Source organism: Thalassophryne amazonica, chromosome 3 (genome assembly GCF_902500255.1).
Source record: "Thalassophryne amazonica chromosome 3, fThaAma1.1, whole genome shotgun sequence".
NCBI classification, from domain to species: domain Eukaryota; kingdom Metazoa; phylum Chordata; class Actinopteri; order Batrachoidiformes; family Batrachoididae; genus Thalassophryne; species Thalassophryne amazonica.
The window spans coordinates 69,656,111-69,712,518 of NC_047105.1; the positions used below are offsets into that span (position 1 = coordinate 69,656,111).

The 56,408-nt window shown below is 41.7% G+C and overlaps 3 protein-coding genes across 4 annotated transcripts in view; all 3 read right to left on the reverse strand.

The window, feature by feature from the left end:
- Window positions 1-12,481, reverse strand: part of eefsec (eukaryotic elongation factor, selenocysteine-tRNA-specific) — a 30,496-nt gene extending 18,015 nt beyond the window's left edge. The window contains exons 1-4 of the mRNA XM_034166650.1: window positions 12,196-12,481; window positions 9,023-9,230; window positions 4,922-5,018; window positions 2,594-2,758 (exon numbers count right to left, since the gene is read on the reverse strand). Coding sequence (XP_034022541.1) covers window positions 2,594-2,758; window positions 4,922-5,018; window positions 9,023-9,230; window positions 12,196-12,481 — 756 coding nt within the window. The remainder of the gene's footprint in view (window positions 1-2,593; window positions 2,759-4,921; window positions 5,019-9,022; window positions 9,231-12,195) is intronic.
- Window positions 12,482-27,536: 15,055 nt separating this feature from the next.
- On the reverse strand, window positions 27,537-28,639 carry mustn1a (musculoskeletal, embryonic nuclear protein 1a). The gene is made up of 3 exons (XM_034166652.1): window positions 28,349-28,639; window positions 28,121-28,250; window positions 27,537-27,869 (listed from the first exon to the last, which is right to left on the reverse strand). Exons 1-3 carry the CDS (start codon window positions 28,355-28,357, stop codon window positions 27,772-27,774), a joined length of 237 nt encoding a protein of 78 aa, XP_034022543.1. The 5' UTR covers window positions 28,358-28,639; the 3' UTR covers window positions 27,537-27,771.
- rft1 (RFT1 homolog) lies at window positions 28,431-55,617 on the reverse strand. Of its 2 annotated transcripts, XR_004559593.1 has the most exons (11): window positions 55,381-55,617; window positions 55,213-55,298; window positions 43,338-43,460; window positions 40,482-40,773; window positions 40,272-40,406; window positions 39,938-40,198; window positions 36,557-36,701; window positions 36,369-36,474; window positions 36,039-36,288; window positions 35,075-35,374; window positions 28,431-28,555 (listed from the first exon to the last, which is right to left on the reverse strand). XR_004559593.1 is itself a non-coding variant. In XM_034166651.1 (10 exons), the coding sequence occupies exons 1-10, from the start codon at window positions 55,441-55,443 to the stop codon at window positions 35,210-35,212; spliced, it is 1,626 nt and encodes a 541-aa protein (XP_034022542.1). In that variant the 5' UTR covers window positions 55,444-55,617; the 3' UTR covers window positions 35,052-35,209. The 2 variants fall into 2 exon arrangements, 1 of the variants encoding a protein (XP_034022542.1); XM_034166651.1 differs by lacking the exon at window positions 28,431-28,555 and having other exon boundaries at window positions 35,052-35,374.
- Between the last annotated feature and the right edge of the window lie 791 nt (window positions 55,618-56,408).

Genomic DNA, 56,408 nt, shown 5'->3' on the forward strand with positions numbered 1-56,408 from the left:
TCTCACAAATCCAACAAGACCAAGCATTCATGATATGCACATTCTTAAGGCTATGAAATTGGGCTATTAGCAAAGTAGAAAAGGGGGTGTTCACAATAATAGTAGCATGTGCTGTTGATGCTACAAACTCAAAACTATTATGTTCAAACTGCTTTTTTAGCAATCCTGTGAATCACTAAACTAGTATTTAATTGTATAACCACAGTTTTTCACGATTTCTTCACATCTGCGAGGCATTCATTTTGTTGGTTTGAAACAAAGATTTTGCTCGTTTACTAGTGTGCTTGAGGTCATTGTCTTGTTGAAACACCCATTTCAAGGGCATGTCCTCTTCAGCATAAGGCAACATGACCTCTTCAAAAATTTTGACATTCAAACTGATCCATGATACCTGGTATGTGATGTATAGGCCCAACACCATAGTAAGAGAAACATGCCCATATCATGATGCTTGCACCACCATGCTTCACTGTCTTCACTGTGAACTGTGGCTTGAATTCAGAGTTTGGGGGTCGTCTCACAAATAGTCTGTGGCCCTTGAACCCAAAAAGAACAATTTTACTCTCATCAGTCCATTAAATATTCCTCCATTTCTCTTTAGGCCAGTTGATGTGTTCTTTGGCAAATTGTAAACTCTTCTGCACGTCTTTTATTTAACAGAGGGACTTTGCGGGTGATTCTTGCAAATAAATTAGCTTCACACAGGTGTCTAACTGTCACAGCACTTACAGGTAACTCCAGTCTGTCTTTCATCATCCTGGAGTTGATCAATGGGTGAGCCTTTGCCATTCTGGTTGTTCTTCTATCCATTTTGATGGTTGTTTTCCATTTTCTTACACACGTCTGTTTTTTTTTTGTCCATTTTAAAGCATTGGAGATCATTGTAGATGAACAGCCTATAATGTTTTGCACCTGCGTATAAGTTTTCCCCTCTCCAATCAACTTTTTAATCATGCTGTTCTTTTGAACAATGTCTTGAATGTCCCATTTTCCTCAAACTTTCAAAGTGAAACGCATGTTCAACAGGTGCTGGCTTCATCCTTAAATAGGGGACACCTGATTCACACCTGTTTGTTCCACAAAACTGACGAACTCACTCACTGAATGCCACACTACTATTATTGTGAACACCCCCTTTTCTACTTTTTTTTTTTTACTAATAGCCCAATTTCAAAGCCTTAAGAGTGTGCATATCATGAATGCTTGGTCTTGTTGGATTTTGAGAATCTACTGAATCTACTGGTACCATGTTTCCCATGTAACAATAAGAAATATACTCAAAACCTGGATTAATCTTTTTAGTCACATAGCACTACTATTATTCTGAACACTACTGTAAATCCACGTGAATTTTTTTTTTTTTTTTTTTACTTTCATCATGGCAGCTCAAGCCTGTTGCTGAAAGAGGGATGTGCATCATTTATAGAGCTGACTGAGCTTATAGTGAAGCAGAGACAACACGTGCACTTATTTAGTGACTTGAGTTTATTAATCTGATACTGACTGATCAGTCAAAAAATTCCTTTTGCTCAAGGTGGTTTGTTTCTGCTTGCCATCCACACACCCATACTGCTGTTTCCTGATGTCCCATACTGGGGAGGAGAAGGTGGTGACTAACGGCCACAGAACATACACGCGTTTATCTTGTATCAAAAAAGCGAGTCGTGTTAAAATAAATTTGCCTTATCGTGTTAACTTTGAGAGCCCTAATTCGTTTATATAGCGCCAAATCACATCATAAGTTGCCCCATAGCACTTCACAAAGGAAAGGTCCAGCTTTACCCACCCACTGGGCAAGCACATTGGGCAACAGTGGTGAAGAAAAACTCCCTCAGGCCTTTGTTTTGATTATAGGAAGAAAACTCAAGCAAACCAGAGGTGACCATCTGTTTTGGCCATACTACCAATAACAAATACAACTATACTGTATTGCATTTAAGTTATATTTTCTTTAAAAGTTAACAGTCAGAATATTGATTTTGTATTACTGTGTAAATATGTTAGTATTCACATGTACAGTCATTTATCTGTAAATAAATCAGCAAAGCTTAAGCAATTCCAAAAGCTATTTGAGATGCATGATGGATAATGGATTTTGTGAAACTGCAAAATCAATAAACAAGTCAAGTAAATAAATAAATAAAAATGAAACCAAAAACATTCACCCATCTAACAATCCACCTATGATTTTGATATTTGGCATAAAGTACTATTTGTACTTTTATTACCACATACTGATAACAGTTGTGTCAAAGTGCATGCAAACCTTATGTAAAGTATTTGCTGCCACCAAGAGGAGAATATAAAAACTGCAAATAAATTAACTGGTCTAGTTTATGTTTCTGTGACTTCATCTGGTCTACATTACAAACAATCCTTGCTTCCAGTCCACCCTGAGTCCACTTGTCATTCCCTCACATTAAACTGACATCCTATGATCCCAGTCGTTCATCGCTCCCTCAGTCTGTACTTCCTGTGAACCTTGTGGAACTGTGCAGCATCTACAAAGCCACGGCCAGCACCAGGAATGCTGGCAATGCTCAAATGTAACTATCAGAGTTTCTGAATCCATGCCTATTGTTTTGACACACACCTTTAGGGCTGGAATTTCCACAGTGTCATTGATAGCCAGCGACCCCTGCAGGACGGTTCCAGTCATAACAGTACCCTGACCACGGATAGAGAAGCAGTGGTCCACAGCCATTAAAAAGTCACCTCCAGGGTCTCTCTGAGGGAGGTATGCCTGTTTCTTCAAAAGCTGCCACAGAAAAACAGAAAGGAAAAAGTACACAGAGAGAAAAATGTCATCAAAATACAACAAGGAGAAGAACAGTGTTTCTTGAAGTATTAAAGCATGTACAGACATACGAGAGGGACTATTTCTGACACACTGCCGCTTTTCAGAATCAGAATCAGAGAATCACCTTTATTGTCACTGTAATTTGCATTACAACAAGATTTGAGTGCAACTCCAAAAAGGTGTTTTTTGGAGTTGCTATAAGTAGTGATTCTGACCTGTCACTAAAGTGTTATTCACATCCAAAATACAAATCATATTTACCTTTCTGATTACTTTTCTTTCTGTATTTGATTGAACCACTAATAATAAAACTAATGAGGGGTCCCTTCTCATGGCCATCTAATCTCTGTACTCACAAAGCGAGAGCTGTGTTCAGGTCGCCAGCAGTAAGCTGGACTCCTTTCCGGTGAGGGTTGGCCTCCACCAGGGCTGCACCTTGCCACCAGTCCTGTTTGTGACATTCATGGACAGGATATTGAGGTGTAGTGGGGGGGGGGGGGGGGGGTCTTCAGTTTGGTGGGCTCAGGATCTCATCACTGCTTTTCGCAGATGATATCGTCCTGTTTGCACCATCGGTGTGTGACATTCAGCACTCACTGGGTTGGTCCGCAGCCAAGTGTGGAACTGCTGGGATGAGGATCCGCACCTCTAAATCTGAGGCCATGGTTCTCAGCAGGAAACCAACGATCTGCCTAATCCGGGTAGGGAATGAGGTCTTGCCCCAAATGAATGGAGTTCAAGTACCTCGGGGTCTTGATTCCGAGTGAGGGGACAAGTGCGAGATTGGCCGGAGAATCTGTGCTGGAGGGACGGTGTTGCATTCGCTCTATCGTACTGTTGTGACGAAAAGGGAGCTGAGCCAAAAAGGTGAAGCTCTCGATCTACTGGTCAATCTTTGTTCCTACTCTCACCTATGGTCACGAGGGTTGGATCATGAATGGAAGAACTAGATCGCAGGTACAAGCGGCCGGAGTGGTTTTCCTCAGGAGGATGGCTGGGGTCTCCCTTAGAGATAGGATGAGAAGCTCAGTCATTTGTGAGGAGCTCTGAGCACAGCTGTTGCTCCTTCATGTTTAGAGGAACCAGCTGAGGTGTTTCAGGTTTGTCCAGCTGAGCGAAGACCTCAGGGAAGACTTAGGACTAGGTGGTGAGATTATATCTCCACACTGCCCTGGGAATGCCCCAAGATCAGTCAGTGGCGGTAAATGTGACCCATAAAAGGGAAGTGTGGGGTCCCTTACTAAAGTGGTTGAAGATGAGTGAGTGAGAGTGTGTAAAACTAATAAATAATTACTTATAAGAAATTTAGTTATTATATAGTGATTAACACAAAATTCCTTTTGAATTAGCCATGTTAGAACTATGTTGATCATGTAAACTATTTCATTTGCTATTTACATTGGGCGGGAATTGCACACAGCTGAATATGCATGTGTACAATATCACCCGAGTAACAGCACTTGTTCAGAAGAAAACGTTTGTAAAGTCTTAAACAAAGGTGTCTAAAATAGAATGTGTAATGTGTCTAAAATGTTAAACAAAAAGCTGAGCAGGCCTCTATACTAACTCTGAAATCTACCTGTCGATGTGACAAGTAACACTGGAGAGTTACCTGTCCTACACACTGAAGCTGACTTTTATCAATAAAGTTAATAATTGCGAGTATGGTGTACGTATTTGCTGAGCAAATTAAAGCTGTGAATCGATTATCAGCAATTGATTATTAAATGAGGAACAAGGAAGAAAAAATTAGATGGCAAAAGGTTTTGACAAGAAATTAAGTTTGTCCAGTAAGGACGTAACTATGTGGTTGTACAGTGACAAATATGTTGGGAGGTTGAATTCTCGTACAAGACAAGCAAGGTGGATACAGTCATATTCAGAATTACTGGCACCACTATATTTTATGTACACCTTTTAAAATATGGTCAAAAATAAATGCAAACAAAGCAATTTTGCTTAATCAAAATATTGTTAATAAAAACATCCAAAATTATACAGCAACAACAAAACAAAATGCTTTCATGCCAGTAATTCCGACCACCACTAATCTGCCCTCTGAAAGATCAGCTTTTTAAATGCAAAACTTTTAGAAAATACATTTGTTCTTTCAGATTTTACCTCTATTAAATCTGACACTCCCTGTGGCTCCTCTGTGTCAAGAGCATCTGGGCCTCTTGGCTTTGCTGCCACAGCAATCACTGGACAATCCTTAAATCTGGCCAACAGAAATATACATGTTGGAACTGCTGAGAGCAATTATTAAACTGAAAAGTATGTAACACACACATATACTGATGTAAGGAGAACAGTAGTAGCCAGTAAACCAGTACCGATCAGTATATCTGGTTTTTATATTTATATTTGCAACAGGGGTGGTGGCCAAGTGGTTAATGCGCTTGGTTTCAGTTCAGAAGGCTCTGGGTTCAAATCCCACCCCTGACACATTTCTCCATGTAATGTGGAGTTGCGTCAGGAAGGGCATCCGGTGTAAAACCTGTGCCAATTCAACATGCAGATCCTCCTTGGATTTGCTGTGGCGACCCCGAGTGCAAACAAGGGAGCAGCTGAAGGGACTTACTAGTATTTATATTTGCAAACTGATTTTTTTTTTCCTTTCACTTTTGATACTCTGTGTGCTTCTTACCCTGTGTGCTTGGATGTAGTGTTAATTTTGTCAGAAGAGAAGAAATATATTCGTCAACAACCTTTTTTTTATGATGAAATCAAGACACTTGTAAAAGATTACTAAAATGTTTTTCATGAAATAAAAACTTAAATCTCTCATTTTTGTCAAAAGATTCAAAAATCAGCTTTTAAAATAACATGTCCATTTTGTTGTTTCCATCTCCTGTCTGCAGAAGGGGGGCAGTGGGTCATCCTGCTGTCTGTTTGAGCATAGATCTGTAAAGGCCATGGAAGTGAGCATCAGACTCCAGAAAGTTAACTTTTTCTTACACACTAGGAACCTAAAAGACAAAGTGTGTGTTTAATGACTGTTTGTTTAAGAAGACAACAGCACTAAATTACTTTACATATCGGCAGATTAATCAAAAAATTAATCAATAAATGCGCTGCAAAGTAAATTCATCCAATGCCATTGACAACCATTTAATGAAAAAACAGTTTACATTTACACCCTGTTTCACGGTGTTAAAGTGTCTGATCATCTCTCTAAGGGTCAGATTAAAGATACTGTGCAGATTTTTTTTAACATCAATCCAATATCAATTTGTTTTTAACATTATTTATAACTAATATATAACAAATAACATAAAATATTACAAAATAATGAAATATTAAGTGTGCATCACATTTAATTAAATTGTCTCAATTCGTGGCTCTTACAATAGATAATAAATACATGATTTATTTTATTCTGCTTTGCTTTAACAAATTTCCAACCAATTCTGAATGTGCAAATAGAATAACTAGATCCAACAAATGTTTCATTTCAAAAGGTCTGCACTCCTACAGCGCTGTGGATTTACAAGAAAACTGAATGTCTAATTGTATCTGACAGGAAGCCTTGTGGATTTAAAATGTCAGGGAAACCACCGCAAACCTTCAATAAATCAACAAGTGTATTACATTCTGCATTTCGGATGTGTGAAACATTATACTGACTGAAATGGTAATCAGAAACAATAGAATGTTTTCGATCAAAAAGACAAATGTCTCGACTGAAACGTGACTAAAATGCACTGAGTTCTATTTTGACTAAAACTAGGCTAAAATTAACAGACTTTTAGTTGACTAAAACATGACTAAATAAAAATAGTGTGTGAATTACTAAATATGACTAAAACTAAAAAAGGACATTTGACAAAAGATTAAGACTTAAAAAAATAAAAAATACATGACACTACTTCTATGTCTTGTTCCAGTAGCCCATTTGCCCTTGCCGACATTATATATATATATATATATATATATATATATATATATATATATACACTCAACAAAAATATAAACGCAACACTTTTGGTTTTGCTCCCATTTTGTATGAGATGAACTCAAAGATCTAAAATTTTTTCCACATACACAATATCACCATTTCCCTCAAATATTGTTCACAAGCCAGTCTAAATCTGTGATAGTGAGCACTTCTCCTTTGCTGAGATAATCCATCCCACCTCACAGGTGTGCCATATCAAGATGCTGATTAGACACCATGATTAGTGCACAGGTGTGCCTTAGACTGCCCACAATAAAAGGCCACTCTGAAAGGTGCAGTTTTGTTTTATTGGGGGGGATACCAGTCAGTATCTGGTGTGACCACCATTTGCCTCATGCAGTGCAACACATCTCCTTTGCATCATCCGTGAAAAGAACACCTCTCCAACGTGCCAAACACCAGCGAATGTGAGCATTTGCCCACTCAAGTCGGTTACGTCGACGAACTGGAGTCAGGTCGAGACGCCGATGAAGACGACGAGCATGCAGATGAGCTTCCCTGAGACAGTTTCTGACAGTTTGTGCAGAAATTCTTTGGTTATGCAAACCGATTGTTTCAGCAGCTGTCCGAGTGGCTGGTCTCAGACGATCTTGGAGGTGAACATGCTGGATGTGGAGGTCCTGGGCTGGTGTGGTTACACGTGGTCTGCGGTTGTGAGGCTGGTTGGATGTACTGCCAAATTCTCTGAAACACCTTTGGAGACGGCTTATGGTAGAGACATGAACATTCAATAAACGAGCAACAGCTCTGGTTGACATTCCTGCTGTCAGCATGCCAATTGCACGCTCCCTCAAATCTTGCGACATCTGTGGCATTGTGCTGTGTGATAAAACTGCACCTTTCAGAGTGGCCTTTTATTGTGGACGGTCTAAGGCACACCTGTGCACTAATCATGGTGTCTAATCAGCATCTTGATATGGCACACCTGTGAGGTGGGATGGATTATCTCATACAAAATGGGAGCAAAACCAAAAGTGTTGCGTTTATATTTTTGTTGAGTATACACACACATATATACATACATACATACACACACATATATATATATATACATACATACATACACACACATATATATATATACATACATACATACATACACATATATATATATATATACATACATACATACACATATATATATATATATATATACATACATACATACACATATATATATATATATATACATACATACATACACATATATATATATATATACATACATACATACACATATATATATACATACATACATACACATATATATATATATACATACATACATACACACACACACACACACACACACACACACACACACACACACACACACACACACACACACACACACATACATACATAACATACACACGTGTGTGTGTGTGTGTGTGTGTGTGTGTGTGTGTGTGTGTGTCTCTCCCTCATGTTCAGATGTAGGCTGGGGGACGGGACCCCTGCTGGGTGTATGTCCTGACCAGGGTTTGAACCCCTGATCTGTTGTTTGAAAGACAGATGTTCTACCACTACACTACCCAGCGGCACTTAGTAGTTGGATGCAAGATACAAACTGGGACAACGTATACTCAGAAGCACAACCAAATGTCGGTAATTGTATATAGAAACACCTGTGCCACATAAGGATTAGACGTTCCCAAGTCCTGCTGGGACACACTGCCAAAGCTGGTTGAGAATGACAGGGCTAAGGTCCTGTGGGTCTTCAAATTCCAGACAGACAAGCAGCTGCTGGCCAACCAACCAGACTTAGTGGTGATTGACAATTAAAAGAAGCCCATAGCTGTGACAGATATGAAATCCCGTTGTCAGCAACATCAGAAAGAAGGAGCACAAAAAAAACCCTGAGAAGTACCAGGAGCTGAAGGAAGAACTGGAGCAGATGTGGAAGGTAAAGTCCACAGTGGCCCCAGTGGTAATAGGAGCATTAGGAGCTGTAACCCCCAAACTGGTAGAGTTGCTCCAGCAGGTTCCAGTCACAAGTCTCCAGAAAAGTACAGTCCTAGGAGCAGCTAAGATACAGCACCAAACCCTCAAACTCCCAGGCATCTGGCAGTGGACCCAAACTTGAGGAACAGATATACCACCCTCCCCAGGGGGGGACAGTGAGAGACAGACACACACACACACACACACACACACACACACACACACACACACACACACACACACACACACACACACACACACACACACACACACACACACACACACATTTTTGTAAGTCACCTGCTTCAATAACTACATACCTAGTGCTCTCCAGAGTTTTGTGCATTCTCTTTGTCATTTTTTCAATAGCACTCTGTCTCTTGTTAGGTGGCAGTAAGTCTATTTTATTGAGGACGACCACCATGCGAGGGCATGTCAGCTCTCCTATCAGCAGACACTCTGCAGTCTGAGTCTGCATTCCTTTCACCACATCCACCACCAGCATCATCAGGTCAATGATCTGAGCTCCTAAAGGTGTCAAATACAAAATGCAAACAATTACAAAGATGTTCATTTTAAAAGTGATGTATCTGAAGTGGCAGAAGACAGCAGCGTGCTGTCAAAAACATTCCTCCAATTTTTGGTGTGCGCTAAACAGATTGTGAAACCAAAAACAGCAATATAAACAGGAATGGACACAGACATCCAAGAATAACAGCTGAATAAGAGGACATGTTGAGGGAGGGGTGCAGAAAGGCAAAGGAGAAAAAGGGCTACAGGGTTGAAATTAGAGCTCCAGCTCACTTGGTTGTCTTTCCTTTCCCTCTTTTCTTTTCCTGTCTTTGGCAGTCTTGATTTCCTGTGTTCTCCCCACATGGGACAGGAGGGTAAGTTTAATATGTACCCCAATCCCTGCTCTTTCCTTCCTCCTTAATCTACAGCATGTGCAGCTGTGCTATATATTAAGTGAAAAACCTACCAGCCAGTGCTGATAGGTTTCACTGAATACGCAGCACCATTTAAGTGTCTAACTGCTGCATTCCCTTTATACTTAAGTCTCTTTTTTTTTTTTTTAAAAAAGATCTGTCTCAAATAGAATATCAGCTGTGTGGCAAACAAGGATAAAAAAGGGGGGGAAAGGTCCATCTGTATGTGTGTGCTCTGTATGTGCTGAGCACTACTGTAACCATTCGTGTCAACATCAGCAGACCAAGACTGCCCTCTGCTGGACATATCTTACATGAATCATCCGATATGAGACAAGTCTATTAAAAGAAATTTGGCATCAGTACATCACATATAAACATTAGATTTTCAGTGACGCAGCACTGCTCAATGCCTGTGGAAAGTGCTCACCCACTTGCAATGTTACATACTTTTATGATATAAATCAAAATCACAAAACATAGGTTTAAATGTTCAAAAAATTCAAACACTCCAATTTGAAACTAAATACAAGCCTACATAAGATAATACAAACATATAACAGATGACAGAAGTACCCCATTTAATGACAACTAAATAATATTAAAAAACTGAATTTAGTAATCATGTAATTAAAAAGAAAGTCCTTTTTCCAACCTGGGTTCTATTTTTAGAAATTGTGGAGTTCAGTTTCAAGCAGTAACAAAAATGTATTTAACTGTGCAGTAGTATTGATTTAGAACACAAACACCGTCACAGACTATCTGGCTATATAACATAATGACAACTCTGTAAAACACTTCTTTACTCAAATGAACAGTTAAAAATATCATTCTGTACAAACATGGTACTGGAGTGCACCAGAGGTTAAAATGACATGACCAACTTCAAACTTTTGTAGGAAACAAGTGAATTTTTTCATCTGCATTTTTTTTTAGTTCTTCCATAACTGACAACACCTATACAATATATATATATATATATATATATATATATATATATATATATATATATATATATAAACCCATTTTAGAATTTTTATTTTTTTTGTATTTGAAATGGCATAAACACATTAAAATGTGTGAAATACCAAGTGTTACAACACTTTTGGAGGGCACTGTATTTGAGCATCCTACAGCCTTGACGACTCTTCTGCGGAAGTCAGGTGCATATTCAGACATGAAGGTGACCACTGCAATCACACCGGTTTGTAAGCATATACCGACAGGGCCTTGTAAGGGCCTGGTCACATGGCGTACGGCGATTTTCTGAATGAAGGAAAAAATTCACAAAGTCACAAATCATTGAGAAAAACTGGACGAATGAGCCGGCACGTCTCCCATCACTGAAAAGCCTGTGAGTCCAGAGTGCATAAAAGAGCGAAACAAAACCAAAACTAACAAAAGAAAAATGGAGTGAACGGTGACCTTGACGCTTTAAACAAAACATTTATTAACATGACTTGACAGTGGATATCAAACCGAGCACCAGCCTGTGATCATTTCTGCAGCCAACGTGCACTCTCCACAGCACCTGCAGGCGCGAGAGTTGTCTTGACAACAGGTCTGTCTTCACAAAAACGTGTGCGCACATGCAAGTTCACATGCTGTCTGTGGCTGGAACAGAAGGCATGTGAATGTGTGCACAGCTGTCTATGGTGCACAGCCGTTTGTGTGTGCATGCTCAGCCTCTCCAGCCACAAATGGCATGCGAACGTGCACACAGCCATTTGTGTGTGCACACAGCCTCTCCAGCCCTGGACGGCATGCAGCTCGTCGGATCTTTACTTATTGCTCCGTTCAGATATCATCGACGTTTGTGCAAGACATCAGCCTTGGGAGGTTGGACGACAATCAAACGGAACGCTGACAGTCCAGGAACTACGCAAACGATGAGGAACTGTCATGACAGAAAGCAAAACAGGTTATGGATGAATTGAAGTTGTCGTTGGGATTCGTTCACATTTTTCAACAGTTTGAAAATTCTGACGAAGTGCCACCTGCAGGAACGAAGCTGGACGAAAGTTAAACAACGTCTCTGAAAGTCAACGTAAGTTGAGATTTCTTGTTTTGTTTTGGCTTCGGTGTCCTTCGTTAGTGCCGTGTGACCGGGGCTTAAGGTCCTGGCGGCAGCTGTGCAGCTCTTCATCGACATGCACCATTTGGTACAATTTCATGACCCAAGACCCAGTCCCTGTGTAATGGAGATTTAACAGCTTCTGGTCAAGGACCCCGGAGGCCTGCTTGTTATAAAAGGGTGGAGGAACTGACTGATGTAGAGAGGCATTTGACCGTGCAGAGCTCTAAAAGTAATCACTGATATTTTAAACTGAAGTCTGAACTGTATGGAGAGCCAATGCAAAGATGACAACGTCTGTCACGTGAGATCTCTTTGAAGACCTCATCAGAAGCCTTGCAGCAGCATTCTGGACCATTTGTAAGCGATCAAGAGAAGATTTCTGACGCTAAACAGCAGTGAATTACAATAACCCTAACGTGGCGAAATAAAAGCATGGATAATCGTTTCCAGTTCGGCTTCAGACAAAATGTGTTCTGTAAAAGACTCTCACCCCCAATGATGGTGCGAATCAGAGAGGCGTGTCCTGGGCAGTCGACGAGGGTGAACTGCAGATTGCTGCGGGGCTGCTGGTCCCCGCAGTGCCGCAGGTGGTCTGGCAGGTCCACGGTGAAGGAGGAGAAGCCCAGGTCCAGCGTGATGCCTCTCTCTCGGGACTGCGGGTTCTTGTCGAAGGCGGCGGTGGAGGCGGTGCTGCTCAGTGCCCTGGCGAGCGACGTCTTCCCGCTGTCGACGTGCCCGAGCACACCGACGTTAAAGTTTAACAACGACTCCGACATTGTGGTGCGTAAACTTTACCTCAAAGATAACAGAGATGCTAGCTTTGCCTCAACGTTACTCCGAGTTCGACTTTCAACTCAGCGGCTGTGTGCCAGCCCTTTATTAGCGCTCTTTAAATTAAACTACGACTGTGACAAAGTAACTTTAGTATGTAAGAATACTAAACTGCAAATAACGCGAATTTATGAAAATGTTTGGGAATTCCTATGTTTCGTTGTGTCGGTGTAACTCATCCTGAGGACAACACGCTAATGCGGAAAGCATTTACCCGTCACGGACTTTTATTTAAACAAAATTTCGTGACGTCAAAACTAAGTGTAAAATATTGTTGGATAGTATCTGAAAAAACGCTTTATATTTTAGGATGGCTTGACATTATTATTTACCGATTAATAATTTTATAGTAGTTTCTACTACAGCAAAAATAACTGAAACAGACGGAAACGGTAAGGCGTGGTTTTAAAGTTAAAATGATTGTCATATATTTCAGCCAATTGAAGAGTAGTACTAGCCGAAGACAGCCAATCATTTTCGCACGTCATAGTAGGCGGTAGTTAAAGGCATAAAGGTATCAACACCTATGAGCAACACAAATGAAAAGAGATTGCTCAGATTTTGCAGATGTTTTGTGCTTCGGGTGCCGGTTGTACTGATTAAAAAAAGCAAAAATAGCGAGCAATGTTGTTACAGAATATAAAAGGTATTGCATTGGATTAGGGCTCCTGGGCGACATCTGCTGATGAAGTACATACAATGCAGTGATATTACGCCACCTAATTTATTTTGGAAAGTTTCTATTCATAGTGATAGTCAGTGTTGGAAAACGTAAACTCGTTTTTTCTACTATTTGAAGCCAAAGTCAAACTATGTAATTTGTTAGTTGTAACAAATTCATTTCTATCTTTTTGTTATGTCATCCGTGTTCATTTTTGAACTTTTAAAGTTTGACCTTTATGTTATTTACAGATAATGACATTTAGCCTCATGCATATTTGGCCATTAACAAAGTTGTGTCCTTAGCTATCAAGTAAATAATATGAGCTTTATACAATAAGAGTATTTTTGTTCTAAATAAGTGCATACCATTATAGCACTTCGTTCATTTTCTATACCCGCTTAGTCCTAGGGCAGCGCAGTGTCATTTGAACCCCTGTGTGATATCGCAGGATTTGACCACATCCGGGGACAGCCTGCATGAACACGGAAGAAACTAATCCCCGGGCGGAGTGTGGGAGTTTCAACACAAACCATTCGGCCTGGCTCGGTAAACTGAAAAGCATACTTGCCGGCACCTAGCGGACATGCCGGTTTAAGACGTGCCAGTTTAAAATACACTCAACAAAAATATAAACGCAACACTTTTGGTTTTGCTCCCATTTTGTTTGAGAAGAACTCAAAGATCTAAAACTTTTTCCACATATACAATATCACCATTTCCCTTAAATATTGTTCACAAACCAGTGTAAATCTGTGATAGTGAGCACTTGTCCTTTGCTGAGATAATCCATCCCACCTCACATGTTATGTGTCGGACGCAGTCAGAGCACCGACCCAGCGTTTGACATTAGGACCCAGCATAAAGGAAACAGAGCACGGTTCAAAGGATAACATAATTTAATGACATAACAGTGAGTGCTCAATTAATAACCAATAAGTGCGCGGTCTGGCGAGGTGGAAAAACGGTGCGCTCCCAGCAGCACAAACGGTCCGGAGCCAGAACAGTTCGGACCCAAGGACCCCGCCGACACCCCCCAGGTGGCCGCGACCAACCGAGTCTGTGAAAGAAGAAACCATAATGTGAGGCCACCACTCCACACACAGAGAGACCACTCAAAGGTGTACATAATCAGCAAACACTTCCTGGCTTAATCACCAATCAGCTTCCCACCCTGCAGGCATGGAACACCCAGTTCAACTCTCCACTGCAGTGGAAGCTGATTAAACGACTAACATAACAGCTCAATATAATAAGGTGTGAGGGACACCACATCTACTGACTGTACTCATGTTAGTCACAAAACCTAAAGTACCTCAGGAAGTGTGCTGATGAGCGTGAGACCTCACCCCCTCCTCTTTCACAGACCATGGCATCAAACCTGGTATGGTCTCTGCGTCAATAATGATGAGATGGTTCTCCAAACGTCGATCTCACCCGTCTGGTCACAAGGTCGAGTCTCTGGCAAATACACACTGTGTACTCCAGACTTAAATGCAACCATGCCCCAATCCATACAGATGCACCACAGCTGTGAGTCCTGACGAGCTGCACATGACAAGCCTCAGGTGATCAGGGTGAGCCACACATCAGCCACTCAGTCCTGAACGCATGCCACCTGGAAGGAAAGACAGAAAACAGAAACAAAAGCCAGCCAGGCACCCCAGCCACACAACATCACAGGTGTGCCATATCAAGATGCTGATTAGACACCATGATTATAGACTGCCCACAATAAAAGGCCACTCTGAAAGGTGCAGTTTTGTCACACAGCACAATGCCACAGATGTCGCAAGATTTGAGGGAGCGTGCAATTGGCATGCTGACAGCAGGAATGTCAACCAGAGCTGTTGCTCGTGTATTGAATGTTCATTTCTCCACCATAAGCCATCTGCAAAGGCGTTTCAGAGAATTTGGCAGTACATCCAACCAGCCTCACAACCGCAGACCACGTGTAACCACACCAGCCCAGGACCTCCACATCCAGCATGTTCACCTCCAAGATCGTCTGAGACCAGCAACTCAGACAGCTGCTGAAACAATCGGTTTGCATAACCAAAGAATTTCTGCACAAACTGTCAGAAACCGTCTCAGGGAAGCTCATCTGCATGCTCGTCGTCCTCATCGGGGTCTCGACCTGACTCCAGTTCGTCGTCGTAACCGACTTGAGTGGGCAAATGCTCACATTCGCTGGCGTTTGGCACGTTGGAGAGGTGTTCCCTTCACGGATGAATCCCGGTTCACACTGTCCAGGGCAGATGGCAGACAGCATGTGTGGCGTCGTGTGGATCAATGTCAGTGTTGTGGATCAAGTGGCCCATTGTGGCGGTGGGGTTATGGTATGGGCAGGCGTCTGTTATGGACGAAGAACACAGGTGCATTTTATTGATGGCATTTTGAATGCACAGAGATACCGTGACGAGATCCTGAGGCCCATTGTTGTGCCATACATCCAAGAACATCACCTCATGTTGCAGCAGGATAATGCATGGCCCCATGTTGCAAGGATCTGTACACAATTGTTGGAAGCTGAAAATGTCCCAGTTCTTGCATGGCCAGCATACTCACTGGACATGTCACCCATTGAGCATGTTTGGGATGCTCTGGACCGGCGTATACGACAGCGTGTACCAGTTCCTGCCAATATCCAGCAACTTCGCACAGCCATTGAAGAGGAGTGGACCAACATTCCACAGGCCACAATTGACAACCTGATCAACTCTATGCGAAGGAGATGTGTTGCACTGCATGAGGCAAATTGGTCACACCAGATACTGACTGGTATCCCCCCCAATAAAACAAAACTGCACCTTTCAGAGTGGCCTTTTATTGTGGACAGTCTAAGGCACACCTGTGCACTAATCATGGTGTCTAATCAGCATCTTGATATGGCACACCTGTGAGGTGGGATGGATTATCTCAGCAAAGGAGAAGTGCTCACTATCACAGATTTAGACTGGTTTGTGAACAATATTTGAGGGAAATGGTGATATTGTGTATGTGGAAAAAGTTTTAGATCTTTCAGTTCATCTCATACAAAATGGGAGCAAAACCAAAAGTGTTGCGTTTATATTTTTGTTGAGTGTAGTTATAGTTTTCACTGAAACTCCCATCCTCCAAATGGTTTGTGCTGACAGTCACACACTCTGCCCGGGGATTAGTCTGTCCCCAGAAACAGCATCACTTCTAACGGAAAAATGGTGTTTTGTTTTCGGCTGCAATCACTGAAGCAGTTGCGAAAAGTGCAGGTTTTTTTTGTTTGGTTTTTTTTGGTTCCCAGTGGAGAGGGGAAGACGAGGCAAATGATTGAGGTCGTGTTGGTAAGTGTTAGCCTACACAGCTAACCAGAGTAGCTGTGTTTTCCTGCCTGCATGACCGCCTTGACACGTTTGATCTCCGGGTCATAAACAAACTGCAACACATGTCCACTTTCCACCATCACTTTTCTTTGCATTTTTACTTTGTTTGCTGTGTAATTTGCCCAAAAACACAGAAAGTGCCATGTTTCTGCTAGGGACAGATGAGGGCTGTCCCTGAATGTAGAAAAATTGCGTCATATGCATCATGATTTAGCCCTTGCCCTCAAATGAGACTGCAGTGCCCAATTAAGGGTCACAGCTGCATCTTAGGCAAGATGAAGGGTACACCCTGAACTGCATGCCAGTCTGTGGCAGGGTATTATGGCACTGTATTTATGATTTATTTATGATAATCACTATTCATTACAGGGAAGCATGGGTTGAGCTGCTTGGTCTACTGCTACTCGGACCCGGACTCAGATAAGCAGCAGAAAATCAGTGAATGAATGGATCATTTATTAAATAACTTTCCCCACTGGGATTCATGTTATTTTGTGACCTACCACCTTCAGTGAACTTTTTTAAAGGGTTCAGCAATTTTTCTCCAGTTTCCAATAAGCTCACTGTGATGTTGGTGTTTGACTATAAGACCAATCTCTCATATATTAGTGTCAGTTTGTAAGCAGATATTAAAACTGATAAGTGATCAAGCATAAGTTGTGTGTGAATTTTACCTTCAGAAGTCAAACTTTAAAATGTCACTAAGCAGTTGGTTTGAAAAACACAGCAGCCGCAATAGAACAGAAATGTTAACATGAGGAAAACAAAGTTTTTGATACAATGGAAAATATTTTAGAGTATACTATTTTATACTGAAGAAATGGTCCCAAAGGAAATTGTTGCCAGCGAGGTGCCTGAGTTGTCCTAGATATTAGAGAGACTGTGACTGCTGGGGAAGGCATTCATCCATCCACTGTCGGGTCGACCAGTATTTGGATGAGTAACTGGGTTGGGGGTAGAGGTGGGCGATACAGGGGATTTTGGTATTGATCCGATACCCATTAAATACAGGCCCAGTATTGCCGATACCTTTTCATATTTAAGCTTCATAGATCCAAAGGATCCAAAAGACCTAGGATAAAATTTCACCAAACATTGTACGTGGCAACAAAATACTTTATTATCACAATCAACATTTTTGTTTTAAAAAAAATATCACTCAACACAACTTAAAACAAAATCTCCTGAGGTAGAGGGCTGACAAACCACAATACAAGGGTGCGCTGCTCCATGTTGTGTGAAACAGCACAGCGCTGCTCTTACAGAGAGTAGACTTTGATGAATCTGCGTGCCTAGCAGTCAATGCGTGTGGAATAGAAAAAAAACTTGAGTGTCAATCTTTTTACATGAGGATCGTTCAGTATCAATACCAGCGTTGGTATCGATATTAGGATCGAGCCGCCCACGTCTAGTTGGGGGTACACCCTGGACAGGCCACCAGTCTATCACAGGGACAAACACATTCACACTTGCACTCATGCCTACATCAATTTAGACTTGCTAATTCATCTAACCTGCTTGTCTTTGACAGTGAGAGGAAACAAGAGCACCAGGAAGGGACCCAAGCAAACACGATAAATGCAACTAAAACAAAAAGTGTCTGCATGGCTGGATGCATGTAGATGTGTTAAAATGGATTTAAATTTTCCTGAACTGAGTATGTTCTCATGGAGCTTATGGGTTGGAGTTCTTCAGCAGGAAGATGAAAGTGTCCTGCTTTCACTACTGTAAGACAAAACTCTGCAGAGTATTTGTGAGAGTGATGCTGAGAAGAAAGAAAGATTAAAGATGGTAAATTTTTGGTTGAGTACCAGCTATCACCAGAATGGAAATGGAGCTCAGCTAAAAAGGTGGACATCAGCACCATCACTCCTCCCTCAAAGCTGCAGGAGGGCATGGTTTGCAGGCTGAGGCTGTCAGGATAGTTGCATTTTTTAAGCAGTACTGTATGAGGTTCATCCCTGTATGCTGCTCATTGTCAGAGCTGCAGGCTGAATCAATCAATCAATCAATTTTTTTATATAGCGCCAAATCACAACAAACAGTTGCCCCAAGGCGCTTTATATTGTAAGGCAAGGCCATACAATAATTATGTAAAACCCCAACGGTCAAAACGACCCCCTGTGAGCAAGCACTTGGCTACAGTGGAAAGGAAAAACTCCCTTTTAACAGGAAGAAACCTCCAGCAGAACCAGGCTCAGGGAGGGGCAGTCTTCTGCTGGGACTGGTTGGGGCTGAGGGAGAGAACCAGGAAAAAGACATGCTGTGGAGGGGAGCAGAGATCGATCACTAATGATTAAATGCAGAGTGGTGCATACAGAGCAAAAAGAGAAAGAAACAGTGCATCATGGGAACCCCCCAGCAGTCTACGTCTATAGCAGCATAACTAAGGGATGGTTCAGGGTCACCTGATCCAGCCCTAACTATAAGCTTTAGCAAAAAGGAAAGTTTTAAGCCTAATCTTAAAAGTAGAGAGAGTGTCTGTCTCCCTGATCTGAATTGGGAGCTGGTTCCACAGGAGAGGAGCCTGAAAGCTGAAGGCTCTGCCTCCCATTCTACTCTTACAAACCCTAGGAACTACAAGTAAGCCTGCAGTCTGAGAGCGAAGCGCTCTATTGGGGTGATATGGTACTACGAGGTCCCTAAGATAAGATGGGACCTGATTATTCAAAACCTTATAAGTAAGAAGAAGAATTTTAAATTCTATTCTAGAATAAACAGGAAGCCAATGAAGAGAGGCCAATATGGGTGAGATATGCTCTCTCCTTCTAGTCCCCGTCAGTACTCTAGCTGCAGCATTTTGAATTAACTGAAGGCTTTTTAGGGAACTTTTAGGACAACCTGATAATAATGAATTACAATAGTCGAGCCTAGAGGAAATAAATGCATGAATTAGTTTTTCAGCATCACTCTGAGACAAGACCATTCTGATTTTAGAGATATTGCGTAAATGCAAAAAAGCAGTCCTACATATTTGTTTAATATGCGCTTTGAATGACATATCCTGATCAAAAATGACTCCAAGATTTCTCACAGTATTACTAGAGGTCAGGGTAATGCCATCCAAAGTAAGGATCTGGTTAGACACCATGTTTCTAAGATTTGTGGGGCCAAGTACAATAACTTCAGTTTTATCTGAGTTTAAAAGCAGGAAATTAGAGGTCATCCATGTCTTTATGTCTGTAAGACAATCCTGCAGTTTAGCTAATTGGTGTGTGTCCTCTGGCTTCATGGATAGATAAAGCTGGGTATCATCTGCGTAACAATGAAAATTTAAGCAATACCGTCTAATAATACTGCCTAAGGGAAGCATGTATAAAGTGAATAAAATTGGTCCTAGCACAGAACCTTGTGGAACTCCATAATTAACTTTAGTCTGTGAAGAAGATTCCCCATTTACATGAACAAATTGTAATCTATTAGACAAATATGATTCAAACCACCGCAGCGCAGTGCCTTTAATACCTATGGCATGCTCTAATCTCTGTAATAAAATTTTATGGTCAACAGTATCAAAAGCAGCACTGAGGTCTAACAGAACAAGCACAGAGATGGGTCCACTGTCCGAGGCCATAAGAAGATCATTTGTAACCTTCACTAATGCTGTTTCTGTACTATGATGAATTCTAAAACCTGACTGAAACTCTTCAAATAGACCATTCCTCTGCAGATGATCAGTTAGCTGTTTTACAACTACCCTTTCAAGAATTTTTGAGAGAAAAGGAAGGTTGGAGATTGGCCTATAATTAGCTAAGATAGCTGGGTCAAGTGATGGCTTTTTAAGTAATGGTTTAATTACTGCCACCTTAAAAGCCTGTGGTACATAGCCAACTAACAAAGATAGATTGATCATATTTAAGATCGAAGCATTAAATAATGGTAGGGCTTCCTTGAGCAGCCTGGTAGGAATGGGGTCTAATAAACATGTTGATGGTTTGGATGAAGTAACTAATGAAAATAACTCAGACAGAACAATCGGAGAGAAAGAGTCTAACCAAATACCGGCATCACTGAAAGCAGCCAAAGATAACGATACGTCTTTGGGATGGTTATGAGTAATTTTTTCTCTAATAGTTAAAATTTTGTTAGCAAAGAAAGTCATGAAGTCATTACTAGTTAAAGTTAATGGAATACTCAGCTCAATAGAGCTCTGACTCTTTGTCAGCCTGGCTACAGTGCTGAAAAGAAACCTGGGGTTGTTCTTATTTTCTTCAATTAGTGATGAGTAGAAAAATGTCCTAGCTTTACGGAGGGCTTTTTTCTAGAGCAACAGACTCTTTTTCCAGGCTAAGTGAAGATCTTCTAAATTAGTGAGACGCCATTTCCTCTCCAACTTATGGGTTATCTGCTTTAAGCTACGAGTTTGTGAGTTATACCACGGAGTCAGACACTTCTGATTTAAAGCTCTCTTTTTCAGAGGAGCTACAGCATCCAAAGTTGTCTTCAATGAGGATGTAAAACTATTGACGAGATACTCTATCTCCCTTACAGAGTTTAGGTAGCTACTCTGCACTGTGTTGGTATATGGCATTAGAGAACATAAAGAAGGAATCATATCCTTAAACCTAGTTACAGCGCTTTCTGAAAGACTTCTAGTGTAATGAAACTTATTCCCCACTGCTGGGTAGTCCATCAGAGTAAATGTAAATGTTATTAAGAAATGATCAGACAGAAGGGAGTTTTCAGGGAATACTGTTAAGTCTTCCATTTCCATACCATAAGTCAGAACAAGATCTAACATATGATTAAAGTGGTGGGTGGACTCATTTACTTTTTGAGCAAAGCCAATAGAGTCTAATAATAGATTAAATGCAGTGTTGAGGCTGTCATTCTCAGCATCTGTGTGGATGTTAAAATCGCCCACTATAATTATCTTATCTGAGCTAAGCACTAAGTCAGACAAAAGGTCTGAAAATTCACAGAGAAACTCACAGTAATGACCAGGTGGACGATAGATAATAACAAATAAAACTGGTTTTTGGGACTTCCAATTTGGATGGACAAGACTAAGAGACAAGCTTTCAAATGAATTAAAGCTCTGTCTGGGTTTTTGATTAATTAATAAGCTGGAATGGAAGATTGCTGCTAATCCTCCGCCCCGGCCCGTGCTACGAGCATTCTGACAGTTAGTGTGACTCGGGGGTGTTGACTCATTTAAACTAACATATTCATCCTGCTGTAACCAGGTTTCTGTTAGGCAGAATAAATCAATATGTTGATCAATTATTATATCATTTACCAACAGGGACTTAGAAGAGAGAGACCTAATGTTTAATAGACCACATTTAACTGTTTTAGTCTGTGGTGCAGTTGAAGGTGCTATATTATTTTTTCTTTTTGAATTTTTATGCTTAAATAGATTTTTGCTGGTTATTGGTAGTCTGGGAGCAGGCACCGTCTCTACGGGGATGGGGTAATGAGGGGATGGCAGGGGGAGAGAAGCTGCAGAGAGGTGTGTAAGACTACAACTCTGCTTCCTGGTCCCAACCCTGGATAGTCACGGTTTGGAGGATTTAAGAAAATTGGCCAGATTTCTAGAAATGAGAGCTGCTCCATCCAAAGTGGGATGGATGCCGTCTCTCCTAACAAGACCAGGTTTTCCCCAGAAGTTTTGCCAATTATCTATGAAGCCCACCTCATTTTTTGGACACCACTCAGACAGCCAGCAATTCAAGGAGAACATGCGGCTAAACATGTCACTCCCGGTCCGATTTGGGAGGGGCCCAGAGAAAACTACAGAGTCCGACATTGTTTTTGCAAAGTTACACACCGATTTAATGTTAATTTTAGTGACCTCCGATTGGCGTAACCGGGTGTCATTACTGCCGACGTGAATTACAATCTTACCAAATTTACGCTTAGCCTTAGCCAGCAGTTTCAAATTTCCTTCAATGTCGCCTGCTCTGGCCCCCGGAAGACAATTGACTATGGTTGCTGGTGTCGCTAACTTCACATTTCTCAAAACAGAGTCGCCAATAACCAGAGTTTGATCCTCGGCGGGTGTGTCGTCGAGTGGGGAAAAACGGTTAGAGATGTGAACGGGTTGGCGGTGTACACGGGGCTTCTGTTTAGGGCTACGCTTCCTCCTCACAGTCACCCAGTCGGCCTGCTTGGGATCTGCCAGGGGGTAACTAACGGCGGCTAAGCTACCTTGGTCCGCACCGACTACAGGGGCCTGGCTAGCTGTAGAATTTTTCACGGTGCGGAGCCGAGTCTCCAATTCGCCCAGCCTGGCCTCCAAAGCTACGAATAAGCTACACTTATTACAAGTACCGTTACTGCTAAAGGAGGCCGAGGAATAACTAAACATTTCACACCCAGAGCAGAAAAGTGCGGGAGAGACAGAAGCCGCCATGCTAAATCGGCTAAGAGCTAGTAGCTACGCTAAGCTAGCGGATTCCTAAAAACACGCAAAGTGAATAATGTGTAAATAATTTAGAGGTGATTCAGCAGAAGGAGTGCTTTAGTTAAGGCACGTAAAGATTACACTGGGAAACAAATCGTAATCTAGATAACTAGATCAATCTGACTGCGCAGATTAAACAGCTAACAGATACAGAAAAACACCGCTGTGCTCCGGAACAGGAAGTGATACAATACCGCAGTGAGAGCCAACCACCAGGGGATGGGGTAATGAGGGGATGCACAACGCTGTTATCGTGTTCCATAGAATGATGCTCAGACTTATCCAGGCACACGTGTTCCCTCTGTGAGAAGATTCATTGTTCTGGAAAGACTCTCTTTTCTGTGTGTGTGTGAGACACATCAATAAGTGTAATTATCATAAGTTGTACCAAAATGTACTGTAGTCCACTTGTTACACATGGAGACATTTATTCTTAAAGAACCAAGCATAAATTAAACTAAAAATATTCTTCATGTTTTAATTTTTTTTTTTCTGTGTAGGAGGAGTTGGTGGCCTCTGTGCTGCTGAAACAGCAGTCTGTCAAATGTAATAAATTACCGCAAAGGTTTCAAATGCACAAAATACAAACGCTATCAGCACCTACTAAATTTCCTTTTGGCCTTGATAAATTGGGTTGCGTTTGCAAACCTCACCTTCTCCTTCCAACAATTTTGTGCACTCAGGTAGACAAACCCCAAATGGCAAATGTGCTAAATGGACAAAACATGCTATGTTACACATTTGAAATACACAATCCTCAGTGCACTCTCTTAGTAAATCAGCATGCACATTCTTTGATAAGTGCTCAGGGGTTTTCACAAGTTTTAATACACACACAGTCCTTTAGTAAATCAGGCCCAGTGCATGTTAAAAAACAATTATCACACCAAGGTTGCAACCTTTCCTTTTCAGGTCTTTCATGGTGGCATTCTTTCATCTTTCTGCTCTACTGCTTCTTTCCTGTACTCCGGAATGAAGCTGTCTCATTCCTACAGCTCTTCTATAGATTCTTCTCCTGCATTGCCTCGTTTGTGTTGACAGGCCGCGTTGAAGGTTCCTTTAATCGGTGCAGGTGGGCTGAGAGCTGAGAGAGGAAGGCTGCATTTCACATTTGTTGCTGTTGACAGCCTCCCCATGGCTCACTGTCTTGAGCTTTCATCCTTTAGCCACACGTCCTCCTCTCTGACACGGGTTCAGTCATACACCTGCTGTCCCGCCTCACACATGCTCTTTTCACTGTTTTCCACAGCAATGTAAGATGTTTTAATTCAGCTGCAAGTGAGCTCTTGTGGTGTTAAATGGGTAAATGTAAAGCCCTGAGCTAAGAGTTTGGTAAGGTTTACAGCTCAGCTTTGATCTGTAAAGTTGAAGTTGTGTCAATCAAGCATGAGATATTTGATCAGTTTAACATAATGTGTTATTTTGTTACTGTATTCTGTTTGACTGTACTGGATTTCCCCTTCACGGAAGAAGATGGGGACCTTGAATAACTCTTCAGTCACAGCGTTCACACCAGATCCTTGCATGCTCCTGCAGAAATGATGTTGTCCACTTGTCTCCTTTGTGAATCTAAGTGAATGGTAAATGGACTGCATTTATATAGTGCTTTTCCATCTGCATCAGACACTCAAAGCGCTTTACCTCATATTCACCCCGATGTGAGGGTGCTGCCATACAAGGTACTCACAACACACTGGGAGCAACTAGGGGATTAAGGACCTTGCCCAATGGCCCTTAGTGAGTTTCCGGTCAGGCTGGGATTTGAACTGATGAAGCTCTGGTCTCAAGCCCGATGCAAGGGCTGCCAATTCTTCCTGTCTTGGGTGGATGTGTGCCAAGCTTCACTAATTTGAAATATGAGATCTTCTTTGGCCCAATCTTTCCACCTCTTATGCCGTCTCACTCTTTCTGCTGCCATTAACCAGCTCCACAAACAGAATTTGCTTTGGCATGCGTCCTGGAGACATGGCCTAACCAGTGTAAGAGTGTTCCATGATGCATAACAAAAAATGGCTGACACACATCCAAAATGTATCTGATCTTGACCTAACTGCCTTTCAAAATGGCTGACACACAACATGTCCTTGTATTTGGCAAAACTATCAGATTCTTTTACAGCTGGCTAATTGATAAAACTATCTGATCTTTTTATATATGTTTAATTGATAAAACTAAAGTATTCATGTCCATTTGGAAAAAGAATCAGCATGATGGAACACTGTTTTTATTGCGTGAAACTACACTACATACATAAACACACACTATAAGATCTTTACATAACAACCATGAACACACCACAAAGACACCACCCACTTTCACCACCCTGCAGCCAGCTCACATAGACACTGACTCAAGCCAGGTTCAGGACCACCCATATAGGGGTGGCTTAGGCTGGTTATAAAAGTTAGAGAACAAAGAAAGTTTGGGTTCTTTGTTCCTGGTGTTTGCATGCAACCAGCAAAGATCCCAGTGCTCAGAGTACAACTCTTTTCAATACAACATCTAAACTTTGAAGTCCGTTTCCTGTCCAATTGTTTTTGGAGGTCTCACCATGATATAAGAACCTAACACCAGCACAGCCTGTTTTTTTTTTTTTTCTGATATCTCTGTAGGGGACGCATCTGCTCACTTTTGAGTCTCAGTGTTGGTAAATTTGTCTTGTCATTTGATGCCTAAAATCTGGCGAAGGCAGCGCTGTTGGATGTGTTCATAGGGCTCTCCTTAAGCAGTGGAACAATGGTGTAGCGCCATCATGCAGATTTTCACATTTAGGGTATTCCCTCTCCGTTTTCCAGGGTAACGTTTTTTTCACGTCGTTATGAGTTTCAAAACTTTCCCAGACCATAAGCGCAGGTGGTCGGCAAAATCCTCAGTCAGTGGCAAAGCTACTCGTGGATGTGAACACAGCCTGTGAAAAACTGGGCTGTGGAGTGCAGCTTTTACGGAAAAGCTGCACGGATAAATCCACTGTGCACCTGAAGAAAACTGATAGAATCTGATAAGAATCAGCCTGATAAATGCATTTTTACGAACAGTTAAACCTGATTCAGTTAAAGTGCACTTCCTATCGCTTCATCTACAAGGTGGAGAGCAGCCAGTGGATCAACACATGGCAGTGTGTTTTTTTAAAAATACATGAACACACTGCTTTGCATTAAATACACACAATATGTCTATTTCAGATGATCAGCACAGAGTAGATAAGAACAGCCTGTTTCTCTTAAAAGGCTTTATTTTACTCAGTGTGCCACTTTGTAAAGTTCTCGCTTCTGCCACTACATTGATTAGCTCCTTAAACGGTTTATCCACGATCCACGTCGTCTTCTCTGTTTTTTATCGGAATGTTACAGCACCACATACAGGCCTGGCATATATATATACTACAGCGTTTTCAGTGAGATCATGTGTATTTCTTGAAATGGTGCCATGTTTATGGAACACTTTTGGAAAATGACAAAGAAAAAGATTGTATCTGTTTCTGTGCGGACAGGGTCTTAGTTTGTAATTTTAGATAAGATATAAAGCTGAAGCTGCAGAAAAAAAGCTTCCATTGGTATTTGAAAAAGGCAAAATACTACAATTTCTCCATGACAAGGTTTTTTTTTTTTTTTTAGGGGGGGTCCAAAGAGGGGTAACCCCGCACCTGACCTCTTGCACCATCATGCTCTGCATCATGCTTCTGGGGAGAGCCCTGGTTCATGTATGCATGACCCAGGTCTTGCATCCATATTGTAGGGCTGGAGAGATGATGGCTTAATCAGCAAACAGCTTGGTCTTGAACAAGAGGCCATTTCTCTCTCAAGCACTGGGTTTGAGTGTATGGTAAATCCAAGTGGCTTTGGAGAACTTTGCTTAATTGCATCAAGCTGACAGTCATTGCTGACTGTGCTTCCAAGACAGCATAATTTGTGTGCCACAGTTAAGCCATTGTATGGTCACTACAGAGGCAATCTTGCACTGTTGGTGTAGGACTTCTTGGATTGCAGCATTCATTGTGGACATGATCAAACATTGTAATCTGTTCAACAGTATCCACACTGACATCTACCATATCGTTTGCTGCACATAAGCAAAGTTTAAACTTTACCCATACCTTGAAAACTCCCTCAGCTGCTTTATCATTATAGGAAACCTCAATGCAACAGACTAAATGGGGTGGACTTTTGCTCTGGTCATACTGTAGTTTTAACAGTAGGGATAAAACAGAATATAACTGGTCTTAATAAAAGTAATTTCTTGCCTTTTCTGTCATTTCACAAATTATCTGCATCCCAGCTGTGCAGGACAAATTTGTGGTTTATTATTTGTGATAAGGAAGTTACACCGTCACCCATGTCTTTAGGAGAATTGATTTGTTAGCAGGATTACTCACAAATGAATGAACCAATCTGAACTTTAGAAAGGGTGAGCCTGGTGTGAGAGATCCTGTTAAACTGTGAAGGAATCAGGACTGGATTTAGTTTGTCCGTTTTATCAGACATTGTGAAGATATTCTCTCTGGTTTACGGCCCTTTTGGTTGATATAGGGGGGACCAGACTGAGTTTTCCCCTTTATTGCCAATTTATTAATCCCCCCCCGCCCCCTCTCAAAAAATGAAGATTAACAAGCTATAGCAATAAACATCCTGCAATGAATTCAGTGCACAAATATGTGACATCAACGCAGTGTGCCAAAACAAAAGTTTAACTTCACAAAGACATGATGCCAGTAAAACACAACTTTACAAAGGCGTTTCCCATCTGTTAAGTCAAAGGTGGCGAGATGTGGATGTGACGCAGATGTTCGATCATGGTTGTGAACGTCTCCTGCTACTTGCGGACTGGCCGAGCAGAGCGCGTGTTTAAAACAGTTTCTGCTCCTGACCTCGCTCCGCTGAACACAGAAGGAGCAGCTGTACCCATTTTCTCTGCAAAAATCAGAGAGAAACAACAATGTGGATATCTCACACAGTTAAGACGGCAGCACCACAGCAGAAGTGTATCGTGTACATGCACTGAGTGTCTGGGCAAACACCGAGTCTGGATCCTGGGTATCCTCTCTCTATATGGAGTGGAAACTTCAGCATCAGGAGAAACGCCCGGCGCTCAGACTCCGTGACCTTATCCAGAATGAAAAGTGTTTATCTGTATAACTAGTGACAAAGTTTACTGTTCTCACCACATTCTTCCATGACTTCCTGCGTTTTGCTCTTGGCTGGCCCACTTGCACCAAGTTTATTCTTTGCTCCTGTCAGGTCCTCGTCTGTCACTGCAGGCCGCTGTATTTGCTCAGCGTCTTCTTGAGAGGGCTGCAGGGCAGTCAGGAAGAAAAACTATGATTAAAAATAAACATTTTGACAATTTCATGTTAAAGAATCCTCCTCGAAAGCTGCACCGATTGCCTTACTTGAGACATGCTGATCAGTTGAAGATGATCTGTAAATCCTCCCTGTACTCTGTCAGCTTTCCTTTTTCTGCTGCTTTGTGCAGCTGAACACACGTTTATATGCACTCACTCCTGCAGAGATTCAGTTGTGGATGCTAAATCTGTGTGACGTAGTGGGCCAGTATTCTCCTCCTCCTTTCTGTTGCTGCTTTTTCTCTTGGCCCGCTGCTTTATTGGGATATAATGACATCACTCACACATAAATGTCATCCAGTTAAATTTTAGAGATGCAGAAAACAAAACAAAACAAACAAAATGCAACAAAGTGGACTCATTAATGTGATTATTAACCATCAGTTGACAAGGTTATTGTCTATTCAGCTGCTTCCGTTTGTTATTTGGGATCGCTACAGCAGGTACAGCCAGATCCGCATTGGTATTTGGCACAAGTTTTACACCGGATGCCCTTCCTGACGCAACTCCAGTGCAAGTACTAACCAGGTCCTGCACTGCTTAGCTTCTGAGATCTGACGGAATCAGGCTGACAGGGCAGATCAGCTGCCATCAGATGACAAGATAAAACCTCTTAAATCATTCTAAAGTCAGTTTTAAGCAGAAAACAAGGTGATAATCATTGAGCCACTACTGATGCTCTGAAATGACAGCAGCAGCTGTGGCACTCTGATCGGTCCGCCATCGTTTATTATGAAATAATGCTGAATTTATGTGGAAATAATTGTTGTACAAAAGCTTCAGTTATCTGTGTCTGAGATAGATGACTGGAGTGCAGTTTGAAGCAGAAACAAGGTGATAATTGAACAGCTGGTGACGCTCAGAAATGACGCTGCTGAGCTCTGAAGTGACGTACGAGTGAAGGCAGGGCAGACCGATTTGTAAGGGAGGACCATTCAGTCTGCGACACCGGCATGGTCCTGCTTGAAAGTAATGATGTTCAGATGCTTTCCTTCCTGCTGTTTTATTATAATTACATCCTTATCCTGCCCTTAGGGATCCTAATTCCAGTGATGCACAGAACAGCCTGAAAAACAGGAAATAATCACAGAACATTTTCCTCCATAATGTGAACATATCACATTTTTATCTGTTAAAATATAAGCAAAATCACAACACCGAAGGTAGCACAGGAATCACTGAAAATGTTTATCTTTGCATGCACGTACCCAGAGCTGCAGCAGGGAGTGGCGCACAATGCAATGAAAAGTCCTGGTGGAGCTGAACTTCTTCCATTAACAGATGATGGAGGCCACTGTGCTCATTGGGACCTTCAAAGCAGCAGAAATGTTTCTGTGCCCTTCCCCAGATTTGTGACTCAAGACAATCCTCTCTCAGAGGTCTACAGACAATTCCTTTGACTTTATGTTTGGTTTGTGCTCTGACATGTACTGTCAACTGCGGGACTTTATATGTAGACAGGTGTGTGTCTTTCCAAATCATTTCCAATGAATTGAATTTACCCAAGGTGGACTCCAATTAAGCTGTCGAAACATGATGATGATCAGTGGAAACAGGATGCTGTGAATACTTATGTGCATTTGATCTCTAATGCTGCCTTCACACCGGGCGCGACGCGAGTGATAGCAGCGACAGGTTGCCATGTAATCCTTATGGAACGACGCGTTTTGGCGCCAAGTCACGCAGCGCGACGCGATTTTGAGTGATTGGTGCGTTTGTGGCGCGATATTGCGTCGCGTCACGTCGCACTGCCCTCCTCCCCAAGTTGAAAAATCTGAAATTTTTCATCTTGTCGTGCCGCGATGACCAATCAGGGACTGAATATGTAGTGACGTGGAGATGTCTGGAGTTTGACTGAGGATGTGAACATGTCCTGTCTCTGGTAGCAGCCTGTTAGCAGGACTTATGCCTCTTTTGTACTTTATTTCACAGTTATGATAGAGTTTTTGGAGCGAGCAGCAGCCTCACAGCAGGGGGAGCGGAGTTTCTTTCTCTTTTTATTTTACGTGCACGCGCATTGAATCATCCGTGGAGATTATTTTACTTATTAACTACACAGATGTATAATAAAGCAAATGGTGACTGGTTTGTAAACACAATCATGACAGAGTTTTTGGGGGGAGAGTGAGAAGCAGCCCCACAGCAAGCAGCAGAGTTACTTTTTTTTTTTTAATTGTTTACATGCGCACGTGAACGGGACAGAAGGTCCTCAAACTGGGTCCCGCAGAAGCAGAAGGACCGCTGAAAGCGGCCGTCATCCAGACGCAGCTCCTGCAGCAAATAATGATACTCCCCGAATTGGGAACGTCTCATGACGTTTGTCAGCTTTCCATAACAACTCGCTCCGTGTGATCAAGGTCCGTCATGTTAACTTGACTGACAACTGGAGCCGGCAAGCGGAATGGAAGCTCCTCCTATTTGATGATGCACCGGGGCGAATTTTCGCAGCAAAAGCAGAGCAACACACCAGGCGATGGTGGCGTGTCCGTTGCCACGCGACCCCCGCGAATTTGTGGCGTCTGATCGCGCCCAGTGTGAACGTGGCATTAGTTTTTGTTTATATATATAGATAGATAGATAGATAGATAGATTTGCAAAAAAAAAAAAAAAAAAACTTTCTTTACATTGTCATTATGGGGTATTGTGTGTAGAGGTTTTAGGGGAAAAATAAATTTCAGCCATTTTGGAATAAGATTGTAACATAAAAATGTGTAAAAAGTGATGCACTGTGAATACTTTCTGGATGTACTGTATTTAAATAGCACCTAACATATTGTACCAGGGAGACAAATAAAATAAAATGTGAAGTTACCAAAAAAAATTAAGATTTTTAAAAACAAACAAACAAACAAGCAAACAATAAAAAAATACTCTTACTGAAAGCACAACTGTTGAGGGAACATGGAAGTTATTCATAATTTTGTTGCTATATTTGACGAGTTAGCCCTTTTATTAAGGTGAGTCGAGATCAAACACATCTCACAACCATAGGCAAATAGTGAGCCACTGAAGGGTAAATGGACTGCATTTCTACAGTACTTTTCCATCTGAAGCAGATGCTCCAAGTGCTTTCAAATGATGCCTGACATTCCCTCTCTCTCTCACACACACACACACATTGATGTCAGTGTGCTGCTATGCAAAGTGCTCAACTACACACCAGGAGCAATTTGCCCTTAGTGATTTTCCAGTCTGACAGGGATTTGAATCACCTGGTGAAGTCAGTGGTTGCAAAGAAAATCTGCACCCTCTTGGCCCTTTCTGGAATGTCTTTGGATACCACTGCTTACACCATCACCTCCCCTTTACATCTAATTAGCGAAAGAATCTAATGAAGCTCAAGACATTTTACCTTGGAAACTGTAAAAGTGATGATTGTTGAATGAATATTGTATTTACAATACTTGTTGTACGTAGTTTGGCCCATTACTTGTCCCATTGCAGTAATTCCTCTTAATGCAATATTTCTGTTAAACCTCCTGAATTAAGGTGAAAAGTCTCCATTACTACAACCCCTGGTAATAATTATGGAATCACCGGCCTCAGAGGATGTTCATTCAGTTGTTTAATTTTGTAGAAAAAAAGCAGATCACAGACATGACACAAAACTAAAGACATTTCAAATGGCAAATTTCTGGCTTTAAGAAACACTATAAGAAAACAAGAAAAAAAAATTGTGGCAGTCAGTAACGGTTACTTTTTAGACCAAGCAGAGGGAAAAAAATATGGACTCACTCAATTCTGAGGAATAAATTATGGAATCACCCTGTAAATTTTCATCCCCAAAACTAACACCTGCATCAAATCAGATCTGCTCGTTAGTCTGCATCTAAAAAGGAGTGATCACACCTTGGAGAGCTGTTGCACCAAGTGGACTGACATGAATCATGACTCCAACACAAGAGATGTCAATTGAAACAAAGGAGAGGATTATCAAACTCTTAAAAGAGGGTAAATCATCACGCAATGTTGCAAAAGATGCTGGTTGTTCACAGTCAGCTGTGTCTAAACTCTGGACCAAATACAAACAACAGGGGAAGGTTGTTAAAGGCAAACATACTGGTAGACCAAGGAAGACATCAAAGTGTCAAGACAGAAAACTTAAAGCAATATGTCTCAAAAATCGAAAATGCACAACAAAACAAATGAGGAATGAATGGGAGGAAACTGGAGTCAACATCTGTGACCGAACTGTAAGAAACCGCCTAAAGGAAATGGGATTTACATACAGAAAAATCTAAACGAAAGCCATCATTAACACCTAAACAGAAAAAAACAAGGTTACAATGGGCTAATCGTGGACTGTGGATGACTGGATGAAAGTCATATTCAGTGATGAATCTCGAATCTGCATTGGGCAAGGTGATGATGCTGGAAGTTTTGTTTGGTGCCGTTCCAATGAGATTTAAAGATGACTGCCTGAAGAGAACATGTAAATTTCCAGTCATTGATGATATGGGGCTGCATGTCAGGTAAAGGCACTGGGGAGATGGCTGTCATTACATCATCACTAAATGCACAAGTTTACGTTGATATTTTGGACACTTTTCTTATCCCATCAATTGAAAGGATGTTTGGGGATGATGAAATCATTTCTCAAGATGATAATGCATCTTGCCATAGAGCAAAAACTGTGAAAATATTCCTTGCAAAAAGACACATAGGGTCAATGTCATGGCCTGCAAATAGTCCGGATCTTAATCCAATTGAAAATCTTTGGTGGAAGTTGAAGAAAATGGTCCATGACAAGGCTCCAACCTGCAAAGCTGATCTGGCAACAGCAATCAGAGAAAGGTGGAGCCAGATTGATGAAGAGTACTGTTTGTCACTCATTAAGTCCATGCCTCAGTGACTGCAAGCTGTTATAAAAGCCAGAGGTGGTGCAACAAAATACTAGTGATGTGTTGGAGCGTTCTTTTGTTTTTCATGATTCCATAATTTTTTCCTCAGAATTGAGTGATTCCATATTTTTTTCCCTCTGCTTGGTCTAAATTACTGACTGCCACAATTTTTTTTCCTGATTTCTTATAGTGTTTCTTAAAGCCAGAAAGTTGCCATTTGAAATGACTTTAGTTTTGTGTCATGTCTGTGATCTGCTTTTTTTCTACAAAATTAAACAACTGAATGAACATCCTCCGAGACCGGTGATTCCATAATTTTTGCCAGGGGTTGTACAAGCACATCTTGGTAGCTTCATTTCAACTCAAACTCAAAAATTCTATCACTGCCCCAACACTTGTGGACCTGTGTCTGACTATATTTCTCTGTGTGCAGTTACAAATTGTACTGCAAACCTTTTTGTCTATGTAATTAATGGAACACACTTCCTGCTTTGCACAAAACAGTTATATAGTTGCAGTACCCCATGGTTGAAGCTGGCCCATAACCAATTAGGTCATATTTATGGGATCAAAATTCAGTGTATAACTAGGGGATGGGGTGTCAGAATGTGTTGAAGCCATCAAACTTCTCTACTGAATGCTGTACATTAGCACAAGTGTGGGTCTGCATATTTGTTTAGTGCAGTAATTGAGTAATCCTAATGCAACAAACAGATGTGCTTGCTGGAGGTCATTATGGTACTCCAGGTGTAAGGGAGTATGCCCACTCTAGTGGGCTGTGCTCATGACAGTGCTTCCTCGTTGGTTTCCACAGGAATCCACACGCCATCTCTTACTACACTCTGAAGAAGTCATACGGGAAATATAAACTAAGAAAACTGCTCTGCTCTGTTCAGGGCTGGATGAGGTTATGCCAAGAAGGATCCAGTAATGCCTTGTGGGGAAATAAATTCATCTTCTTGGCCATCATGAGTGTAGTTATTCCTAAGTTCCACAGAAATTAATAGCAGCTATCCTTTCCTCTAACAAAGAACTAAGACTTGCTTGTAAAAGACTTGTGAGGCTGAATGTGATAGCAGACATCAGCTGATCAAAAGTAAAACTTATGATGGAGGCACTGAAGAATCACAAATGCCAAGCATCAGTCTGAGTCATTAACCTGATGTCTGCCACTGACAGATCCACCAAATCATTAAACACAACCTTTAGTTTCAAACCAAATTTATTAAACTCAACGAGCAGCCTTTTATATTAGTTAAGTCTCCGGGGGGACTTAACTGGTCGACTGATTTCATTCCTACTGCACATGTGAACTGCGAGTGATATTAACGTCTCGGTGTGACATTAAAATGAAGGTCAAGCTCACTGAGAAGTTTTAAAATCTGATCTACTTGTGGTATCATGATGACATCACCAAATGATGACACTTGACATTAAATGGTTAAGAAAACAATCACATGTTCCACAATAACTTTGAAACAATAATTTCGGGGAGGTGATGGTCTAGTGGTTAAAGCGTTGGACTTGAGACCAGAGGCTCCTTGGTTCAAATCCCAGCCTGACTGGAGAATCACTAAGGGCCCTTGGGTAAGGTGAATGTTGTGTAAAGCGCTTTGAGCGTCTGATGCAGATGGAAAAGCCCATTTACCATTTTACCATTTAAACAAAACTGAAAAGATGATTTAAAGAGGATATTAATTAGCATACAGATTGCCATATGCTGATTTGTACATAATGCCATGATAATGTCACCTCATGTCATCATGTGACAGTACACGATCCAAAAACCACATTTTGGTCAGTAACCCTGAAAACTCGAAGAGCTGGAATGATGATCTAAAGTGCTTAATAGTTTTCCATATATGGTACTTATTCTTCCTGAAGTTACTGACTATTTCTGTAGGAAACACCCCTTTTTTGTATTTTTATTCACCAAAGCAGGAATGATTCAGAGCACTGCATCACCATGACTCCAACCTGAGCACATCAGCCAGTAGGTGTTGTAACATCCATTTATAGTTTTTGAAGAGTTGGCTTCATCGCGTCCAGCTCCATGTTTCTTGTCCTTTTAAGACCGTTTCTTTCTGTACTGTGGTAAAAGTCGTGTCCTGACAAACTGAATGAGCTGAGTCTCTGTAAGAAGAACGGCTCCGAGCACGCAGAGGAGACACAGAGCTCCCATGGTGACATGGACCAACCTGAACAACCAGCCGCTGCCACAGCAGAAAACACCCTAAAACCAGAAAAAAAAGAAAGCCGCTCATATTAGTGACGAGCTGGACGAGACAAAACACAGGTATTACAGCGGTGGTGGGGACAGTTCAACTGAAACGTCAACACCAAATCTTTGAAAACCATTAGCTGACCAATTTAGTTTTGCTATCTTTAAGTCAGCTAACATTTTTTAAAACTAAAATTTAATGATCTCGAACATTACATATTTGTTGATGTTGGAGTTTAAACAGTAATTAAATAAGCAAAATCGACACATCACGCAACAGCAGCAAGCATCACCTTCAAGGCATGTCAAGCCAGGCTAAATGGACTTTCTGTACTGTGAATAAACAGTATATTAATCATAAAGTATTGGTTAATTTCATTTGTTTATTTAATTATTTATGTAGAATTTGATCATCTCATCTCGGCAGGCTAAACCATTTCGGGAACTGCCATGTTTGCGCAACAAACTATTAAAATTTCAGCTGTTTGGGCCTGTTTTTGAAGGTTTTAAGAGTCCATAAAACTAAGCTATAGCTAAAGTCATAGCAGTTGGAGTTTTACTAGTTTATTCCATCACAGTTGACGGTTGCAGTTAGCCAATTAGTGGTTATTGAAGCTAACTTTAAGGTTAGCTGTGCCCACTACGGCTCTGGCGTCATTTAAATGTTTTCTGGTACCTCAGATAGCACTGTGACGGCCGCGCTCATGGCTAGCATCAGCATCAGTAGTGGAGAAGGCAGCAGGCCTCGCAGAGGCATCCACCGACTGGAACTGAAGTAGCGGTGTATGTAAAACAAACTGTGTGAAATGCGGAGGCCCATGTTGAGGCAGTTGGCAAGTATGAAGCCAACACCCCCGGCCCATCGTGTCAGCACGTAGGACAGGAAGAGGAAAGACACCGACAGCGCCAGCATCACCACATTATACCTGAGGACACAACAGAAGCACCACGGTAACTGCCAGCCCGTGCAATGCACAAATCTGTCTGTGGATTTGGAGAATCTTACTTGTCGACCTCATGCTGGCTCATTGCAGCAAAAACAAAACACTCTGTGACACCATTTACAGCGAGCAGGAGAACGTAACAGCTGTAACATCGCAGCAAAGTGGGACCTTCAAGAAAAGAAGGCAGGATTTCTCTTAACTACTTAATATAACTCTGTGTGTGTGTTGATGTGAGTGAGAACTCACTGACCTGCTCCACTGCTCAGCAGAGAGCCGCCATAAACGTCCAGAGCCAAGTGCGAATAGGCGTAGCCAAACACTGTGATGATCAGACCAATCACCACCACCAGTTTCAGCAAGCACTCCAAGACCTCTGCTGCAACACCAACATCTTCCTGCATCCAATAACGAGGTAAAACTCACAAATCACCAATCACAAAGATGGATTTCTGCTTACAAATAAGTCCGTAAGTATTTGGACAGTGACTAAGTCTGTGTGGTTTCGACTCTGTTCGCCACCACAACGGAGTTGAAATTAAACAATTAAGATGTGCTTGTTATGCAGAATTTCACCTTCAAGGAGTTCATCAACAATGATACTTGAACCATTTAGGAATTGCAGTCATTTTTATACATACTTCCTCCATTATTTGAAGATCATGAATGGGTAAACTAAATGTAACACACTGCAAATGATTTGGTTCTTACCAAGAAAGAAAACCTTAGATCTAGAAGTGTTAGATAATTTATCTTGTTTTAAGGGTTAATTTCTTATTTTAAGTGTTCTGCTTATTTCTAGATTTAACAATTTTTATTTAAGAATCTTGTCAAGTGAAATTATCTTATCTATTATATAATCTGTAAAAGCAATTTGTGCACTGCTAAAAAGGGGCATCTAAAAATAAGATTAAAACCCTAAATCTGAGGGTAAAGGTACTCAAAACAAGTGAAATTATCTTGCTGCATGGACAGACAATTTCACTTATTTTGAGTACCTTTACCCTCAGATTTAGGGTTTTTATCTTATTTTTAGACGCCCCTTTTTAGCAGTGCACAAATCACTTTTACAGCCACTTTTCTTAAGACTAGTCAAATGATGATACATAAACATTTCCAAGCTACTGAATATGTCTTGAACTTCCTTTACATCAATTTTTAAGACATACAGTGTGGTATTACATGGTAAATCTGTCTGGAGTAGGTAGTTCTCAAAAACTGTGTGTGTGTGTGTGTGTGTGTGTGTGTGTGTGTGTGTGTGTGTGTGTGTGTGTGTGTGTAAAAAGATGAGTGTGGGAAGCCACCAAGACTGTACAGAATCTGACTGGGAGAAACTCTACATAGTGCAATTTCTGTCTGTTGCATAATCAGTCACAGCCTCATGGAGTGGCACAGAGACGGATATTTACAGTATACAAGAAAACAAACCAATTTTTCAGAAAATACTTCTGTGTATCACTCTACCATAAAGCTGTATAACTGGTGACGTAAAGATGCATTATGCATAATTCCTACAATCACAACCACAAAAGCCTCTAACTCCTTTAAACTGTTATATCTTGGTAGCTTCCCTCAACAATCTTCTTGCATGGTTTGTAGGTCACTCAGATTTTGAGATCTGCCTACTCCAGACAGATTTAACATGCAGTACCACTCTGAAAGGTGCAGTTTTATCACACAGCACAATGCCACAGATGTCGCAAGATTTGAGGGAGCGTGCAATTGGCATGCTGACCGCAGGAATATCAACCAGAGCTGTTGCTCTTTATTGAATGTTCATTTCTCCACCATAAGCCGTCTCCAAAGGCGTTTCAGAGAATTTGGCAGTACATCCAACCAGCCTCACAACCACAGACCACGTGTAACCACACCAGCCCAGGACCTCCACATCCAGCATGTTCACCTCCAAGATCGTCTGAGACCAGCCACTCGGCCAGCTGCTGAAACAATCGGTTTGCATAACCAAAGAATTTCTGCACAAACTGTCAGAAACCGTCTCAGGGAAGCTCATCTGCATGCTCGTCGTCCTCATCGGGGTCTCGACCTGACTCCAGTTGGTCGTCGTAACCGACTTGAGTGGGCAAATGCTCACATTCGCTGGCGTTTGGCACGTTGGAGAGGTGTTCTCTTCACGGATGATGCGAAGGAGATGTGTTGCACTGCATGAGGCAAATGGTGGTCACACCAGATACTGACTGGTATCCCCCCCCAATAAAACAAAACTGCACCTTTCAGAGTGGCTTTTTATTGTGGGCAGTCTAAGGCACACCTATGCACTAATCATGGTGTCTAACCAGCATCTTTATATGGCACACCTGTGAGGTGGGATGGATTATCTCAGCAAAGGAGAACTGCTCACTATCACAGATTTCGACTGGTTTGTGAACAATATTTGAGGGAAATGGTGATATTGTGTATGTGGGAAAAGTTTTAGATCTTTGAGTTCATCTCATACAAAATGGGAGCAAAACCAAAAGTGTTGCATTTATATTTTTGTTGAGTATATATATATATATTCATATTCTATTTCTACCCCATTTTCTTATTTTCTTGTACTGTTACAAGTATTATTATTATTGCTTATCCTTGCACACACTGTTTGATGAACATTTTCCTCTACTTGCACCCATCTTGTGTTTTTTAAGAGCTGACGTAACGTGAATTTCTCCTCTGAGATCAATAATTTTTTATCTTATCTTATCTCTTAATGATTGATGTAAATGAAGCTCAAGACATATTTTGCAACTTGGTGAGTTTCGATTTTAGGGGAGGTGATGGTCTAGTGGTTAAACATTGGGCTTGAGACCAGAGGATTCTCGGTTCAAATCCCAGCCCGACTGGAAAATCACTAAGGGCCTTTGGGCAAAGTCCTTAATCCCCTGTGAAGTGGGTTTCTTGCATGGCAGCAGCCTGACATTGGGGTGAATGTGAAGCATTGATGTGTAAAGTGCTTTGAGCGTCTGATGCAGATGGAAAAGCACTATATAAATGTAGTCCATTTACCATTTTGTTTACCCGCTGCCTGACTGGCTATAAAAGTGATGATCTGTATTAAGATAAGCCTTACTTATAGCCTCTTAAAACATATGTAGAGCAGGTAGCTGAGCAGATAAGGAGTGTATCTGCCAATATGTAGACCTGGATTCCAAGCTTTCTCAAACTACTGTCTGTCGTTGGACAAGACATTTAATCGACACTGTCTCAGTCCACCCAGCTTCAATGGGTGCTAGTCTTTGTTGGGGATGTAACCAGGGTGGAACTGGTGTCCTGTCCAGGGAAAGTCATAGACTTTCATCTGCTTCATGTTGCACAATCCAGAGATAGGCACGGGCCTATATCGGACTTAATTGTTAGATGAACTGTGCATAAAAAGGGAGGTAATTCCTAAATAGTTACTTCTTAGATGAACTGTATATAAAAAGGGATGTAATTCCTTAATAATGTGGTGTTTCTTGTGTTCTGTTTTTGATATTTTTTATGTAATTTTTTTGTGAAACCTCTTGAATTAAAGCTAACAGTAGACACTACAAACACATCTTGATTATTTCACGTAAACTCCACTGCGGCGGTGCACAGAGGCGAACATTGTGTCACTGTCCCAAATACTTATGGACCTGTGTTTCCAGATCCAGACCTGTTTCTGTTTCCTGACACTGCGCCCTCTCTCCAACACTTTGGCAAAGAAGATGTAGAAGCTTTCCTCAATGGGCAAGAAAATGAAGCGTGCCACCATGGAGCCAAGATTATTGACGATGTCATAAACACCCTGGTCCCCAAAGCTGAGAACGTTCAGGAAGGTCATGACGTAGCGCTCACCCTCTGTCAGGATCTGCTTCAGGAAGGACTGCTTGAAGAAGCTCCACGTTAACCGGCCCAGAGTCCAATCAATCAGCGGCTAAAAATACAGCAAGATATGAGGAGCTTTTGCATGAACATTAAAACATTATCATGGTTTTCAGAAGTACTACCTCTCCATCAGCTCTGCCGGGCAGCAGCTCACCAAAACTGTGCAGAGGAAAACTCTTCTTCTTTGCTTCTTCAGAACCCAAGAACTGAAGGAAGTACACGGCATAACACAGCACCAGGAATCCCGTGTACACCAACTAAAAGGAAGAAATGAAAGTCAGACAACGTGAAAGCAGCGCTTACAGCATCAACGGAGAAGTCTCGTTTCTCACCTGACCAGCAGAGAAGATGTAAAGGCCCCACTCATGGGCACACACCACCAGTGCCACCGTGACACTGCACTTAGCAATCATCGCTCCGCTCTCGGCAACCACCTTCAAGCGCACAAACATGTGCGCTTGGGCCAGGACCCAGAGGGGCTCGGCCAGGAGCTCCTGCACTCCTGACAGGGCAAACAATGCCACAGCCTGGCCGTAGTAAGGCACAGAGTGTGGATCTGGTACCTCCAGGAGCCACAGCCACACACAGACCAGAAGGGAGGCCCACAGCACGCCAAGAGGCAACCTGACAAGAGAGACGTGGAGGCAGTTTGTAAACCCCCAAAAAGTGAGGTATAAATCTTCCCAGTTGGACAAAGAGAAAGGAAGGGTGTCAAATTTAAACTAATATTTTTATACACAACTCAGTGGAGGAACATCTGTTCTACCAGATCAGATCAGAAAAGCTAAATGGTTTAACCATTTCCAGTTCAGGTATAAGGACAAAGTGAAAGCAAGCAAATTTAAAAAAAAAGAAAAATCTGATTTCTCGAGTCGAGAGGCTGCACTGCAGGGAGGAGCAGAAGAACTGCAGGCTTCTGGGTGTGGGACAAACTCATGCTGCATCACATCTGGATGTGACTCTGCTGCACTGAGATGTGTGAAGACTACACTGGAACTATCTTCACTCTAGATGTGGGAGGATCTTGTAGGAGGTGGGCTGAAGATGCAACAGGGTTGGGGTAGTAACTCATATGGCATCAATACAAAATGTAGTCCGTTTTTCATTGTCAACACATTTCGTGTTGTTTGTTTTGGTTTTGATTTATTTCATTAGTATGGCCAAAACAGATGGTCACTCCACTGAATCTGTTCTACCTATAATCAAAAAACACTGCAGGTTTCCTGACCACTGCTGCCAATGTGTTTGCTCACAGGGTGGTTCAGTTTTAATCCCTACTCATGTGTAGTGCCTTGGGGAGACTTGTGTTGTGATTGGGCACTGTATAAATAAACTGAACTGAACGGATGTGTTTTCCTGGTGGCGTTTGGAGGTGGTGTGATCTTTACTGTATAAATACGACATTTTACGTGCCTACTACATTCATATTGCTAACTCACCCATATAACGCAGAACAGACAAAAATTGCAATTTTTTAAAAATGGTAATTACCCTTCTGACAGGGCACAAGTGCAAATTTGGAAAATTTGGGTTAACTTAGATAGAACAATCAATGATTAAATGCAGAGTGGTGCATACAGAGCAAAAAGAGAAAGAAACACTCAGTGCATCATGGGAACCCCCCAGCAGTCTAAGTCTATAGCAGCATAACTAAGGGATGGTTCAGGGTCACCTGATCCAGCCCTAACTATAAGCTTTAGCAAAAAGGAAAGTTTTAAGCCTAATCTTAAAAGTAGAGAGGGTGTCTGTCTCCCTGATCTGAATTGGGAGCTGGTTCCACAGGAGAGGAGCCTGAAAGCTGAAGGCTCTGCCTCCCATTCTACTCTTACAAACCCTAGGAACTACAGTAAGCCTGCAGTCTGAGAGTGAAGCGGTCTATTGGGGTGATATGGTACTATGAGGTCCCTAAGATAAGATGGGACCTGATTATTCAAAACCTTATAAGTAAGAAGAAGAATTTTAAATTCTATTCTAGAATTAACAGGAAGCCAATGAAGAGAGGCCAATATGGGTGAGATATGCTCTCTCCTTCTAGTCCCCGTTAGTACTCTAGCTGCAGCATTTTGAATTAACGGAAGGCTTTTCAGGGAACTTTTAGGACAACCTGATAATAATGAATTACAATAGTCCAGCCTAGAGGAAATAAATGCATGAATTAGTTTTTCAGCATCACTCTGAGACAAGACCTTTCTAATTTTAGAGATATTGCGTAAATGCAAAAAAGCAGTCCTACATATTTGTTTAATATGCGCATTGAACAATAGAAGAACTACACAGCTAACAATAAAAGTCACAGGCAGGATGACGTCTGTTCTCTGTTTGGTGGGACTATTTTGAATGGCACGCGTCCATGTCCTATTGGGATCACAGCCCCACTAATCCCTCCCTACAGCCGCCTACGGTAAATGAATACTAACTAGAAAACCACACAATCTGTTAAATTGTTTTTGTTGATTCTGAACTTTAAAACAAGAGTCACTAATCATGTCAGATTTTACTGTCAGCTGTTAGCAGGTATTACAGCCATACGGACATAAACTAATAGTGAAGAGCTGAAAAAGTTTTAAGTATTAAAAAATAGGCTTGGAAATGACAAAAATATTATTTAGACATCCAAGGAGAATGATGCAGCCATTAATATCAGCTAAAGGCGCATACATGGACTTATTTGAGAGTAATTTTAGGAATTAAATGGACTGTAGTTCCAAGAACAACAACAAAATGTGAACTAAATACTATAAAATATCAGCATGTAAATGGCATACTATGTGCAAAAAACAACAAACTACTGAGGTCTGGTCATGCAGCGTAGAATGATGTTACTTTGAATAATTAAATGCTATTTTTCTCTCTCATAGTAAACAGTCAAAACAACAGTAAACTGTAACTTCTTTTTTTAAAGCTGTGGTCCGCAAACAAAAACTGGCACTTGTTCAAAAAACAATGTGTTGCTGCTAAGAAAGGCCTCATTAAAAATAAAGGACAAGGTCAGAATAATATTTGGTTTGGAAATTCACATTCACCCTGAAGATAAAAGACAATGCATTCAGCTGACAATGAGAGAAGTGGATCGCAGTCATCATTTTCATTTGTTTTGTGTGGGAATAAAAAGAAAAACTAAGGACAAAAAGCACAAATTTGTGTTGTACCTAAAACAAAAACAAAAAAACGTTGTTAAATCAACTCACGTCAGCCATAGCAGGTTGATAATTTGTCTCCAGTTGTTGTCTGTCCCAGGTCCTCTGCTCAGGCAGGATTTCCGGAAAGCCTCTCTGGACAGGAACACTAATGTGGAATACAGCAGGGTGAGCCTGCACATACAGAAATACACAGATACAAAAACTGCTGTTACCAGAACTGCTGCTAGCTGCTGTTTCAATCTCAGATGTTTAATTTCATTTAATTGAATTAATTTAATTTATTTGATTTATATAGCGCCAAATCACAACAAAGTTGCCTCATGGCGCCTCACACAAGTAAGGTCTAACCTTACCAACCACTTAGAGCAAGCACACGGGCAACAGTGGTAAGGAAAAACTCCCTCTGATGATTTGAGGAAGAAACCTCAAGCAGACCAGACTCAAAGGGGTGACCCTCTGCTTGGGCCATGCTACAGACACAATTGACAATACAAATATACAGGAAATTTTGGGAGTCCACGCTGATGCACAGGACAATGTTCAATTTTATGTAAATATTCAGCTCAAATGTAAATAAACCAAAGAAAGATCACAACTAAACCAAACGGCTGATGGAGGTACCAGAGACAAATCAGCATAAAATATTAAACTGAGGCAAAATATGCTCAGTTTTAATCTGTCAAGATATTTGTTGTTACTAATTTTCTTTAAGAAATAAAAAGCCAAAGATCTTTGTTTTGAGAGCAGACATGTTTTTCTAAATTTAAATACTCTCCTCCACCCCATTCTCTTGCATTGTACTGTCTCCAGTATATATCCATCCATCCATCCATTTTCTTCCGCTTTATCCTGAGTCGGATCGTGGGGGCAGCAGCTCAAGCAAAGCTGCCCAGACCTCCCGATCCACACACACCTCTCCCAGCTCCTCCGGGGGAACCCCAAGGCATTCCCAAGCCAGCCGAGAGATGTAGTCCCTCCAGCGTGTCCTGGGTCTTCCCCGGGGCCTCCTCCCAATGGGACGTGCCCGGAACACCTCTCCAGCAAGGCGTCCAGGGGGCATCCGGAAAAGATGCCCGAGCCACCTCAACTGACTCCTTTCGACGTGGAGGAGCAGCGGCTCGACTCCGAGCTCCTCCCGAGTGGCCGCGCTCCTCACCCTATCTCTGAGGGAGCACCCGCCACCCTGCGGAGGAAACTCATCTCGGCCGCTTGTACTCGCGATCTCGTTCTTTCAGTCATGAGCCAAATCTCATGACCATAGGTGAGGATCGGAACGTAGATCGATCGGTAAATCGAGCGCTTTGCCCCCCTACTCAGCTCTCTCTTCACCATGACGGTCCGATACAGTGACCGCATCACTGCAGATGCTGCACCGATCCGTCTATTGATCTCACGCTCCATCCGTCCCTCACTCGTGAACAAGACCCTGAGATACTTAAACTCCTCCACTTGAGGCAAGGACACTCCACCGACCTGAAGAGGGCAAAGCACCTTTTTTCCGGTCGAGAACCATGGCCTCGGATTTGGAGGTGCTGATTTTCATCCTGGACGCTTCACACTCGGCTGCAAACCGCCCCAGTGCACGCTGAAGGTCCTGATTTGACAAAGCCAACAGAACCACATCGTCCGCAAACAACAGAGACGAGATTCTGTGGTTCCCAAACCAGACCCCCTCTACACCCTGGCTGCGCCTAGAAATTCTGTCCATAAAAATAATGAACAGAACCGGTGACAAAGGGCAGCCCTGGCGGAGGCCAACGTGCACTGGAAACAGGTTTGATTTACTACCGGCAATGTGAACCAAGCTCCTGCTGTGGTCGTACAGGGACCGGATAGCCCTTAGCAAAGGACCCCGGACCCCGTACTCCCGGAGCACCCCCCACAGGGTGCCCCGAGGGACACGGTCGAACGCCTTCTCCAGATCCACAAAACACATGTGGACTGGTTGGGCGAACTCCCATGAACCCTCGAGCACCCGATGGAGCATGTAGAGCTGGTCCAGTGTGCCATGACCAGGACGAAAACCACACTGCTCCTCCTGAATCCGAGGTTTGACCATTGGTCGAATTCTCCTCTCCAGTACTCTGGAATAGACCTTACCCGGGAGGCTGAGGAATGTGATCCCCCTATAGTTGGAACACACCCTCCGGTCCCCCTTCTTAAACAGAGGGACCACCACCCCGGTCTGCCAATCCAGAGGCACTGTCCCCGATCGCCACGCAATGTTGCAGAGGCGTGTCAGCCAAGACAGTCCCACAACATCCAGAGACTTAAGGTACTCAGGACGGATTTCATCCACCCCGGGAGCCTTGCCACCAAGGAGCTTTCTAACCACCTCGGTGACTTCGGCCCGGGTAATGGATGAGCTCGCCTCTGAGTCCCCAGTCTCTGCTTCCTCTTCGGAAGACGTGACGATGGAATTGAGGAGATCCTCGAAGTATTCCTTCCACCGCCCGACAACATCCCCAGTCAGGGTCAACAGCTCCCCACCCGCACCGTAAACAGTGCTGGTGGAGAGCTGCTTCCGCCACCTGAGGCGTCGGACGGTTTGCCAGAATCTCTTCGAGGCCGACTGATAGTCCTCCTCCATGGCCTCCCCGAACTCCTCCCAGACCCGAGTTTTTGCCTCTTGCTTGGCCTGCCGGTACCTGTCAGCTGCCTCTGGGGTCCCACCTACCAACAAAGATAAGTAGGACTCCTCTTCAGCTTGACGGCATCCCTTACTTCCGGCGTCCACCACCGGGTTCGGGGATTGCCGCCGCGACAGGCACCAGAGACCTTGTGACCACAGCTACGAGCGGCCGTATCGACAATGGAGGTGGAGAACATGGTCCGCTCGGATTCCATGTCTCCAACCTCCCCCGGGATCTTGGAGAAGCTCTCCTGGAGGTGGGAGTTGAAGAACTCGCTGACAGAGGGTTCCGCCAGTCGTTCCCAGCAGACCCTCACGATACGTTTGGGCCTGCCAGGTCTGACCGGCTTCCTCCCACCCCAGCAGATCCAACTCACCACCAGGTGGTGATCGTTCAACAGCTCTGCCCCTCTCTTCACTCGAGTGTCCGAGACACGTGGCCGAAGGTCAAATGATACGACTACAAAGTCGATCATTGACCTCCGGCTCAGGGTGTCCTGGTGCCACGTGCACTTATGGACACCCTTGTGCTCGAACATGGTGTTCGTGATGGACAAACTGTGACTAGCACAGAAGTCTCCAGTATATATATATATATAAAGCCGCCGAAAAGGCCACCAGGTGGCTTTGGGTGAAGAGGGCAGATCCGTGGGCTGCTACTGGGATGCAAGTCGGGGCTTGATCACCCCCGGCTGGGTCACCTGGGTGAGGGTGTATGATGTTGCAAGACCCGAAACACCCGATGACCCCAGGATACATCACTGATGATGCGTCCCAGTGCATCCATGAGGTGTATTTTGAATATAATAAATAATATATATATATATATATATATATATATATATATACATACAGACACACACATACACACAAACAGATTCCTTTATAAGTCATTGGTTGTCTGGATCAGAAATTTCAGATTTTAAATATATTAGCTAATTATAGGCCAATCTCCAACCTTCCTTTTCTCTCAAAAATTCTTGAAAGGGTAGTTGTAAAACAGCTAACTGATCATCTGCAGAGGAATGGTCTATTTGAAGAGTTTCAGTCAGGTTTCAGAATTCATCATAGTACAGAAACAGCATTAGTGAAGATTACAAATGATCTTCTTATGGCCTCAGACAGTGGACTCATCTCTGTGCTTGTCCTGTTAGACCTCAGTGCTGCTTTTGATACTGTTGACCATAAAATTTTATTACAGAGATTATAGCATGCCATAGGTATTAAAGGCACTGCGCTGCGGTGGTTTGAATCATATTTATCTAACAGATTACAATTTGTTCATGTAAGGGTGATTCTTTAACTACGGGCACTACTGGCCTTGTAAATGTAATTTCCACCACACCATTGCCTTACAATATAAAGCGCCTTGGAGCAACTGTTTGTTGTGATTTGGCGCTATATACAAGTGCTCTGATGTCACTGTTTATCTCCATGGAAACTACCCAAACAATCTTTCATACAAACTGTTTAAAGGGACATTACAGTGTTGTGGTGGAAATTACGGCAATAGTGTGGGACAACTACATTTTGTTTAAAAAAATCAGAACAGTTGTATGACATTGAATACCCCAATTATGTTTTGATTATTTTACTGATATTTTATTCAGAGATATTTTAAAACATTAGAAAAAATGTTTCTTTACCATTCATTTTTATCATTGAAGATCAAAAATCTGGGTGTGGGACAAGCACAAAACGGCAATATTTGCATATAATGATGCTGAAAAAACATTAAAAAGTCATCACAGACTACTAGAACAAATTTCTTAACACACTTTCATCGTAAAGATAACTATAAAAGTGTGAAATTTCCCCTTTTTTCTGTTTTTCATACAATATGATCAAAGGACATAATAAGTACCCGTAGTCTAAGAATCACCCATAAATGGGGAGTCTTCTTCACAGATTAAGGTTAATTATGGAATTCCACAAGGTTCTGTGCTAGGACCAATTTTATTCACTTCATACATGCTTCCCTTAGGCAGTATTATTAGAAAGCATTGCTTAAATTTTCATTGTTATGCAGATGATACCCAGCTTTATCTATCCATGAAGCCAGAGGACACACACCAATTAGTTAAACTGCAGGAATGTCTTACAGACATAAAGACATGGATGACCTCTAATTTCCTGCTTTTAAATTCAGATAAAACTGAAGTTATTGTACTTGCCCCCACAAATCTTAGAAACATGGTGCCTAACCAGATCCTTACTCTGGATAGCATTACCCTGGCATCTAGTAATACTGTGAGAAATCTTGGAGTCATTTTTGATCAGGATATGTCCTTCAATGTGCATATTAAGCAAATATGTAGGACTGCTTTTTTACATTTGCGCAATATCTCTAAAATTAGAAAGGTCTTGTCTCAGAGTGATGCTGAAAAACTAATTCATGCATTTATTTCCTCTAGGCTGGACTATTGTAATTCATTATTATCAGATTGTCCTAAAAGTTCCCTGAAAAGCCTTCAGTTAATTCAAAATACTGCAGCTAGAATACTGACGGGGACTAGAAGGAGAGAGCATATCTCACCCATATTGGCCTCTCTTCATTGGCTTCCTGTTAATTCTAGAATAGAATTTAAAATTCTGCTTCTTACTTATAAGGTTTTGAATAATCAGGTCCCATCTTATCTTAGGGACCTCTTAGTACCATATCACCCCAATAGAGCGCTTCGCTCTCAGACTGCAGGCTTACTTGTAGTTCCTAGGGTTTGTAAGAGTAGAATGGGAGGCAGAGCCTTCAGCTTTCAGGCTCCTCTCCTCTGGAACCAGCTCCCAATTCGGATTAGGGAGACAGACACCCTCTCTACTTTTAAGATTAGGCTTAAACTTTCCTTTTTGCTAAAGCTTATAGTTAGGGCTGGATCAGGTGACCCTGAACCATCCCTTAATTATGCTGCTATAGACTTAGACTGCTGGGGGGTTCCCATGATGCACTGAGTGTTTCTTTCTCTTTTTGCTCTGTATGTACCACTCTGCATTTAATCATTAGTGATTGATCTCTGCTGTCTTCCACAGCATGTCTTTTTCCTGATTCTCTCCCCTCAGCCCCAACCAGTCCCAGCAAAAGACTGCCCCTCCCTGAACCTGGTTCTGCTGGAGGTTTCTTCCTGTTAAAAGGGAGTTTTTCCGTCCCACTGTCGCCAAGTGCTTGCTCATTGGGGGTCGTTTTGACCGTTGGGGTTTTTCTGTAATTATTGTATGGCTTTTGCCTTGCAATATAAAGCGCCTTGGGGCAACTGTTGTTGTGATTTGGCGCTATATAAATAAAATTGATTTGATTTGATATAGCAGACGAACACACTGTTATTTGAGAAGTGAAATGAAGTTTATAGTATTTACATAAAGTGTGCAATAATTATTTAAACAAAATTAGGCAACTTTGGGCACCTTTGTCATTTTATTGATTTGAATACATTTAGCACTAATTATTAGAACACAAAATTGGTTTGGTAATTGACCCATGACCTCCTTACACAGGTGAATCCAATCATTAGAAAGGGTATTTAAGGTGGCCATTTGCAAATGTTTCCCCTCTTTGCATTTCTTCTAATGAGTGGCAACATGGGAGCCTCTAAACAACTGTCAAATTACCTGAAAACAAAAGACTGTTCAACATCATGGTTTAGTGGAAGGATACAAAAAGCTATCTCAGAGATTTCAGCTGTCAGTTTCCACTGTGAGGAACATAGAGAGGAAATAAAAGACAGCAGGCACAGTACTAGTTAAGGCCTGAACTGGCAGGCCAAGAAAAATCTTAGATAAGCTGAAGCGAAGGATGGTGAGAATAGTCATAGTCAACCCACAGACCTGCTCCAAAGACCTACAACATGATCTTGCTGCAGATAGTGTCTCTGTGCATCATTCAACTACACAGCGCACTTTGCACAAAGAGATGCTGTATGATGCTGTAATACAGAGGAAGCCTTTTCTGCGTACACACCACAAACAGTCACTTGAGGTATGCTGAAGCACATTTACACAAGCCACCTTCATTTTGGAATAAGGTGCTGTGGACTGATGAAACTAAAATTGTGTTATTTGGACATCATAAGGGGCGATATGCATGGCTGAAAAAGAACACAGCATTCCAAGAAAAATGCTTGCTACTGACAGTAAAATTTGGAGGTGGTTCCATCATGCTGTGTGGCCAGTGCAGGTACTGGGAATCTTGTTAAAGTTGATGGTCACATGGATTCCAGTCGATATCAGCAGATTCTTGAGAACAACGTTCATGAATCAGTGACAAAGTTGAAGTTGCACCGGGGCTGGATCTTTCAACAAGACAACGACCCTAAACACTGCTCAAAATCTATTAAGGCATTCATGCAGAGGAACAACGTTCTGGCCATCTCAGTCCCCAGACCTGAATATTATTGAAAATCTGTGGTGTGATTTTAAGCAGGCTGTCCATGCTCGAAAACCAACAAACCTGAGATGTTTTGTAAAGAAGAATGGTTCAAAATACCTTCAACCAGAATCCAGACTCTCATTGGAAGCTATAGGAAGAGTTTAGAAGCTGTTATTTCTGCAAGAGGAGGATCTACTAAATGTTGATGTATTTTTTCTATTTGGGTGCCCAAATTTATGCACCTGCCTAATTTTGTTTAAAGAATTATTGCACACTTTCTGTAAATCCTATAAACTTCATTTCACTTCTCAAAAAAATCACTGTGTTTGTCTGCTATATGATATATTTAACTGAAATTGCTGATCCAAACAACCAATAAAGGAAAATTATGGAAATCATCAGGGGTGCCCAATCTTATTAGTACTGTTAGACACTTAAGACAATCAAACATTCACTTATCTCAAGAGTGACATTTATGTCTCTGGGTCCTCAGCCTCTGAGATCCAGAGACACTTTTGCTTGGACAGAGACATTTGGCAATGCTGATATCTTTGCAAGAGAACAAAGGTCAAGTCTGTAAGGTCCTGTTGCTATCCATCTTCTATGGTTCTATGGTTGTGTAGTTTGGATGCTAACAGTGCCCGACAACGACAAATGGATATCTTTGGTACTTTGGGTGCTGCTGTAATGACTTTCTGTCAAATTAGCAGCAATTTAGAGAGATTAAGATAAGGAGTATCACTTGGACCGTGAGGCAGTGTCACTTTTGACATTTTGGCCATGTGGTATGCATGTGCGCAATTTGGTGGGGGACAGGGGGGACATGTCTCCCCACCTTTTCAACCAAATGGACAGAATATGGTACGTCCCCCCCACCTTCTGACATATATGTGTGTACTTGAAACATGCTATGCCAGTCTTATGTGCAAACCATGTCAGTCTTATGTGCAAAACCATGTCAGAATAGTATCTTTGTTTCTGCAGGTTTGTAGTTTTAGCAGCACTGACTTGTTTACAACACCTGTTTCTTGTTTGTCACATTCAGAATTTTCTGGGACTGCATTTGCCCAGATTTTAAACCAAAAATAGTTACCTTTAGGGACTAGTGTCTCCACATAAGTATCAATGGACCATATGCTAATTTATTAAATTCTGAAAGTTAGACAAGGAAATCAGAAAAGCTATCTGGGACCTCAGAAAGCCCATCTGCAATTATTGCTTGATCTCCAAAATCAGTCTATGCAAGCGAAATTATGTTCAGTATGAGTGTTGTCATTAGTGCCACTTCGAAAATTAAATTCATGATAAGTAATTTATCCTAAACTTATGATCTGTTGTTTTTTCAAACTTATGCAAAAACAAATCTTGAGAAAAAAAATACAGTATGCGATAGTTAATAATTATTAAGAGCCTGTTCTTTCATATTTATGAATACATTTTAACACATTGCAGTTGTTTTTTTTAATAAAAACTCAACCTATCATTCATTTTGAGTTCTACGCATGTGGTGATACCTTATTTACACCAAGATGTTACTAAAATTAATGCTGGCTATTCTCAGAATAAAGTACTTATATCCACAGTTTCAGATTGTATAAGTCAAACAGTGTCCACTTTATGGTCTTCTCAAAACATTAAAATTACTGTTTTGGATGCTCAGAATGCATCTGAGCTTATCTAGAAACAGTTGGCTTCTGGGGGCCTAAAGCGGCCCCCAGACCCCCAGCCTATGGGCTTCGGGCCTGCGGGCCTCGCACTCTGTCTCCCCCAATTTCTAGTTCTAAATTGCACCCTTGGTGGTGTGTTTGTCTGTACATGATCCAGTGCCCAGGTGACTGAGTGTTGAGGACCCCAGTAGCTGCAGAAGACCAAGGCTACGCTTGTGTTTCACCTGGCTGCGGCAAGATGTGGAAATAGACTGAGTGTATGGCCAAATGGTTGCCATCCAGGACGTGTGGTGTTGTGAAAGTGCTGAATGTGGTACCATTACATGAACTCCCCCAGTTTTTTCCTCTCAATGGCCTTTGGGGCTCTGTGGGTGTGGACACCACATTTGCTACAACACTATGTCTGTGACACATTCAAATGTGCAAATGCGATTTGTGTGTGTGTGGACACCTGCATATGCCCACTCAAATGTGCCTAACTGCCTGTAATAACATGTACACAACACAGTTTATCTCAGCAATTCAGGAACTTATTGCAGTTCACCCATATGCATTGCAATGTAGCATGCACTTGTGTATCATTTTGGTGGAACACAATAAGTCAAATCAGCATCATCAACATGCATACGCCGTGACCGTGTTGAATCTTCCGGTCAAAGTTCACCGGAGTTTGTGATGTTTCCATCTTTTGCCCTTAAAGTTAAATTAGCAGCGTTAAGCTGTGTTAAAGCAGCATGTCAGGTCAACATTATCTGTAGATGATCTGGGCGGGATGCTAAAGTGGAAACAGCAAATTTGCTCATCACAGGAGTGGAAGCCGCACATCGCATTTGAGCTGCAATGTTTAATATGGAATGATAAGACCCCAAAGGATGTACTGAGTGGACTAAATGAGTACTATCCAAATAAACCCAGACAAATATTTGATCATGTTTATATTACGGTACTACTGCATAGACCTGATCATTCATAATGTGTCATAGCGTGAAGTACAGTGCACTGTTTACCATTTATACTAGGTATATAATACGGGTACATAGAATTTAGACTCTCTCTCTCTATATACAACCCCTGGCAAAAATTATGGAATCACCGGCCTCGGAGGATGTTCATTCAGTTGTTTAATTTTGTAGAAAAAAAGCAGATCACAGACATGACACAAAACTAAAGTCATTTCAAATGACAACTTTCTGGCTTTAAGAAACACTATAATAAATCAGGAAAAAAAATTGTGGCAGTCAGTAACGGTTACTTTTTTAGACCAAGCAGAGGGAAAAAATATGGACTCACTCAATTCTGAGGAAAAAAATATGGAATCACTCAATTCTGAGGAAAAAAATATGGAATCATGAAAAACAAAAGAACGCTCCAACACATCACTAGTATTTTGTTGCACCACCTCTGGCTTTTATAACAGCTTGCAGTCTCTGAGGCATGGACTTAATGAGTGACAAACAGTACTCTTCATCAATCTGGCTCCAACTTTCTCTGATTGCTGTTGCCAGATCAGCTTTGCAGGTTGGAGCCTTGTCATGGACCATTTTCTTCAACTTCCACCAAAGATTTTCAATTGGATTAAGATCCGGACTATTTGCAGGCCATGACATTGACCCTATGTGTCTTTTTGCAAGGAATGTTTTCACAGTTTTTGCTCTATGGCAAGATGCATTATCATCTTGAAAAATGATTTCATCATCCCAAACATCCTTTCAATTGATGGGATAAGAAAAGTGTCCAAAATATCAACGTAAACTTGTGCATTTATTGATGATGTAATGACAGCCATCTCCCCAGTGCCTTTACCTGATATCATCAATGACTGTGGAAATTTACATGTTCTCTTCAGGCAGTCATCTTTATAAATCTCATTGGAACGGCACCAAACAAAAGTTCCAGCATCATCACCTTGCCCAATGCAGATTCAAGATTCATCACTGAATATGACTTTCATCCAGTCATCCACAGTCCACGATTGCTTTTCCTTAGCCCATTGTAACCTTGTTTTTTTCTGTTTAGGTGTTAATGATGGCTTTCATTTAGCTTTTATGTAGGCGGTTTCTTACAGTTCGGTCACAGACGTTGACTCCAGTTTCCTCCCATTCGTTCCTCATTTGTTTTGTTGTGCATTTTCGATTTTTGAGACATATTGCTTTAAGTTTTCTGTCTTGACACTTTGATGTCTTCCTTGGTCTACCAGTATGTTTGCCTTTAACAACCTTCCCATGTTGTTTGTATTTGGTCCAGAGTTTAGACACAGCTGACTGTGAACAACCAACATCTTTTGCAACATTGCATGATGATTTACCCTCTTTTAATAGTTTGATAATTCTCTCCTTTGTTTCAATTGACATCTCTCGTGTTGGAGCCATGATTCATGTCAGTCCACTTGGTGCAACAGCTCTCCAACGTGTGATCACTCCTTTTTAGATGCAGACTAATGAGCAGATCTGATTTGATGCAGGTGTTAGTTTTGGGGATGAAAATTTACAGGGTGATTCCATAATTTATTCCTCAGAATTGAGTGAGTCAATATTTTTTTCCCTCTGCTTGGTCTAAAAAAAGTAACCGTTACTGACTGCCACAATTTTTTTCCTGATTTCTTATAGTGTTTCTTAAAGCCAGAAAGTTGCCATTTGAAATGACTTTAGTTTTGTGTCATGTCTGTGATCTGCTTTTTTTCTACAAAATTAAACAACTGAATGAACATCCTCTGAGGCCGGTGATTCCATAATTTTTTGCCAGGGGTAGTATATATATATATATATATATATATATATATATATATATATATTTAAAGAAAAAAACCTAGAAATGGGCATGTCTAAGTCTGTATGTTGCATGGCCATCTAAGTTTTGCTCAGCTTTCCATATGAGATACTCGTTAATATCTACATGCGGGGGGAGCATTTGCTTGTTGCCGATGTCAACTTCAACTAAAGACTTATAATCTTTCTTAAGGGCCTCTCGTTCATCTTCTTTAGTTTGCACTATGGGGGCGCTTTGTCGTGAGTGCACATAATAGTGCTTTCTTCTGCCTCTCACCTATTTTGTAGCCCCGTTTTTTGCAAAACTCTTTCAAAACGATGACTTTCCAGCACTCAAAATCTTCGATAGTTACATTGCTGTAGCGCTTATAGTGTGTTTTGGGTAGCTGGCCCAGCATGCACCACGCTGAAAGAGTTGCTGAATTGGTTTAGTGCGTCATATAGGGTAGAGTCAGCTTTATCATGAAGGTGTGGTCAGCTCTCTCTGAGTCTGCGGGCTTACCTGACATTCACCACCCCGATCAGCTCTTTGGACACAAACCTGAGTGTAAATGCATTCAGCAAGAAGGTGAGCACACGGAATATCACCTGCACACACCACAGAACAAACACAACCATGAGAGTATTGCTTTATGACGTCAGCAGTAGGGCGCAGGTGTGGCTGTTTTACCTGCAGCAGCACATTGTAGGACGCTAAAGTGGACGCGCTCTCTAACACGTCCTGAGTGCTCATTTTAACGGACTAACCGCTGCTTTCTTCTGAAAACAAGCAAACTAAAATCATTAAGATATCTACGCCGTGTTTGCCGAGCATCACAACACCCTAACTGAAAACCAGAAAAACCACGTCAAACCCCAAACCCTGATGAATGTGAGTGATCTGTGGGACAGCAGCAGCGCACTTCCGTACACATTGTCCACAGGCGGAGAATCGTGCGTGGTGACGTCATCGCGTTGTGTCACGTTGCCGCTAGATGGCGTAGACGTCCCACTGATCGGTCTGACCGTTAAAAAGTGTAAAACTGCCCTGACAGTTGATTCTGGCAGTACAATCCAAGAACAGGGGAGGTGATGGTCTTGATTGATTGATTGAATTTATTTAGTACAATAATGTACTAAATACCTAAGTATTTGCCCATTAAAATACACAGATAGCACAAGAAAGCGATAAACGCTTGTTTCCACTGTGGTCTGGCAACAAAACAACACAACAAAAGCAGTAACCAGTCAATTATTCTGATAAATTATATAAGATTAAGTACACACGGTAGTGTATTCCATAAGGTAACAATAATACCAATATTTACACTAAATAACTGTTATATATTGATAAAACAAGTAATACTAATTAACAACACTGGTTACCCAAGTTAACAAAATAATATTACTAAGTGTTAAAGCGAAGAATTGTAAGACAGTAAAATTACATAAATACACTAAAATAGAATAAAACGGTTACGTGACTGTTGATAAAACTGATCATATAAAAAGCATTTCACCCCTTTTTTTAAAAGCACACTTGGACTCAGTTGACTGGGTATGACTAGGTAAGTCATTCCAGGCAATGATACCGGTGTATTTAAAAGAAGAATGGTCAAAGGACTTTACCTGGGGAATAGAAAGGGACAGGAGACCAGAAGGAGTGTTATCGAGAATTATGAGCACTAAAAGAAGAAGAAAGATACAATGGGTCTTTAC

Bases quoted from the DNA above. Each gene is read 5' to 3' on its own strand.
- mustn1a (XM_034166652.1), bottom strand. The intron at 27,870-28,120 runs GTGAGAACAGTA...TGATTTTTGCAG, and splicing joins GGAAGTCATGGAAGAATGTG to AGAAAATGGGTACAGCTGCT.
- rft1 (XM_034166651.1), bottom strand. From the start codon at position 55,443: ATGAGCACTCAGGACGTGTTAGAGAGCGCGTCCACTTTAGCGTCCTAC. The intron at 40,199-40,271 runs GTAGTACTTCTG...CTGTATTTTTAG, and splicing joins CCGGCAGAGCTGATGGAGAG to CCGCTGATTGATTGGACTCT. The intron at 36,289-36,368 runs GTAAGATTCTCC...TTGTGTCCTCAG, and splicing joins AGCCAGCATGAGGTCGACAA to GTATAATGTGGTGATGCTGG.